Genomic DNA, 60,948 nt, shown 5'->3' on the forward strand with positions numbered 1-60,948 from the left:
CAGGCCCTTCCCCCACAGACCTGGACCCGGACTTCTCCTTCATCTGCCTCCACCCAAACCATCCCCCGTCCATGTTTCATTTCCGAATTGGTAAAAAAGAGACAAAACCATGCTAAGCTCATGAATTTTGTGAAAGTCCAATGAGAGCATGCATGCAAAGGGCTTTCCAAGCCAGCGACTTCTTCACCCAGGGGCCTGGCCCAGTCCTCTCCCTGAGCCCATTCCTGGTTCCTCCCATCTGCAGGGGAAGACCACAATCCCTTCCCAAGCACAGCCCAAGAGGGACCTCTCCCCTCCACAATCAGCTTGCCCAGAGCACCCCCTGCCTGCACAGGCATCGACTTCCTTCCGGTCACCAAGTCCTGACCTGCGCAAGGACGGTGACTTCTCCACTAGTCGTGTCCTGAGCTTTCCACATCTTATGTTGGAACGTAACTTCCTTGATTTCTGTGTCTTGCTTTCAGATGCTTTTTAATGATTTATTTATTTGTTTGAAAGGCAGAGAGATCTTCCATCTGCTGCTTCACTCTCTAAGTGGCCTCAACAGCCAGGGGCTGAGCCAGGCTGAAGCCAGGAGCCAGGAGCTTCTTCCAGGTCTCCCACATGGGTCCAGGAGCCCAAGGATTCAGGCCACCTTCTGCTGCTTTCCCAAGCCATTATCAGGGCGCTGGATTGGAAGTGGAACACCCAGGACACAAAGTGGCACCCATGTGGGAAGCCAGCATCACATCATCATTACCCACTGAGCCACAACGCCAGCCCCACGCTTTCAGATTTCAAGTGGCTTCAGAAGTTTCAGGCCCAATGGCAAAAATACACCCGGAAGGAAACTACCTTCCCTTCTGCACTTGGCCCTTGCATTACGGTTACCAGGTGCCCCCATTCGTCTGAAAGACCAGTCCCCCGGGAAGGCAGGGGTCTATGCAGGGGCCAGCATCTTCTGGAGGTGGAAGGAGCTGACAACCCAGGCTGAGGGGGGTTCTGGTGCAGATGCAGCTGATCCCTGCCTCGCAGACCTGTGTCCTAGGGCAGGCACTGGGAACGAGAAGCAGAAAGGCAGCTGGAGGGCCCACGTGTGGGCAGACAATGGCTCTGGGATCTGAGGGGAGCAGCTGTTGCAGACGCCAGCTGTATGAACTCAAGCTGCTTGCTAGCAGAGCCTCTGAGGCTGCTTCTCCATCCACAAAACCGGCAAGGGCACCTGCCCTGCCTGCTTCCCGGGGCTTTGCCAGGGATTAATCAGGACACTGGGTGTGAATAGGCCCTGAGAGCCGTCCATGCTCTAGGCAGCCAAGAGGGATTACTATTCTCAGAACCACATCTGCTAGCTATAGAGCAGTATCCGGCCATTAGCTTGAGGCTGTCACTAATTGTTTTTTAATGAAAAAAAAAAAAAGATTTGCTTAATGTTTCATGAATCATGCAAACGAGCTTCCCTGTACTGAGACCATCTCTCTGCCAAGGACTTGGCCTGTGCATCTCATCACGGCTGGGAGAAGGGGTCAGGTAGGACCCTCTGTCCTAGGGACGCACCCAACCCTGGAGCAGGCACTAGGGTGAAGATGGTCTCTGTCCTCCAGGTGCCTGTGATGGACTCAGGAGGACGATGCCTGAGCAGGCAGGGCGGGGCACCTGTAACAGGCGTGAGCCACAGGCTCTGGGGCTAACAGTGAGCACGGAATGGGGCCCTAGACCCCAGGTGCAGCTGCACTACAGCAGCAGTGAGGCCATCGAGGCGTCTGCAGCCGGCAGATGGCATGTGGGCCGGGACTTGGGACAAGATGTAGGATTCTGCCCTGCCAGAACACTCCAAACGTGGCCCCGATCAGTGGTCGGGGCAGAGAACCCCTACCAGGGACCCTTCCCTCAAGGAGTTTTCAGGCCACTTGAGAAGACAAGAAAAACAGAGAAAGTGAAAGTCACATAAACACTGGATGTCGCCGAGGACCCAAGGCGAGGGGAGTGTGCAGGGAGAAGGGGAGCAAGCCGAGCAGGCTGCAGGTCACTGCTCTCTCTCTCTGCTGGGTCTGGCTGCCACCTCTCTCCGGCTACTTTGTAGACTTCTCTTTCAGGCTCCTGCCTCTATAGTGCCATCCACTCCGTCACTTATGCTCCTAAATCTCAAACAGAGTGGCCTCCGGGTTTTGAATTCTGGCACTGTAAGCTTAGGTTAGTCACTTAATTTCTTTGTGTGTCGGTTTCTCCATCTGTGAAATGGGAATCCCAATGCCACCTTCTAGGATTCTTCTAAAGAGCACTTGAGTTACAAATAAGTGGAGTTTGGATCACACAGCAGACTCGATTGAGGAGCAGGCTGGTCTCAAATGCTTACTGATGCTTCCAGGGAGTTCAGCAACAGCCGTGAGGGGCTTGTGACTTCAGACTGGAGAAATGAGACCCTGGCAGCCATGCTCTGCCTCACTCCACATCCCACAGAGGCCACGTGCAAGCCCCAACGCTGCGAGGCTCAGCACTCAGGGGTAGAGCAGACACACGGATTGGAAAGGGGACAGAGAGTTCCAGGGTCACAGCAGGCACAGGGCTGGGCTGCACTCTAGGACATCCGTCCAGTTCCTAAGCCGTGCCTGTAAGCCAGCTGCCTCCCTGAGGTCAGAAGACGCAGTCCCTCTCACCAGAGGGGGCTGTTATCTTTCAGCTTTCCTTCTCCCTCGCAAGGCATCCCTCAGGGCTCCAACACGATGGCATCTTGACTCATTCTGGCTGGGAGAAATGTGATCTGATGTTCTCAGAGACCTGCTGATGTTTGTCCTGGTAGAACACGTGGGCAAAGCCTTCCTACAAGATAAAGAATCCCCCAGGTCAACCACCCAATCAAGCTCTATAGCTGTGTGTGACTGAGTCTCCTCCAACAGGACACATGTTTTCTTAAAGGCACATGACTCTGGAGGAATGAGCTTTATTTACTATCTGGAGTTCAATCAGCACAGCCAGGCAAACCAACCTAAGGGCATCGGACAATCACACAACCTGTCTGTCACGTGATGTTTACAAAGAGACAACGTGACTACCTCCTGAGCTGTTACCCAAGGCGGGCCTCAGGGTCGGAAGTGACTGGGCCTGAGACCCTTTGGGCGTATGGGAGCTGGTGCAGCAATGGCAGTCCTCTCCTGGAAGCCATGCGTGGCCATTCCTACCAACCACAGGAGGGTGTGAGACACTCTGGCATCCCTACAAGGATGCCCACTCCAGTGGGATGTTTCTCCTGAGTCGGAAACACACAGCGGGCCAGCAAGGCCCACACCAAGTGAAAGAAGAGCTGGGGCTTTATTCGATGGGGCTAATCCATGACAGGACTCTGCCTGGCTGCACCTCTTCCCAAGACGACTTCTGGGGGTGTGTGAGGGCAAAAACACAGATACACAGACACAGGCCTAGAAAAGGGACCTGTGGGGGCCTTGTCAGACTCTTGGGGACAGCGTGTTAGAATAGTGCTGGCCACACATCCCCCTTGCTGGTCCTGCCATCGACTTTGCTTCCTATGATTGCCTATGAGCCTGCTGTGTTGAGAGGAACTAGAGCAGACTCAGCGTAGCGGGCTTTTCCCAGTCAATGGCACAATCCAGTGAGGACGGACATTTCCAACAGGGTATGTGCCCCAGTCTCAGCTTCATGTCTCAGAAATCAATCACCCAAAAGCTGAACACGGGGGAGGTCCTCTTTGATTGCTTAGGTCACCACACTATCTGCTGTCTAAGTCCACAGTTATTCTTTCTGTCTACAGGCGAATCACAGATGAGCCTCCCAACCAGGAGTCTTAGCTGCTGTTCTCGCTTCCTTTTTCCACAGTGACATTCACAACCAGCTTCCAGTGAGTCTCTTCCGGAAGGCACTGGCTTGGGATCTGGTTGGTGACCCCTAGCTGATTAAGGATGTCCAGAGGGTAAGTTCTTGGTCAAGATGGTGCCCCATGAACACACAAGGGGTCTTCATAAAGTTCATGAACTATAAATTTGGGGGTGGGGGGGAATATGCATGGATTTCAAAAACTTTTGCACCAGAATAAAAGTATCTTTTAATTCCAGTTTTTCTTGAACTTGATAAAGAACCCTCGTGACTTCAAAGTTCCCCCCAGAGAACTGCCCCGAGGGAAAGACAGTCCAGAGTCTGTGTCAGGAATGCCAAGCAGGTGAAACTCGCAGCAGTCCTGTAGGCAAGGAGCTTGCTGCCTAGGGCTCCTTCTGCTTCATGGGTCTCCGGAGCAGGACCAGAGCTGCCCCGACAGCTGCGTCCACGTCCTGCCCGAAGGACACGGGCAACGGGAAAGCCCTCTGCACCTCCTGCTTCAGCACCTCGTTCCTGGACAGCGCACTCCCGCTGCCCATCACCCGCTGCACGCCCCACTCTGCGAGCTGCTGAAAGGGAAGCATGGAGAGCAGGTTCTGAACAATGCCTCGGCACAGGGCCCGGGTCACGTGCCCCAGGGAGAGGTCGGAGGAGGAGATTCTGGTCACAGAGGCCAGCTGGTCTGGTAGGTGCCTCTCTCCCAACACTGTTGGGGTGATGGTTAGGCAGGTGTCTCTCTGCTGTGCAGCTGCCTCGATCATGCGTGAATACACAGTGGATTCTTCGACCTCCAGGCCTGCCGGAAACAGAGAAGATCGGTGTGAGCTCCTGCGGCCGCTCCCTTCAGGCTGAGACAGCACTGAACTCCCACAGGGCAGGCATGGGTCTACGTGCTGCTCCTCCTCACCCTGCGACTGGAGGCTTCCAGGCTGAGAGACTCGCACAGTCTTGCTAGCTAGACTCTGCCCTGTGTCCCAGCCAGACTTCAGGGAGAGATCTCCCAAGTGTTGCTGGGAACCCTAACCCTAACCCAGCCTTCCTCAGGGTCACACAGCTGTGGAACCCTTGTTCCCAAGGGGGACAAATGCAAACACTGACGAATCATCAAGGCTGCTCTTAAAGCCATCAGCAGCACTGCAGGAGCCCCATGGTTCCAGGCTGAACACAGTCTAGGCCGCCTTCGTGACACACACAGGGCACCTGAGCCCAGGGGGACGTGATGGGTTTAGGATCCAGCTGTTTGTTGGTGCAGGCTAGAGTCCCCGTAGGCTTTTCCTGGTCCATGCTATGTTAGCTCCGCGTTCCAAAGAATCAAACCAAATCAAAGAAGCCTTTGTTTCCAATACACTTCAACCTGAGAATCAGGGGAGAAAAATTATCAAGCCTGGGGTCTCCCGCTGGTGCGCACACCAGGACTGCCTGAGCAGCTGGCCCCATGCCCCGACATTCTGACTGCACTGTTCTGGGCTGAGTCTGAGGGCTGGGATTTCTTTTTCCAATTCTATTTATTTATTTGTGTTTATTTGAAAGGCAGAGTGGTAGAGTTAAAGAGAGATCTTCCGTCCACTGGTTCACCCCTCAAATGCCCGCAAGAGCCAAAGCTGAGCCAGGTTGAAGCCAGGAGCTCCACCCAGGTCTTTCACATGGGTGACAGGGACCCAAGTACTTGAGCCATCACCTGCTGCCTCCCAGGTGCATTTGCAGGGGCCTGGATCAGAAGATCAGGAGCTGGGATTGGAACCCAGACACTCTGATGTGGGAGGTAAGAATCCCAAGTATCGGCCGGTGCCGCGGCTCAATAGGCTAATCCTCCGCCTTGCAGCGCCGGCACACCGGGTTCTAGTCCCGGTCGGGGCACCGGATTCTGTCCTGGTTGCCCCTCTTCCAGGCCAGCTCTCTGCTGTGGCCAGGGAGTGCTGTGGAGGATGGCCCAAGTACTTGGGCCCTGCACCCCATGGGAGACCAGGAGAAGTACCTGGCTCCTGCCATCGGATCAGCGCGGTGCGCCGGCCACAGCGCGCCGACTGCAGCGGCCATTGGAGGGTGAACCAACGGCAAAAGGAAGACCTTTCTCTCTGTCTCCCTCTCTCTCACTGTCCACTCTGCCTGTCAAAAAATAAAAATAAAAAAGAATCCCAAGTATCATGTTAAATGCTGCACCATGCCTGCCCAGAGCGCTGCAGTTTCTAAACGCCTCCTTGGTGATGTGATTGTGCAGTGAGGCCTGCCCAGACCTGGCAGGCTTCTCAAACTTGACTGTGGGGACAAATTACTTAGGGATCACAAAGCAGCTTCCACACATCTGCCTGGGGCAGGCCCTGAGACTCAGAGGTGTTAAATGTTCCCAAAGGAAGCCAGTGCTGCTGGCCGCTGGACCACTCGCTGAGAACATTCTAGGGTAATGAGAACCACATAAGGGCTTTTTATAACAGGCCCCACCCTACCACTTGGTCAAATGGATAGCATTTCTGAGCATGGGCAGAGGGCAGCAGAGGAGGCTGTTAGGATGCTCCATGGTCAAGGCCGGGGGAAAGATGTCCCCTGCTCACCCAGAAAAGGGTAGGTGATGACAGCCCAGAGGACGAGAGGAAAAGAGACTGCAAGCTCAGGCTCCTAAGAAGGGAAGGAGCATGCTAGGACCTGGAGCGGTCTGAGATCCAACTCTAGACACTAAGCTCCAAGACACTGCTAGGGACAGAACAAGCAGAGACTGCCACAGTGCGGGCCACAGCTTACCAAGATCTGCCATCCACTGAACCAGCATGTGCACGAACGTGGCCAGAACATTGCCCCCATTGAGGGACGCAGCCACCCCCAGGTAGGTGCTGTGGAAGTAGGGGAAGTAGGCAACTGGGGCCGAGGGGTCCGCAGTCTGCGCCGGCTGGAATCCTGGAGGCATGGACGCGGCCAGCTGAACCGAGGTGCTGATGTTGAGAACTGGGGTACAAAGAGAGCAGGGCTGAGGCCTGTCTGGCTAATGCAGAGATCACAGACACAGCAGGGCACTGGGAGAGTATGGTCATTATAAACACGCGGTCACAAATTAACTGACATGCCTCTTTCAAGAGGTGGAGCCTGATTCCCCTCCCAGCGAGTGTGAGCTGGACTCAGTGGCCCTTTTCCAACACATAAGAGCAGAGTGACCACGGATGTGTGGCCTCAGGGACCAAGGGAGGCATTACACCTTCTGTGTTGGTGGCTCTCTTGCTCAGCTTGCTGGCTCTCAGGGAAGGCAGGTGCCATGTCACACGCCCTGTGGAGAGGCCCACGTACAAGGAACTGAGGCCTCTCCCAACAGCTACATGTGTGAGCTCAGGAGCAGGTCCTGCAGGCCCTGTCAGGCCTCTGGAAAGACTGCAGCCCAGCGGGAGTGCCACCCCACGAGAGACCTGGAGCCAGGCCTTGCAACCACCCCCAGATTCCTGACCCACGAAAGCCGAAAGCTGGGTAAGATACTCAATGTTTGGGAGCTACTGAGCATTGGCGTAATTTCTTACATAGTGTTTGATGACTTCTTATGGGGAGCAATACCCAGGTTTGACTCTCATCTGTGGCAAGTTCCATGTCCGTCAGACGCCCAAGGCACCCCACTTAACCCCCACCCCATCCCCATCCCAGGGGGAGTCTCTCAGACCCAGCACGGACGAGGTGATTCTCTCCTCCAGTTCTACAGCAGTGCGTGGACCGTCCCAACAGCCCCTTCTCCTCCATTTCTCATGAGACCTATTCAAAAAGCCTGCTTCTCTGTTTAGGGACCAAAGTTGCTGAGGGCAGCACTCAATTTTCCTACCTTCTGGGGGGTCAGAGGCAAGGAGAGCAGAAACAGAAACAAATCTCAGAAACCAGTAACCTTCGCTTTCTGCCATATAGACTCCTATCGTGACTATAAACCGGAAGTAACAGGCCCTCCACCTGTCCCCTCAGGTGGAGAGGTCCGCGATGGGGGCCGACCAGCACTGCCCATGGTCCACACGTGACAGCACAGGCCAGCAGCCCCTGTCTGGAAACACCCTGGTGAAGGGAGGGCCTCAGCCTGATCTTCCCTTTGGACTAGCCCCCAAAGCACACTGATGCCCAAGCCTACGGGAGCCCCTGTAGAGGGAACAGCCCAAGATCTGGAAATCACCCGATAGGGAGACAGAAACCGGCTCTTGACAGGCACTGCCCAGCCAGCACAGCCGCCTTCACCATCACCTGCACTTTGTAAGACAACAAGGGCTTTCTTAGGCTGGGGACTTGGCCTGCCCAAGGTCACAGGAGGAAGCAGAGGAACTGAAGTCCCAGATTTCAAAGCCTGCATGAGTGTTTGACAGGAAAGGGCCTAAGACCAGAGATGGTGTACTGGGAAAATGGGAAGTCACAGGGTAAACTTAGCGTGCTTTCCAGGGCATTGACTTAAGTTGAAAATTTGGAAGATAAAGTAGGTTGTGACCTTTTTTCATCTTAAAAGAGTTTATCAGACGTGTGCAAACAAAATTGGCAGAACTTCACCTTTCACTGCCAGTGTACACTAACCACATGGGTGATAAGTCACTAAGAAAAGCCTGCCTCCGAGCATCTGCGTGGGGGCCGGCGCTGTGGTGTAGCGGGCAGGGACACCGGCATCCCTTATGGGCGCCGGTTCACGTCCCCGCTGCTCCACTTCTGATCCAGCTCTCTGGCCAGATTTCCTCCCCAAGGGGCTGCAGCATTTTACAACCCCACAAGCATGCTGTCACATTTTCAAATGGTTGACAGGAGCCAGAGGGGGACATACTTCATGACACGTGGAAATCAGATGACACGGACACCTCGGCGTCCACGAATCCTGCCTTACTCAAACACAGGTGTGCCCATTCGTGTATGGATCGCCTGCACCGCTGCTGAAGTCCAACAGCACAGGTGAACAGTCGCGACAGAATGGTGCTGCCACACGGCTGGAAACACTCCCTGACCCTTTGCCGAGAAGTTTGCCGAGCTGCTCCCCACACCGCTGCCTCCGTTGCACTTTTGCTTCTCTTACCTCAAATACAGGAAAGATTCCGCTCCGATTGGGAATGACAAACACAATCACAAAGCTCTCATCTCCTCTCTCGGTCACGGAGTGATGCAGAGAGCAGCCGGCCTCGAGAGCCACTTCCTCTGCCTGCCCACAGAGCAGGCTGGGAACCTTTTCTCTGTCGAGGGCCATCGGGACATTTACGATATCATTCACAGGCCATTCAAAATGAATAACTTAAAATCTGCCTGCTATAGATATATGGAATTTTGAGTCCTGCCTGTAGTTGCTTTGGTAAGGCCAGACCAAATGACTGCACAGGCTGCATGCGGCCCTGGGCTGGATGCTCCCTACCCCTGCCATACAGGGAGCAGGAACGGGCCACAGCAGGGACAGAGCGCCCTGCTGGCCTGGGGGCTCCCACGTGCAGGGGCGAAGGAGTTTTTCCTCCTGCAGAATGGTGATCTCCAGAGCCTGCCCCCACACCCTGGCTCAGAGCTGGGGCTTAGGAGGCACAAGTATAAGCCAAGAATCAAAGAAAAACTTACCTGCATCTGTCCTTTGGGCCATGCAGGAATAGACAGAGGCCTGCAAATCACCCAAGGCCACTCCCACCTGCGTCCCCTTTGGGATTTCAAACCACACGCGGGAAGTTCTTCCTGCCACGGTGCCAGGCTCGGCAATGTCTGGGAGCAGGTGGACGGGAAAACCCGAGGCCTTCAATCTGGAAAACAAAAGTGGACGCCCACACTGACCTCGTGCTTGGCTTTGTGCTGTGTGCTACTTGCAGGAAACAGCAGCGGAAAGCGCTAGGGGTCACGTACAGGAGAAGGGAGGCCGGAACCCAAGGCTGTCATGGAAAGCCTCAGACTGTGCCAAAGCCACGAGCTTGGGATTCGCTGACCAGCCTACAAGACAGCAGTCAGAAAGATGAGATAAGAGGAGCCAGAAGTCACCGCGGTCCCACCTCCTGTGTCGGCAAGGAACCCAAACACTGCAAAGGGAGGCAGTGGGGCGGGGGGTAGGGTGGGATGGCAGTGGTTTCTGTACAAAGTCATAGTCGGTTAGCACAGTCCCAACCAAAGTCACGCCTGCCAGTCTCCTCAACACCAAATGCACACATCACTCAGGGTTAGTGACTATGGGGCTGTTTTGTAAAACATGCTGGAAAGTCTTTTACCTGAACTACCAGGTGCTTTTTGCTTTATTTCAGAGCTCACAATTTGGGCCCTGAAGGAAGTGAACATATAGGGCACTGGAACTCTGTACCTGGAAAGGCAAACAATTGTTTAAAAAGATCTTTTTCTTAAGATTTATATATTTATTTATTTATTTGAAAGGCAATGTTACACAGAGAGAGAGATCTTCCATCTTTTGGTTCACCTCCCAGTGAAGCCACAAGCCTGGAACTCCAGCCACATCTCCCACTTGGGTGGCAGGAGCCCAAGCTTTCCCAGGTGCATTAGCAGGGAGCTGGATTGTAAGTGGAGCAGTGAACCAGTGAACCAGTGTTCATATAGGATGTCAGCATACCAGGCAGCAGCTGAGCCCACTATGCCACACACTTGCCCCTTAAAAAGATCTTAAAAGGTGTTTCTCAACATTCTACCTCCAGTTCTTAATCTTACTTTAAAATATATTAAGGGCAGGCATTTGGCACAGTAGTTAAGATGCCTAGTTTAAGTCTTAGCTACTCTGTTTCTGATCTAGCTTCCTGCTAATGCACACCCTGGCAGGCAGCAGGTGATAAAGGCTCAAGAGTTGGGACGCTGCCATCCACACAGAGACTTAGATTGGCTGCCCAGCTCCCGGCTTTGACCTGGCCCAGTCCTGGCTATTGCAGGCATTTGGGGAGTGAGTGAACCAGAGGATAGAAGGTCTCTCTTTGTGTCTCTGCCTTTCAAATAAGCAAAATACATTTTTTAAAATGAAAATAGATTTTAAAAATTGAGAGTTGTTCTTTGAAATCTACAGGCTGGGCCTGGGGTCACAGGGAACGAAGGAGCCCACCCCAGGAAGCCCACCGTAGGTCTCGGCAGCTGTGAAAGAGGAGCAGGGCAGCATGGCACTGGGAGAGGAGCCCCCATCCCAGAGCCTCACTGATGCTGGGCCCACACAGGCCCAGGCTGCAGCATGGAGCCCTGATCCTGGCCTCCGGGACCTTCCACCACTTCCTCTGACGCCTCGCTCTGGAGCTGCCCTTCAGCCTGGAGCCGGCCTGCAGGTTATACTCACATCTCCATGTTCCAGCTCTGGCTGCGGGTGTTGAAATAGCCCCAGCTAGCAGCATTCTGGTCGGACATCAGCGGTCTTGGCAAGCCACACAGCATGGCAACCACGTAGTCTTGGATGGTACCAGCTGCATCGTAGGACTTCAGGAGCTCTGGGCTGGTTTTCATACCAAAAACAATTCACTGTGGTCTGATATGGACTCAGAAGCATGTGCTGCACCCAGCTGTAAGCAGGAGGACTAGGCATAGCACAGTTGAGTGGCAGCCATGACCACTACCACCACCACCCCCTTGCTCCAAGCAGCTGGACCCCCTGGGGTGAGGACCTCCCATTCACTCCAAACAAAGCCAACTAGGGAGGGGACTCACAGGAGGAAGCACCACGCCTGGAATGCAGGACCTGGACTTTCTCAGAAGCCCTGTAGCCCTGACTCCACTGTGTCCTCAGCACCTGACCCTTGGCAAGTCACTTCTTTCTCTGCTCCCTTTCTTTCCCTCCCTGGGTTAGAATGAAGATCCAATAGGTGAAACGATGCAGTCCAGGACCACATCTAGGTCGTAAAACTACACCCTGGGCCAGGCCACGCTCACCAAGGCACAATTCAGCAGGTGGAGGGACGCTGGCCAGCCAGATCGCAGCCCTCTACCCACTCTCCTTACCCCAGAAATCCAGCAGTCCATCCGAGGAGCAATTGTCCCGTACCTATTTTTCAAAAGCCAAAAGATGGTTGCACAGCCGAAGCCGGTGGCTACACTGAGATGGGACTCTGGTTGGGGCAGAGAAGCCAGGAAGCTGCTGCTACACCGGCCATCCTGCCAGGTGACCAGGTGACTCACAGCTCGGGGCTCAAACACAGAAGCGGTGTCTCCCTCCGTCCATTCACAGCCTGGATGGAAAGAAGAGGATGACATGATACCCATGGAGAGAAGAGGCCCTGCCAAGCCACGAGCATGTCCTTGAGATCCCCCTGCTGGTGAGCTTATGGCACAGACACTACCAGGCTGATGCTCCTCTCACACTGGGCTCCGGTACCAGAGTCCCTGGGCTAGGACTGGGCCCCACCACATGAAGGTGCCCTAGGCGAGTCACTTCCTATCTCCACCTGTTCTGATCACATCCCATCATCCACCTCTTCTTCCCTTTTCAGTCCTGTTCTAACATGATAGTATATTTCCTCCCACCCCATAAGAGAAGACATTAGGCACAATCCCAGTCCCGTGGTCTCTACCCTTCCAGCTCTCATCATAACATTCTCTAGGCTTGATTCTGGATTATTATACACATTTTCTCTTTTCCTTTGGTCTCAGTTCACTGATTTTTAGACACCAAATTTTACTAAGGAACATGGGGTAGTTTTCATACCTAATATTTCTGCTGGGTTTTTTTTTTTTTTTTTTTTTGACAGGCAGAGTGGACAGTGAGAGAGAGAGAGACAGAGAGAAAGGTCTTCCTTTTGCCGTTGGTTCACCCTCCAATGGCCGCCGCGGCCAGCGCGCTGTGGCCAGCGCACTGCGCTGATCCGAAGCCAGGAGCCAGGTGCTTCTCCTGGTTTCCCATGGGGTGCAGGGCCCAAGGACCTGGGCCATCCTCCACTGCACTCCCTGGCCACAGCAGAGAGCTGGCCTGGAAGAGGGGCAACCGGGACAGAATCCGGCGCCCCAACCGGTACTAGAACCCGGTGTGCCAGCGCCGCAAGGAGGAGGATTAGCCTATTGAGCCACAGTGCCGGCCTCTTTTCATGTTTTCTTTGGTTGTGTCCTCACTGATTATCAGCTTTTCACATCACTTAGTATATCAAGCTAACTTTAAAGATTTATTTATTTGAAAGGCAGAGAGAGAGAAAGACAGAGGAGAGAGATAGAGAGAAAGAGATATATTTCATCTGGTGGTTCACTCTCCAAATGGCCATAACAGCCAGGGTTGGGCCAGGATGAAGCCAAAAGCCAGGAACTCATCCTGGTCTCCCATGGGGTGGCAAGGGCTCAAATACTTGAGCCATCCTCTGCTGCCTCCCCCTGCAGGCTCATGAGAAGGAAGCTGGATCAGAAACAGAGGAGTGGCCAGCGCCACGGCTCACTAGGCTAATCCTCCGTCTTGTGGTGCCGGCACACCAGGTTCTAGTCCCGGTCGGGGCGCCGGATTCTGTCCCGGTTGCCCCTCTTCCAGGCCAGCTCTCTGCTGTGGCCAGGGAGTGCAGTGGAGGATGGCCCAAGTGCTTGGGCCCTGCACCCCATGGGAGACCAGGATAACTACCTGGCTCCTGCCATCGGATCAGTGCAGTGCGCCGGCCGCAGCGCACCAGCCACGGCGGCCATTGGAGGGTGAATCAACGGCAAAGGAAGACCTTTCTCTCTGTCTCTCTCTCTCACTGTCCACTCTGCCTGTCAAAAAAAAAAAAAAAAGAAAAAAGAAAAAGAAAAAGAGGAGCCAGGATCTGAACTGGGGCTCCCGTGTGGGATATGGGGTCCCCGGCAGCAGCTTCACGTGCTGTACCACCATGCCCACCTTCAGGCTAATTTTAAATTCTTTCGGGAGTTTTGCTCCTGAGAGCAACTCCATCCAATACCCAGGATGATGCGCTTCTTTTGAAACAGCTGTGCTCTTCAACCAGCCTGTGTTTGGGGCTGTGTGCTCCTTTCTCCCTGGGGATCACTGGCTATTCTGTCAGGCAGCGTAAAGGGCCAGGCCTTGGCTCCTGTAGCACCAGTGAGTGAGAAAGATGAAGAAGTCCTACAGCGGGTCCACAGGTGAACCCACAGTCAAGCCACCCTTTGGGGCAGGGCTCTCCTCTGGCTCCAAGAACGTCACAACGGCCCTGAAACTACAGGCTGCTAGCCCTAGAGATAGAGGAGGACGCCTACATTGTCCACTGCTTTGATCTTATTCCTAAAGACACCCAAGCACCTAAGGGTGTGAGGAGAGGCGCTGGCGAGTCAGAGAGCCAGCAGCTCCCCCTCTAGTTCACCCTCCACGGGCAAGGCTGGCTGCCTCTTGCCCCAGTCCCAAACCATCAACCCACACAATCAGCTCAAAAGAGGCCCTGTCGACCTGGGATTTCTCAGTGTTCTCCCCTCTCCTTGGTGTTCTGAAACCAGTCCTGGAGGAGAGAACCAGCAGGTCCCGCGGTCCAACGATGCAGTGAATGGCCACAGTGGTGCCTCCTCGCGCACAGACACATTCGAGTGATCTTCCTAAACAGATCCCAAGGACCAGAACTGCTGAGTCACAGCAGCTATATGATTTTAATAAAGTCCAATTGTTCCCCCAAATGGCTACACTAACTTATATAACCAGCAGTGACCTTTAATGGAGCCAAGTTTCTTGGGGCCAGTGCTGTGGCATAGTGGGCTAAGCCTCCGCCTGTGGCGCTGGCATCCCATGTTGGTGTCAGGTTGAGTCCTGGCTGCTCTGTTTCCAATCCAGCTCCCTGCTTATGGCCTGGGAAAGCAGTGGAAGATGGCCTAAGTACAGGGCTTCCAGGCCCTGCACCCAGAAGCTACTGGTGGTTCCTGGCTCCAGATAGGTGCACTTCCAGCCATTGCAGCCCTTTGGGGAGTGAACCAGTGGATGGAATATCTCTCTCTCTCTCCCTCCCCCTCCCCCGATTTCTCTGGTTTCTCACTGTTTTCATCTGCACTCCCCTGATTACTAATGACATGGTCGCCATTTGTATTTCCTGTCACAGGAATGGCCAGTCAGTGTCCTCTTCCAAGGGGCCATTTGTCCTCAGTTATGGTTCGTGGTATGTACCGACAACCGCCTTCTGTTTACCACACATGTTCATGGGCAAATTCTCTGTCTGCTGCCCACCGGTTAGCTTTGTTTTATGATCACCATCTCTCCCCTGCTTTTATTGAGCCTGAATATGGAGTTTGAAAATGGACATAACCACAGGCCTCTCAGAAGACACCAGCGACTCCCTGGCCTCTCCTCCATCCCGCTCGCCCACGCCCTCGGTGAAGCACTTAGCTGTCTGCTCTGTTCACGGGGGCCCGTCCGCACTGGCTGGGTTTGGAAGGTAAAAGATTCATCCGCTCATTTCTCTGTCCCCCGGGGGGGCCCAGCACAGGGCCTTATGCATTGTGGGTACCAAAACCAAACTGAACCAAGGCTGCCATTAAAAGCGGCACAGCTTGATCCCAAACATGACTTCACTCGACCCCACTAAACAGCTGCTATCATCATCCCCCAAACAGCAGCTTTCCTCCTTCCCAGAAACAGAGAACAAAACAAGCAGGCCTGTGGGCTGGCTCCATGAAATATTCAGCAGCCCCTTCCACCAACGTGGCCCAGGGTCTGTGTGGTTGGTGCAGAGCCCAGGAGACAGGGAAAGGCAGACTGTGACCAGACCACAACCGCTGGCTCTCTGCTGTCTGCTTTGGGAAGGGTTTTAGTATTAAAAGGACATTTATTCTCATTAATGCAAAATTAAGGAGTTTAAAAAGCTTTTACAACTCCCTCTGAGAAGTCAGCTTTAATGCCATTACCTTCTGCTCCTGCCACTGCTTGGAGCCAAGTAACTCCTAGAGTCCCGACTGCCTCACAGAGGGAGGCGAGGAGGGAGAAGGCCGGTGTGGGCTTCCACAGTTACCCGGCCCGACCTGAGGAGTGCACAAAGGATGCGCCAGTAGACGCTCTATTCACCTCGCCCAGGGGACTCTGAATCGCTGACTGTCCAGGCAGACAGGGACGGACTCAATGCCCAACTCCTCCAAAGAAACCATCCTCAGCTTAAAACACGGATGTTGCTGAAGCCAGGCCGCGGGTATGTGTCAGTTCATAACACTATGCTCCCTAGATTCATGTCTACATAATCTTTTTTGTAATTTAAAAAAAAAAAATGGAATGGGCATTTGGCCTAGTGGTTAAAACACTAGTTAGGATCCCTGTGTCCCATGTCAGAGGGCCTAGATTCAAGTCCCAGCTCAGCTCCTGACTCCAGCTTCCTGCTAATGCACATCCAGGGAGGCAGCAGTGATGGGTCAAGTACGTGGGTCTCTGCCATCCACGTTGGAGACCAGAATTGGGTTCCTGGCTCCCAAATTCAGTCCCAGCCAGGAGCCATTGCAGCTATGTGGGGAGTGAACAAGCAAATGAGAGCTCCCTCTTTTACTATCTATCTTTTAAAAGTTACAGATTACGGGGCTGGCATTGTGGCGCAGCGGGTTAGGGCCCGGCATCCCATATGGGTGCCAGTTCAAGTTCTGGCTGCTCCACTTCCAACCCAGCTCCCTGCTAATGTGCCTGGAAAAGCAGTGGAGGATAGCCCAAGTCCCTGGGCCCCTGCACTCACATGGGAGATCTCGAAGAAGCTCCTGGCTCCTGGCTTTGGATCAGCTCAGCTCCAGCTGTCGCAGCCAGCCATTTGGGGAGTGAACCATCAGATGAAAGACCTCTCTCTCTCTCTCTCTCTTTCTCTCTTTCTCTGTGTGTGTGTGTCTGTGTGTGTGTAACATTTTCAAATAAATAAAATTTTTAAAAAGTAGGAAATATTCTATAACAAATTTTACTTTAAAATTATAGATTACAATAATATACTTTTTTAAGCTAGAAGAGAGGATTCTGAATGCTTTTCATAAACATATGATAGATGTCTGAAGAGACAGAGATGGTTACTCTGATTTTAATACTACACAAGTGTACAAAGATCCAGACATCACAGTTTTCATGTATCAGTTAAAAATAAAAATGTCTAATGCCTGCCATAACGGGAGCTCTCAGCTCCCCGCAGCTGTCTCATCCTTCCTGGACATTCTGCTGTTGGGCACTCGCTCCTCCCCAGGCCATGGTGCCTCCTGCAGCTCTGGAACTGCCATGGTCCTAAGCCTATTCTTCTTTTTTTTTTTTTTATTTGACAGGCAGAGTTATAGACAGTGAGAGAGAGAGACAGAGAGAAAGGTCTTCCTTTTTCCATTGGTTCACTCCCCAAATGGCTGCTATGGCCGATGTACTGCGCCGATCCGAAGCCAGGAGCCAGGTGTTTCTCCTGGTCTCCCATGCGGGTGCAGGGCCCACGCACCTGGGCCATCCTCCACTGCCTTCCTGGGCCACAGCAGAGAGCTGGACTGGAAGAGGAGCAACTGGGACAGAATCTGGCGCCCCAACCGGGACTAGAACACGGGGTGCTGGCGCCGCAGGCAGAGGATTAGCCTAGTGAGCCACAGTGCCAGCTGAGCCTATTCTTCTAATGCCCCTGAACCTCAACTTCTCTGTGCAGCAGTGACAGCAGCGTGACCTTCGAGTTCAATGAGATCAGCTGGCACCTGGCATGGGAAGTGCTCATTGCTGTTCCACTGGCTTAGTTCTCCTCCTGGAGGCCAGACAGGTCACTCACACACACACACACACACACCCCGCACAGTGGCAGCTCTTTGTAGGAGTCAACTAAAGGATGCCTTGCAACTGAGCCCATAAGTGGGAACACCCTGGAATCACATCTATGATTATATGAACAACAAAAGCTGTATCCAAATCCAGCATTTCCTCTGAGCCCTGCCATCTCCGACAGCCTGCAGTCAATCGCTTGGTTGTTGGCACTCACATCCGGAAACACTGATGGAAACGCAGACAGCTGGGGAAGAGCCACTCGGCTGAATCTAACAGAAGAGATCAGACATCTCCCTCTTTCTGACTGTTCGTGGATGGGTTCCCTTACTGGCTGCACATCTGTACAGCACGGACTGTACACAGGACACAGGAAGCAGCATGTGAGACCTCACTCCCAGTGCAGAATGACCCGCACCCCCACAGGACCCCTTCACAGCACCTCCCTAGTGAGTGTCGGCAGCATGAGACCAGCCCGAGTGCAGCATACCTTGGCCCGCTTTCCAAAACAGGACTCCATGCATCTGTCCTGACACTCCGACGCCCCCGACTCTCCGGAGCTGCTCCCGGGGAAGGGCGGCCAGGCACTCATTGAGGGCTTGGACAATTCTCCTCACATCCTGCTCCCGCCCCTGGAAACAGAACAGGACACATGGGACAGGGACAGACGAAAACGGGTCAGGCAGGAGGGCAGGTCTCAAAGGGATTTCCTGGGTAGTGGCTGCCCAACTAATTCCACCAGGGTCTTCCACGCCCTGCTGAGCGGCCTTGGGGAAGAGACAGGGGACTTGGAGGAGGAATGAGGCGGGGGCAGAGGCCTTCATAGACAGGGCACTGCTGTAGATGGGGGTTCAGCAAACAGCCTTGGTGCTATCCTGGGTCAGTCTGAGCTGGGAGAGCTGTTCCACACCGTAAGTGAGGAAGGGTCTCTCCTAGAGTGATAGGCCCAGAACACACAGCAGCCTGGCAGGCACAAGGACAAAGGGACATTTTCTGTTTCTTCCCCATGTTCCAAGTTTACTAGAATGAGCCTGACAGTGTGGACCAGATTGAACAGGACGGAAGAATCAGATTTAGTAACATGCAAAATGTAATCACCCACTATCTCAACATGACTTAGAAACCTAAATATGGGGCTGGCATTGTGGTGCAGTGAGTTAAGCCTTGGCTTGCAATGCCAGCACCCCCTATCGGAGTGCTGGCTCCAGTCGCAGCTGCTCTTTTTCTGATCCAGCTCCCTGAGAATGCCCCTGGGAAAGCAGCAGAAGATGGCCCAAGTGCTTGGGCCCCTGCCACCCACGTGGCAGAGCTGGATGGAGTTCCCAGGATCCCAGCTCCAGCCTGGACAGCCCTGGCTTCTGCAGCCATTTGAGGAGCTAATCAGCAGATGGAAGATCTATGACTTTTTTTTTTTTTTTTTTTTTTTTTTTTTTTGACAGGCAGAGTGGTCAGCGAGAGAGAGAGACAGAGAGAAAGGTCTTCCTTTTGTCGTTGGTTCACCCTCCAGTGGCCGCCACGGCTGGTGCGCTGCGGCCGGCGCACCGCGCTGATCCGATGGCAGGAGCCAGGAGCCAGGTGCTTTTCCTGGTCTCCCATGGGGTGCAGGGCCCAAGCACCTGGGCCATCCTCCACTGCACTCCCGGGCCACAGCAGAGAGCTGGCCTGGAAGAGGAGCAACCGGGACAGAATCCGGTGCCCCGACCGGGACTAGAACCCGGTGTGCCAGCGCCGCTAGGTGGAGGATTAGCCTAGTGAGCCGCGGCGCCGGCTTCTATGACTCTTTATCTCTTTCTCTGACCCTCTGCTTTTCAATAAATAAATCTTTTTAAAAATTAGAAGAAACGTACATGTTCCTTTTTCTGTGGGGGATGGCAGAATGAAGAATGCTAACAATTTTGAGAGCTGCTAAATAGCAGGGGAGTGACTGGTCCTAGAGGCAGCTTCGCTTGTAAAATGATTCTTTGGAATTTGAATGAGCCCAAGGGACAAATAAGATCTTGTGCAACCACCACAGGTGGGACAAGCTCCCAGCTGTCCAGGTGTGGCTGCATCCCTGGTGTTTCTTTTCTGAGACGAACCATAAAATTTCAGGCAGGGATGGAAGGCAGCTGTGTCTTTTTTTTTTTTTTTTTTTTTTTTTTTTTTTTTTTTTGACAGGCAGAGTGGACAGTGAGAGAGAGAGAGAGAGAGAGAGAAAGGTCTTCCTTTGCCGTTGGTTCACCCTCCAATGGCTGCCGCGGCTAGTGTGTCTCCTTTTGTAGTGCACTCTTAAGGCTGAGAAGGGAATCCCAGAAGACCCCTCCCCTGCTGTTGGGGTAGACAGGAGCAAGGTTGGAAGGACCTTGATGCTGGGCCTGCTTCCAAAGCCTTTCCATTTTCTTTAGACAACATCGCTCAGCATGCCCCCAAATGCCATATTCGTGGGGTAGCCATTCTCCAAGTCCCAGCGCAGGATAGATGTGGTCAGGAAAGTCTGAAAGGACTAAAGCAGTTCAGGACGGGCTCTGCTGGTCTCTGCCCAGCTTTAGTCTGCCCATCTGACAAGCATTTTTTTGAGTGCCTTGAGAGCAGGCCCTCAGACTTTGAAACCAAAACCCAGCCAGGGAAAGCAGGCGAGGAAGAAGCCCAGGAAATATCTGGGGGCCCTGAGTGAACAAGGCTGGGCGGTGTCAAGGGAGTGGTAGTCTTGGGGAGGCCCTGGGGCTTTCTGAAAAGGAGTATATTGGGTCGCCAGCAGCCCATATGGGCACTGGTTCCAGTCCTGGCTGCTTTACTTACGATCTAGCTCTTGTTAATGGGAAAACAGCAGAATATGGTCCAAGTCCTTGGGCCCCAGCCCCCACGTGGGAGACCTGGAAGAAGCTCCTGACTCCTGGCCTCAGCCTGGCCAAGCCCTTGCCATTTGGGGGGGTGAATCAGCAGATGAAAGATACCTCTCTCTCTCTCCCTCCCTCCTTCTCTTCGTCTGTAACTCTGCCTTTCAAATAAAGAAAATAAAAATAAACAAAAAAAGGAAATGAGAGTATCATCTTCACAGCGGTTTTTAGAGGATTAATCGGCAATGGCATCGGCACCCAGCGAGGGATGTGTGTGCAGCAAAATCCTTCAGGGGCGGAGAACAGACTGCACAAAGGCTGCATCGTCTCTTCCTAGCTAGCCTTCTCGCCTGACTTCCTCCCTTCCTGAACACTTCTCTGGGTCTAACAACCTTGAAAGACAGGCATGAAGGAGAAACACTGCTTAACCAAGCATCATACTAATAAGTCCTCCTGAGATAAGAAGAAGAACAAAACGCAGGATTTGGACAAACTCAAAGGTCCTTAGAATCAGGGTGAAAATGCTTTCCAGTGTCTTAGGCCACAGGGGTGGGGAACCTTTTTCTGCTAACGGTCATTCGGATGTTTATAACATCATTCGCAGGCCATACTAAATGATGAACTTAAAAATCAGCCTGCTCTGGCCAGCGCCGCGGCTCAATAGGCTAATCCTCTGCCTGCGGCACCAGCACACTGGGTTCTAGTCCCGGTCGGGGCGCCGGATTCTGTCCCGGTTGCCCCTCTTCCAGGCCAGCTCTCTGCTGTGGCCAGGGAGTGCAGTGGAGGATGGCCCAAGTGCTTGGGCCCTGCACCCCATGGGAGACCAGGAGAAGCACCTGGCTCCTGGCTTCGGATCAGCGCGGTGCACCGGCCGCAGCGCGCCGCCCACGGTGGCCATTGGAGGGTGAACCAACGGCAAAAGGAAGACCTTTCTCTCTGTCTCTCTCTCTCACTGTCCACTCTGCCTGTCAAAAAAAAAAAAAATCAGCCTGCTCTACATTTATGGACTCTCTTGTCCTACCTGCGTGGTTGCTTTGGCAGGACCAGACCAGATGATTTTGCCAGGCCTTACAGGGCCTGTGGGCTGCACTTTCCCCACCCCTGTCTGGCCTAAAAATATGCCAGCTTCAATCAGGCGCCACAGGTCAGCATCCCTAAATTGAGATCCAAAATCCTCAAAAATGTGAAACTTTTGGCACCCCAACATGATGCCACAAGTGGATAATTACACGCCATGAAACTTTGTTTCGTGCACACAGTTGCTAAAAACATTCTATGAAATTAGCTTCGGGCTATGTGTAAAAGATACATATGAATCATTAATGCATTCTGTGTTCAGACGTGGGTTCCAACCCCTGGATACCTCGTTACATATATGAAAATATTCCAGAATCCAAGACACTTCTAGGCCCAAGCATTTGGATGAGGGATATTCAACCTGTATATCCAAATGGGTAGGAGTTACAGACACAACTTGAACAGCAAGCAAGGATCTGACACAAACCTGGGCTTTGTGACTACATCTTCCTTTAAATTAGTAAGCCCCTGTTAGAGACTATAAATAGGAACCAGGATTCCATCTCAAACTGAACTTACTATTCAAAGGCCCTCAGTCATGGTGGTGGTGAAAATGTCAGCTTTATTAATGGAATAAGCTAAATTTAAAAGTCTAAGTAAAAACTAGAGTTCTGAGTTTCTTAAGTTGAATACTTGTTTTGATCTCATGCAAAGCAAACTGCTTTTGGCACACAAAAACACCTGAAGACACAGAATAAAATCGTAAGTGACAACCAGAAGGGTCCATGGAAGTTCAGACGAGAAGAAGAGAAATGTGGCTCTGGTTCTTAATAAATATTGGCTTTCTGGGGAACTACAAAAGCTCAGGGTCTTGCAAAAGATTGAGTCCTCGGCCCCTCAGTTCCCACCAGGGAGTGCAGCCTTCCGCTCCGGGGAACCAACCCCTCACTGGCCCCTGGCAGCCTGCTGGCCTTGATCAGGGGCAGTGCTTGGCTCCTCACAAGCAGGAAAGCAACATGGAGAGAGCTTTTCAGAATGGAGTCTGGAGGCAATCAAGAGGCAGGACGTGGGCATGACCTCAGCTGCTGCTGGGAGCATGAACCTTGGTCGCCTCCACCCTGTGAGCATGTGCTCCCAGAACGACCAGGGCCACCTACGGTCACCCTGTGGCCAGAGGCTCACGATGCAAATCAACAGGTTATGGGACTTGTCCTGTGGCGTTCCCATTCTTTATCCTCTATGGGTCACACAGCTCCCAGTCCTCCCCACTACTCAGTCTCCCATATAAACACCCACCTGACGGGCTTTCTTCAGGACACTGATCTGAACCCACATCTCCTGAACTGCACCCCTAAGACCCCAAGTAAAGTCCTTTTTCATTTTTGCAGCTCCTGATTTTGGATTGATCGACACAGCATGAATAAAGAAACAGAAGGAAGGAAGACGAGGAGCAGCAGCATGGGGGAAGGAGTGGAGATGGAGCACAGAGCATTCCCAAGAGAAGGCTGCCCCAGCCCTCACAAGGATCCCCGAAACTTGGAGAGACAGTGGACAACGGAAGGAGCAAAGAGGAGGAAGTACCTGGCTGTGTACGATCCCCAGAGGGGAAGAAAGAAAACAAGGGAAAAAGGAGGCAGGGAAAGACACACTTGCTTAGGCCTGCACAGTACAACATGGCAGTCATTAGCCACATGTAGCTGGTCTGAACTGAGATGTTTTAATTAAAAGAACACAGGATTCAGATTTTTAATTAAAAAAAGTATGATATCTCATTAATAAATTTATATTATTACATGTCAAAACGATAATGTCTGGACATGGGGTTAACCAAAATATGCAACTGAAATTAATTTCGCCTGTTTACCTTTACGTCCTCTAACATAACTCCTAGGACATTGAACATCACCCCACGCCTCACACTTCCAGTTTGCATCTCTACTGGATGGTGTTGGCTTCAACAGCCCCCACACGGCCTTTGGGCGGGGCATCGTCCCAAGACAGAGGAGCCACTGTTTAAAATGGGCCTGGAGTGGGTGAATTGTGTGGTTGGAGACGGCGGAGCAGGGAAGCAGGCCAGAGGGGAGTCGGGACAAGGGGGCAGTGTTCAGCAGCGTTGGGGGTGGGTGTGCTCGGGGAGCTGCTCTAGGAGAGGCACAAGGAACCCCATTGCTTGGTTCAGGCGGTCACTCAGTCTCCGTCCAGACCAAATCCTAGAACTTCAGACATGAAAAGGGTGCTCCACCCTACTTCCCTGTGTTCCTTTTTACAGCTGAGAAAACTGAAGCCCAGAGGGGTTAGAAAATCTCTGAGGGTCACAGAGCTTCCTTCAAATACCTGAGATTTTTAAATTTGCAAATACCTAAAATCCCGATCTTCCACGTAGGCACGAAGCCTGACCTTGGCATACTTCTGATGAGTGAAAAGCATGGACATGAGAAAGAATACGGCCATCGCGTGCTGCTGTAACCTGCACCTCTTGGGAGTGGAGCGTGGCCTAAGAAATCAAGGACAGTGCTGGAAGCGGCCTTCGAGCTCCTGGAACAAGCTGAGGCTCCAAACAGTCAGGAGGCTGCCTAGGGAGCTCCCTGGTACTAGTTTCTACTGCCCGTGAAGTGAACCTAGAGACACCCTTTCCAGGAATGAACGAGATCCAGCTCTGAGGACTGATAACACTTCTGAATCGGCCACCAGAGCCTGCTGTCCCCAGATTCTCCATTTCTATCTCGGTGCTCCCACAAGCCACCAAATGCACCAGATGACTCCCTATCTGATCCTTTAAGGAAAATGTTAACCGACTTATGTCTCAAGGTCGCCCCTCTGGGTGTGTCTCATTCGGCCTTTGGGGCTGGCGGGCTGTGGCCGGCCAAGTTTCTCAGTCCACTTCTGCAGAGCGAGAGCAGGGCCCATCAGGCCTGGTTGTGCACCTGACTTCCGGAGGAAAACCCAGACTTTGTCCTGGGGAGCGAATTGAATCCTGGACTTGAGGGCACAGGGCGAGTGTGAGGAGCAGAGTGACAGGGAGGCCCGGGGTCTTTCCCCAGGCACAGGACAGCAATTCCTCGCAGGTCGGGATACAGAAGACAGAGAGCACAGGGACCCTGAGCGGAGCCATGGGCAAGAACCCCAGAGGAGCCCAGAGAGGGAGACCAGTGTCAGCAGGAGGGGAAATCCTGGAACCAGGCCTAAAGGATCAGCCAGAGCCGCTGCAGGCAGAGGGCACACGGGCCGGGGTCGGCGGCACTTCTTCGCGGGAGGGGGCTACCAAGAAGGCCTCCTCGGCGGAGGAGGAGAAAGAGGAGGAGGGGTGCAGAAGGCTCCTGGAGGCGGCGCGGCTCCAGGACGCTGCCTCACCTGCGGCCCGGCCGCCGCGCTCTCGACCTCCACCTCCGCCCGCGCAGCTCGGGCACAGCTCGCCAGGACCACGAACCCGGATGGGTCGTCGGGCGCGGCCTCCAGCAAGGCGGCCTTCACAGACGTGGTGCCCAGGTCGATGCCGAGAGTGACGGACCCCGCAGCCATCGCCACTGCTTTCGGCAATGCAGGGCTCCGGGCGTGAGGCGGAGACTCCCCATTCCATCCACCCGGGAAGGCGGAGCCGGGGCGGGGCCTCGCCTGTCAGCCATTGAGCCACGTGCAACAGGGGGACTCCTCGCTTTCCCATTGGTCGAGGAAGAGGGACTCTCACGCACCCCTCTTGGCGGGCCCCGACGATAGGCGGAGAGGCGGCGGAAGGCGGGACCTAAGAGCTCGGCCCGGTGGAGTAGAGGTTCCGAGCCCGCGGAACGCAGACCTAGGCTTTACTCTCTCACCACAGCAGCGCGAGACTCGCCAAGAGGGGCTGGAGACTCCCAGAGCCTTTGTGTCCCTACAAATGGCATGGTCTTCCCTCACGTCCGAGCCCCCAACCCTGCTAACCTATCTCCCGGCTAGGTCTCGTGAAAACTACAACTCCCAGAGAGCACCGCGCCGCGGCTTGTGGCCCACGAATCAGGTGGCTCGGGTCAGGTGACCGCTGTCCCGCCCTCACACAAAGTCTGCCCAGCCCGGGAGCCCGGCACACTCCGGAGCGACACCTGGCGCGAGGTTCACGCGTCCCGTGAGGTCCGTCCCCCGAGCCCCGGGGCGCTCTCAGGTGAGAGCCGGCGCGGTCCCGACAGCCTTCCCCGCGGCACCGCGGACATAACCCCTCGGGCTTCGGTCCTGTGCCACCAGCCCCGGCTGTCGACGCCGAACGCCTCCCAGCTTGGAGGGCCCGGGTGGTGGTGGGCGAGGCAGGGACCCCAGGCGGCTGGGGCAGGGTGGGTGGTCTACCCCAGCGCGCGGGAGCCCCTGCCCCGGCACCAGCTGGTGTGAGGCGAGGAGTTTCCCGATTGCTCTGGAGAGGCGAGCCGCCGTGGACTTGGTGCTGCGCGCCGGGCTCCCGGGACTCAGCAGGAGACCCACCCTGCCCTCCAGGGCGTTCGGACCGTGGGAAGGGAGGACACCTGGCCCTTGCCGTGCTCAATAACATTGAAGAAAATAACAACCAATGCTTTGTGCTTGCTGGATGCCCCGGGCGACAGCTGTTATCGCTTCCCGGTTGTTTCTCAACCTTTTCATCCCTGTCAACCGCTGTCCCTCTCTGAAATTCTAATACCGCTGATAAAACTCTGTTCCCGTGTGTGCTGTGGCCCTTTGGAAGGCCACAAACCACTGTGGTAGCCACGATTTCTTCCCCCTCCCCTCAAGAGCCAGTTTTAGCCCCAGCCGAGAAGGCTTTCTAACTCCTCTCTTTTAGGTGTTAGCAGGAACTGGTGTCGTGGCGCATGTGGAAGACCTCGGCTTGCAAGGCCGGCATCCCATAGCAGAGTGCTGCTGCCAGTTCTGGCTACTGGGCTGCTGATCCAGCTTCCCGGTAATGTGCTTGGGAAGGCAGTGGAAGATGGCCGAAAGTGCTCCAGCCCCTGCTGCCCTCATGGGAGGCCAGGATAGAATTCCTAGCTTCTGGCTTCAGCCTGGCCCAGATCAGGCAGTTGCAGCAGTTTGGGGAGTGAACCAGCCTATGGAAGATTTCTCTCCCTGTCTCCCCGTCTCTGTCACTCCGGCTATCAAATCAATCAATCAATCTGAAATGCTATGAGGTCGATGCTACCGTCCCTATTTTCTCATTAGGAGATTGAAGTGTGAGGTTAAGTCACACAACTAAAGTCGCACAACTAATACATGTGGGAGCCCAGGTGGAAGCCTGCGCACGCGTCTCTAGGCACACGTGCCTTGTCCCATCTGTGTTACCCCTCTGGAGGTGGGAGACCCGGGGCATTGCACTTGGGGAACAGAGGCCAGGACTCACTGAGATTCCTGGCGGAGAGGAGCTGCTGCCACACCTGACTCCAGGCTGCTCCTGGGCGGGGGCTGGAGGAGTGGGAGAGACCGCTTAAAGCAAGTGACAGCTGGACATCTGGAGGAGGCCTGGGAGGTCGTTAGAACTTACAGGAGGAAGGGCATGTGAGACAAAGCCATTGTTGTGAAATGTCGTTGCTATCTTGTTGCTTTCACAAGCTGCCAGTTGTGTATAATTATCAATGTGTTTTTTAATGTTTGTTTTTTATTTGAAAAGCGGACAGATCTTCCATCTGCTAATTTATTCCCCAAATTTATATCCCCAAATTTGGCCAGGACTGGGTCAGGCCAAAGCCAGGAGCTCAATCCGTGTCTCCCACGTGGATGGCAGGAACCTAAGTACATGAGCCATCGTCTGCTGCCTCCCAGAGTCTGCATTAGCAGGGCACTGGATTGCAAGCGGAGCCAGAACTCAGCTCAAGCGCTTGGATATGGGATGCAGGGGTGCCGAGAGGCACTTGAACGCTGCACCAAATGCCTGTCCCTTTAACGTTTTAGTTGACTTGGCTCTCAGTGTCTGTCTGGCCTCCTGGGGGTCTCAGCCTTTGGGGCTGGGGGACTTGCTGGGCACATGTTTGAGTTTCTCAGTTCTGATTCCACATCTGCGGAGTGAGAAAAGGAACTGGTTTGGGGAGGGCGGAGACCCCCAAGCCAATAAAACAACATTCTTTCTGTTAATTAAGTTTGCAGAAAGCAATTGAAGAAGGGAAAATGCAGGCCTGTGTTCACTTCCTCAGAGTGGGACTTTACACAACCCACTTGTTTCCCCTTCTGTCACACAAAGATAAGTCCTCTCGGGGTCCCGGTCTCTGAGGCTGTGCTGCAAAGCCCCTGAGGTCAGAGTGTGAAGGCAGGTCCTTTATGAGCTGTCCCTTGCCTGCTTCCAGGTGGCTTGTCCCTCTGGAGCTGATTCAACCTGAACAGGAATGTCTCATGCCGTTTGTTTTCCTTCTAGTTCTGGGAAGCTGTGGACCATGAGAAGGAATTGGCTGATTATTTTTATCCTTTTCTCCCTGAAGCTTGTGGAGAAATGTGGTAAGTTCAGAACTGAGTCGTCATGGCCCACATGAGTAGCCTGTCCTGTTGGTTGTCGAGGAATTGGTGCCATCCAGATCACGTGTGTCTGCCTGCTCTCACCAGGCCGAGTGGCCATTACTGTAGTGAGATAGACCCTGGTCTGGGGTCCGGGAGTTTCTCAAAAAGCCAGATGGTTCCACCAGTAATTGGCCTGCTGCCCTGGGGTCCCTGTTTCCTTTTCTGTGTCACTAAAGTCAATGTTTATTTTTTTTAATTTATTTAAGATTTATTTATTTATTTGAGAGGTGGAGCTACAGAGAGAGAGAGAGATGCTGGTTCACTCTCCAGATGGCCGCCACAGCCAGAGCTGGGCTGATCCAGAGCCAGGAGCTCCTTCCAGGCCTCCCACATGAGCGCAGGGGCCGAAGCACTTGGGCCATCTTCTACTGCTTTCCCAGGCCACAGCAGAGAACTGGGTCAGAAGAGGAGCAGCCGGGACACGAGCCGGCACCCATATGGGATGTCAGCGCTGCAGGCAGAGGCTTGTCTACTACACCACGGCGCTGGCCCCAGTAGTTGGTTCTTCAAGTCAGACTTTGCGATTGACTGTCAAAGACGAATTGTGAGTCTGCAGCATTATGGGATAAATATCTGTGAAAAATGGTTCCTGTGGTTCCTGCCCTGCCCTGTGGCCTTACAGAAAAAGTTGTAAGCCCTGAGAATACAGACAGGTGACCACCCTTCCCCCCACCCATTGTTCCTGATTCTGCCAGGCACAGGAGTCTGTGTTGCATCTCCTTAGGGACTGAGGAGCAGGGACAGGCTGGTGACAGGGTTTGCACCTCCCGAGAGGAGGGCTGACTGCTTTTGAGGCTTGTGTCATTCTAGCAATTATTCCAGTGCCCTAGACATTTCTGAAATTCCTTCCCCAGAGAGCTTTATTTAGCACTGTAGGGTGCGGGGCCCATTTTGATCATTAGCTTGGTTGCTGTCAAAACCCAAATGAAATCCCTTAATGAAGAGTTCAGGTGGGAAAAGAGCAGCACTCCTGCTGAAGTTACCCAAGAGCCCTGAGTAAAGACTGTACACTTAGGGTCACTGGGCCCTGGAATCTGAGGCGAGGTCATCTGGTCAGCCCTTGCCGGTCTGCTAACCAGTCCGGTCCTGTCACTTGGCAGTCTCACCTTGGGAATAAGCAGTTTCCACAAAAGCGAAGGGCTTAGGGCTGTGGGGCCCAGAGTTTCTGGTGATGCCAGGGTCTCATTCTAGCCCTGCAGGGTCACATTCCCTGGGACCATGGCTGCAATGTGTGTGCACATTGCTAATGGGTTCCCCTAGGAAAGAGCACAAAATTCAGCTAAAACCACTCCAGTTACTCAGAGGGGAAGCTAAGGCCCAGAGAGGGTAGGAGGCTTCCCCAGAGTCACAAAGCTAGACAGTAACCAAGCTAGAACCTGGCTAGGGTTCCTGCCCAGTCACGTGGCTTCCTTTCCTGAGTGTCATAGTGGAAGCTGCAGTAAAACCGAGTAACTGGCATCAGATTTCTTTTTTTTTTTTTTTATTTTTTAAAGATTTATTTATTTATTTATTCGTAAGGCCGAGTTACAGAGAGGCAGAGGCAGAGAGCTTCCATCCACTGATTCACTCCCCATATGGCCCCAGTGGCCAGAGCTGGGATGATCGGAAGCAGGAGCCTCTTCCAGGTCTCTCACGTGGATGCAGGGGCCCAAGGACTTGCACCATATTCTGCTGATTTCCCAGGCTATCGTGGAGAGCTGGATTGGAAGTGGAGCAGAGACTGACTCTGTGGCGTAGTGGGTAAAGCCACCACCTGCAGTGCCAGCATCCCATATGGGCGCCAGTTCGAGTCCTGGCTGTTCCACTTCCGATTCAGCTCTCTGCTATAGCCTGGGAAGCAGTAGAAGATGGCCCAAGTCTTTGGGCCCCTGCACCTGCGTGGGAGACCCAAAAGAAGCTCCTGGCTCCCCTGGCTACTTGCTTTGGATCGGCACAGCTCTGGCACTTGTGGCCACTTGAGTGAACCAGCAGATGGAAGACCTCTTTCTCTCTCTCTAACTCTGAATTTCAAATAAATAAATAAATCTTTAAGAAAAAAAAGTGGAGTAGCCGGGATTTGAACTGGCACCCATATAAGATGCCAGTGCTCCAGGCAGTGGCTTTACCCACTGTGTCACAGGCCCCTATTTATTTATTTTGAGAGGCAGAATTACAGACAGGCAGAGGGAGAGACAGAGAGGTCTTCCATCCGCTGATTCATTCCCCAAATGGCTGCATGGCCGGAGCTGGGCTGATCCAAAGCCAGGAGCCAGGAGCTTCTTCTGGGTCTTTCAGGTACATACAGGGGCCCAAGCACTTAGACCATCTTCTACCACGTTCTCAGGCCATTAGCAGGGAGCTGGATCAGAAGTGGAGCAGCCGGGACTTGAACTGGTGCCCATATGGGATGCCGGCACCATAGGCAGAGGTTTAACCTCCTAAACCACTGCACTGGCCCCATGGCACTGGATTTCTAACCTCATTCTGAGTCTTTCTACTCTTTGCTTTGGGAGGTGATCATCAAAGACCATAGGTGAGATGATTGGCCTTCAGGGGGTTTTGTCTCTGATGTCTGTGGGTGGACTCTTGACATAGTGGATCTGTAGTCAAGAACCTGGACTCTGGACAACACAGGTCTGGATTTGAATCTTGTCTCCACCGTTTTTGAGCTGTATGGACAAGATACCTGATAATCCCCTCCTGGAATTCTGGGTTTCCTTATATGCTGACCTCTCACTGTTGTAATGATTAAAAATGAGAGTGGAGAGTATAGCAGAGTGGCTGGCACGGGGTAGGGTACAGACTGGGAGAGGTGCCAATAAGTGTAAGGTAAAAACTAAAACCTGGGATGGCCCCATCGTGACTCATTATTGGTCATTCTTATAAGGTATAGAGGCTGCTACCCCAGGATGGAATTTAAAATGTGTTCTTCCGAGATATGCTTCTTACTTCCTAACCACCTCCCATCTAGGTTCAAATTTCCTGCAGTTATTATGAGATATTACAAGTTATTGCAAGATAATAATCAGAACCAACAAATACAGTTATCCCTTGGCGTCCTGGGCTTCAGGATTCCTGTGAATACCAAAATCCACACAGGCTCAGGCCCCTTCTACAAAAGGTCTAGTACAAGGGAACTCCAAGAAATCCATGGGGCTCTGCTGCGATAATAAAGGTCAGTCTTTTTGCTGTGTTAAAAAAAAAAAAGTTCATAGGGGTGAGTGTTTGGTGCAGGGGTTAAGATGCTGCTTAGGGGGCCAGTGTTGAGGCGCAGCAGGTTAAGCCACTGCCGGCAACAGCAGCATCCCATATGAGTGCGAGTTCAAGTCCCAGCTGCTCCACTTCTGATCCAGCTCCCTGCCAATGTGCCTGGGAAAGCAGCAGAAGATGGTCCAAGTACTTGGGCCCCAGCACTCACATGGGAGACCCAGAAGATGCTCCTTTCTTTGGCCTGGCCCAGTCCAAGCGCTTGTGGCCATTTAGGGAGCGAAACAGTGGATAGAAGGTCTCTCTGTCTCTGCCTCTCTGTTTGTAATTCTGCCTTTCAAATAAATCTCCAAGGGAAAAAAAAAAAGATGCTGCTTGGGACGCCCACATCAGAGTGCTTGAGTTTAAGTCCTGGCTCCACTTCTGATTCCTGCCTCCCACTAGTGTGCCCCCTGGAAAGCAGCAAGTACTGGCCGTGGGGACCCAGAGGTAAGGTGGCTGCTAGGCATCCCTTTCAGTACCCCTGCATGGTGATTTGTTCTTGCACTTGCATATCTGGCATGATCCTCAGCTCTAGGTAAAATTTAACAGGGACAATACGTCTTGCTGCCCAGTTACATAAGCCGAACAAAGCCTCAGCTGATATCAGAGCAGTGAGTGCGACAAAGAAGGGGCCTGGTTGTCAAAGGTGGCTCCAGGACCTGAGAAGCTTGGTTTCTGCAAGGGCCAGGGTGGGGACCTCCTGCCCAGGGTGGGGACCCCACAAGGCAGAGCAGTCCCTCCCTGTCTGCAATGCCACGTGCAGGACTCGTGTGGAGAAGGCAGCTCAGGTGTGGTCAGGAGAGGTTCCGGGTACCCGAGCCAGATCCAACAGCACAAGTTCAAGGCAGGCCGAGCCCTGTGGAGGAGATGAGGTTACTCTTGCAGGAAGTATGCAGGAAGACACCTACCAGGTAGGGGTACTGAGAAGAGGAATCAGGCAGGACAGGTTGAATTAGCTCATTTGGAAGTCCCAACTCGAGCATCTAAAATTTCCAATCTTGGCTCTTCATCTCTTGCCTCTGAGGGGTCTGGATGGAGGGAGAGCTGGGCCCTGCCCACCCCTCGCCCTGCAGAGACCTTCATCAGAGTTAAGCACTTGCTTCCCCTTGTGAGTGCCCTCCGCTGTCCCATTCAAGATTCAGCATCCTGACCTGTAGGCCATGCATAGTCCTGCAGCCTGTGAGGCAGGGCTATCTCAGGGCTATTTCAGCTCCGTGAACAGAGGAGATCTTGTGCTGTCCATCTGAGGAACTGGTTTAAGTCCACCTCTTGCAGAGCACGGCTTGGATTCCTTTGTGATCACTTTTGGGCTCCATGGTTCCCAGACTATCTCTAGAGACCCCCAGAGCTGCCGACCAAGGAGTGGGAGGAAGGGCCAGTGTTTCTTGCTCTGGCCTGTGTCTTCCTGTCTCTGAATTTGGCAGCACATGGGGGAAACAGCATAACAAGGACATTGGGTTTCCAGGCCCACAACGTGGCCTCCAGACCTTCTGTGTCTTGGCCTAGAAAATAGAGGTCAGAGGGGCCTCTGCTGTGGCACAGCAGGTAAATGCCCTGGCCCGAAGCCCCAGCATCCCATGTGGGCGCCAGTTCGAGACCCGGCTGCTGCACTTCTGATCCAGCTCCCTGCTATGGCCTGGGAAAGCAGTAGAAGATGGCCCAAGTCCTTGTTCCCCTGCACCTGCGTGGGAGACCTGGAAGAAGCTCCTGGCTTTGGATTGCCACAGCTCCAGCCATTGTGGCCAGATGGGGAGTGAACCATTGGATGGAAGGCCTCTCTCTCTGCCTCTCCTCTCTCTGTGTAACTCTGACTTTCACATAAATAATTAAATCTTTAAAAAAGGAAAAAAGAAAAGACAGTAGAGGTCAGAACTCCTGGTTCAGATCTCAGGCCCATCATCTCAGATTCTTCTCGTGGGCCTGAGCTTTCTGACCTAGTGACTGACATCACTGATTGGGGTCTTTCCAGAGTCAACCGTCAGCCTCACCGTTCCTCCTGTTGTGAAGCTGGAAAATGGCAGCTCGACCAACGTCAGCGTCACCCTTGGGTGAGTTCTCAGGTCCAGCTTGTCCTCAGCCCACTGGACTCTCCCCACAGCTTGATCCCTGGCTTGGTCTGTTCATATTTCAGATGTGATGTTCTTACTTCCACACTCTTAAGACAGGCCAGGGGAAGAGCAGTGGTGCCAGCAGGGGGCTGCAGAGCCAGGTCCCTCATCTGACCCACACTGAATCCTTTGGATAGGAGGATGAGGAAGGGCAGAGCCTCCTCCCCAAGAGAGGAGAGCCCCTGAGTGACCAGAAGTGGATGCCACCCTTCACAGTGCTCCTTTCAGACGCCAGATATTTTAGGGGAGTCCTGAAGGACAAGGAACACAGAGCTGAGTGCTGCTCTGCCACTTCCAAAAGCGGATGTGGCCACATTACATGGCTCCCTCTTGTGCGATGCTCAGTCTTAGCCTGGTCTGGTCCTGGCTGGCATCTGCTCATTCTAAGTATGAGGGTTCCAGGCCAGACTGCAGGGCCCACCTCTTCCTTCTATGCCCTTGGCTGCTCTGTCCTGCCCCAGCCTCCCAGCTGTGAGGGTGCCCTGAGATGAAGATCCAGAGCCTGTCCTTTTCTATTTACGCCTCTCCCCTCTCCTGCCCTCCCCTGGGAGGCTGATCTCAAACCAAAGCTCTGGCTCCTAGGCCTCCTCGCAGGCCTACCAGGCCATTCCAAGTTCCCGCCATCTCTGCACACCAGCAACACCTTATAAGTCTCCCAAGTCATCCTGCCACTTTATAAACGAACTCCCGGACTCTAAGCCCAGATGTGATGCTCCTGTGGGCTGCTATCAGTCAGCATGTCCAACTTACCTGGCCACACACCTCCAGCTTGCCTTGCACACTCTGCTCCCCCTGGCGCCTTGCTGGGAAGGCCCTGGCTCAGACTTGAGCTCCGCTCTGGGAAACCTTTCCCGTTGGAGCAGGGGACCGTGACCCAGTCTACCTCTAGGTGCCTCAATGTGTCATTCCAGCCAGTTTGCTGCCTCCTCAGGTCTCACCCACCTTGAAGGGATTTCTGGTCTCCTAATTCAGACAAAATGCCTCAGAGACGGGGGTTCCCATCCCTGCCTGCTCGGGGATGCGCACATAGTATTTCCTAGCTCTAGCTGCTTGAGAAATGTGGGCCCCGTGTAGAATCCAGAGGGCTGGTTGAGATCTCAGCATCCAACTTCACGGCAGTGATCAGACTCTTGTCTTCCACAGGCATCCGTTAAATACTAGCTTGGTGATCACTTTGGAAGTCACCTTCCGTTCCAAAAACGTCACCATCCTGGAGCTGCCTGATGAAGTAAGTAACAGCTCCTCACCTGTGCGTGGGGAAAATGCTAGGTGAAGAAGCGCGTTTCAGGAGGGAGCGTGGGGGAGTGGTCACCGAGCCAGGCCCGCTCCTCAGCCTGGCAGTCTGTGACGTTGGCCATGTTCCTCTGGGAGGTGAGCATTATGTGCCATGAAGATGCGATAGCGAGAAACCTGAGGTGGATGCGGTTCTGAGAGGACCAGAGAAGACCTGCTAAACAACTTCCTCAGCCTTCTTAGGACCAGGAGTAGGATATTGGTATCCTTCAAGATTTAAAACTCACTTTGTTTGTTAATAGTAATTCAGCTTCAGCCAGCGCCGCGGCTCACTAGGCTAATCCTCCGCCTGCGGCACCAGCACACCGGGTTCTAGTCCCTGTCGGGGCACCGGATTCTGTCCCGGTTGCCCCTCTTCCAGGCCAGCTCTCTGCTGTGGCCCGGGAGTGCAGTGGAGGATGGCCCAAGTGCTTGGGTCCTGCACCCCATGGGAGACCAGGAGGAAGCACCTGGCTCTTGGCTTCGGATCAGCGCAGTGCGCCGGCCGCAGCATGCTGGCCGCGGCGGCCGTTGTGGGGTGAACCAACAGAATAAAAAAGAAGACCTTTCTCTCTGTATCTCTCACTGTCCACTCTGCCTGTCCAAAAAAAAAAAAAAAAAAAAAAAATAGTAATTCAGCTTCTAGAAACCTGCCCCAAAGAAACATGTGCACATAAGTATGGAGATGCCCACTGCACTAGTGTTATAGCAGTACTCTGGAGCCAGCCTATATTCATGAACTTTAATGGGTGAATACTTTGTGAATCATTTCTACTACGGCATACTACACAACTATTAAAAAGAATGAAGTACATCTTTAAAAAAAAAAAGTGGGGTAGACATTTACCCTAGTAGTTAAGCTGCCCACAACCCCTATTGGAGTACCTGGGTTTGACTCCCAGCCCCTGTCTCCTGCTAATGCAGACCCTGGGAGGCAGCAGTGATGGCTTCAGTAATCAGTTCCCACTGCCAGCTCCCAGCTGCAGCCTGACCCAGCCCTTTCCTGTTACAGGTATTTGGGAAATGAACCAGCAGATGGGAGGTGTCTCTCAAGTTATTTAAAAAAAGAAAGAAGTGGTTCTGAGAATGTGGAAGTTCCTAAGATGATTTTCTAAGACCTTGCAACTCAGAAAAGCCATCAGGGATCAGCATCATTGGCCTTGCTTAAAAACCTAGAAACACAAAATCTCAGGTTGCTTCCTAGACCTACTGATTTAGTCTACAGGTTAGCAAGACCCCTGGAAGATTTGGGTCCACAGTAAAGATTGTGAAGTTGTGGTTTCTTTGTTTTTGGAAAGATTTATTTATTTATTTATTTATTTATTTATTTGAAAGTTATATATAGAGGAGAGACAGAGAGGTTTTCTTTTTTTTTTTTTTTTCAAGTCACCTTTAAAAAAAAAAAAAGATTTATTTATTTATTTGAAAAAGCTACACAGAGAGGAGAGGCAGAGAGAGAGGCCTTCCATCCAATGGTTCACTCCCCAATTGGCCGCAACAGCCTGAGCTGCGCTGATCCGGAGCCAGGAGTTTCTTCCAGGTCTCCCACACAGGTGCAGGGGCCCAAGCACTTGGGCCATCTTCTACTGCTTTCCCAGGCCATAGCAGAGAGCTGGATCAGAAGTGGAGCAGCTGGGTCTCAAACCAGCACCCATATAGGTTGCTGGCGCTTCAGGCCAGGGCATTAACCCGCTGTGACACAGCACCAGCCCAAAGAGGTTTTCCATCTGCTAGTTCACTCCCCAGATGGCTGCAAAGGCCAGGCTGAAGCCAGGAGCTTCTTCCGGGTCTCCCACATGGGTGCAGGGGCCCAAGGACTTGAGCCGTCTTCCACTGCCTTCCCATTAGCAGGGAGCTGGATTGGAAGTGAAGTAGCCGAGGTTCAAGCCAGTACCTGTGCCACAATGCTGGCCCCTGTGAAGCAGTGTTCTTAGACACCACTGGTGTCATTTGTAGAAGCCAGTACCAGAGGCTGTCTGGTGTGATAGTGAAAATTATTTGTAGCTTTATGTATTTTTTTAATTTTTTAATTTGTTTGAGAGGTGCAGAGGCAGACAATGAGAACTGTCATCAGCGGGTTCAGTCCCCAAGCTGGGGCCACAGCTGTTGTGAATGCTCTCCTGGTCTCCCACATGGGTGGCAGGAATCACTTACTTGAGCCATCATCACTGTCTCTAAGGCTCTACATTGACAGGAAGCTGGAGTCAGAAGCCAGAAGCAGGAATTGAACCCAAGTACTCCACTCTGGGCTGCAGTATCTTAACCACTAGGCTAAATGCCCATTCCTGCTTTATGCAGTCATCTCTCTGTGTGTTCCGTATTTCCACCTTAGCAAGGATTTGAGCCAGTTGCCATTCAACTGTTAAAAGATATCCATAGGGAAAGCAACTCAGAGGGTTAAAAAATAAGAAAAAAACAAGTGGAATGCAATGCAGGGTGAATAAGTTCCAGAGATCTATTGTACAGCTTGGTGGCTATAATTAATAATACATATCGTGTACATTTGTGTACCACATAATCACATTTCAGTCAACAAGGACCACATATAGAGTGTTGTTCCCATAAGATTCTATCTCCTGAGGCCAGCACTGTGGCTCACTTGGTTAATCCTCCATCTGCGGTGCTGGCATCCCATATGGGCACCGGGTTCTAGTCCTGGTTGCTCCTCTTCCAGTCCAGCTCTCTGGTGTGGCCCAGGAGGGCAGTGGAGGATGGCCCAAGTGCTTGGGCCCCTGCACCCACATGGGAGACCAGGAGGAAGCGCCTGGCTCCTGGCTTAGGATCTGCTCAGCACACCGGCTGTAGCGGCCATATGGGGGGTGAACCAACGGAAGGAAGACCTTTCTCTCTGTCTCTCTCTCTCTCTCACTGTCTATAACTCTACCTGTCAAATTAAAAAAAAAAAAAAAATACTCTATCTCCCAGTGACGCCGTGACTGTCTTAGCTTGTGTCAGTACATACTGTACTGTTTGCAGTAGTGAGATTGTTTAATAACATGTTTCTTAGATTGTATCCTGTCGCTAAGCAACATGTGACTGTACTTGAGGATCACTAAGAGAGTTGATCTTCAATTTTCCGACCGTGAAACACTGATCAATATGTGGGATGGTGGGTATATTGATTAGCTTACTGTAATCACTTCAGTGTATTTGTATATCAGTAAATACATACCACTTTTATTTACCAGTGATACCCTAATAAAACTGAGGCAGAGGAGGAAGAGAGGCTGCAGGGCTGAGGCCGTGGTGGGAGGCCCTGGCTGGCTGTAGAGATGGACTGCGAGTTATCTCTGCGCCCCTAGAAGGCGAGGAGCGGTGAGACCTGATCAGGCTCAGAGTTAGGAACCTCTGATCTGAAAAACTTGTGGAAGGAGGCAGCAGTGTGGAGCTAAGGAGCCCCCAAGTGAGAGGTGAATCTCGCCCCTGGTGAGCACCACACTGCACTGGACAGCATCATTCTTCACGACCTTGCTTCTGCCCCAGGGTCAGAGGCCAGCATGCAGGAAAGCCATTGGTTCTAACAGCAGGTTCTGGCAATCTGCTTCCAGCCTGTGGTACCAACCCAACTTTTTAATTCTATATACTTATTTTCATTTCATTTGAAAGAGAGATTTTCAATTTGCTGGTTCACTCTCCCAAGTGCCTCCAATAGCCAGAGCTAGGCCAGGCTGTAGCCAGGAGCCTGGAACTCCACCCAGGTCTTCCATGTGGGTACAAGGGACTCAAATACTCAAGCCGTCACCTGCTGCCTCCCAGGGTGCACATCAGCAGGAAGGGGGAATCAGGAGCACAGCCAGGACTAGAACCCAGGCACTCCAATATAGGATGTAGGTGTCCCAAGTGGCATCTTAGCGACTATGCCAAATGCCTAGCTCCCTATAATCCAGTTTTTTAAATAGATTTAACAGTGAAAGTCAAACCATTTTTTTGGATGAGCTTTATGAATACCAGCCTGCCTCACTGGCCCCTCCCCGGCCAGCTCCATCCCCTGCTGCCTACTGCCTGTGGTGGTGGAAACTACTGGTTAGAACTTGAGGGTAGGCCGGCGCCGTGGCTCACTAGGCTAATCCTCTGCCTTGCGGCGCTGGCACACCAGGTTCTAGTCCCAGTCGGGGCACTGGATTCTGTCCTGGTTGCCCCTCTTCTGGGCCAGCTCTCTGCTGTGGCCAGGGAGTGCAGTGGAGGATGGCCCAAGTGCTTGGGCCCTGCACCCCATGAGAGACCAGGATAGGTACCTGGCGCCTGCCATCGGATCAGCGTGGTGCACCAGCCGCAGCGCGCCGGCGGCGGCAGCCGTTGGAGGGTGAACCAACGGCAAAGGAAGAGACCTTTCTCTCTGTCTCTCTCTCTCACTGTCCACTCTGCCTGTCAAAAAAAAAAAAAAAAAAAAAAAAAACAACTTGAGGGTAGGGAGCCGGCGCCGTGGCTCACTTGGTTAATCCTCCACCTGCGGCACTGGCATCCCATATGGGCACCAGGTTCTAGCCCTGGTTACCCCTCCTCCAGTGCAGCTTTTCTGCTGTGGCCCAGGAGGGCAGAGGAGGATGGCCCAAGTGCTTGGTCCCTGCGCCCAAATGGGAGACCAGGAAGAAGCACCTGGCTCCTAGCTTCGGATTGGCGCAGCGCTGGTGGTAGCAGCCATTTGGGGAGTGAACCAACGAAGGAAGATCTTTCTCTCTGTCTCTCTCACTGTAACTCTACCTGTCAAAAAAAAAAAAAAAAAAAAAAGACTTTTGTCCATTTTGTAACTGGGTTTTTTGTTGTTGAGTTTCGTGATCTTTTTATACATTCTAGTTATTAATCCTTTATCAGATGCATAGTTTGCAAATAATTTCTCCCATTCTGTTGCTTGACTCTTCACTTTGCTGAGTGTTTCTTTTGCAGTACAAAAGCATTTCAATTTGATGTAATCCCATTTGTCAATTTTGGCTTTGATTGCCTGTGCCTCTGGGCTGTTTTCCAAAAACTCTTTGCCCATTCCAATGTCTTGTAGGGTTTGCCCAATTTTCCCCAATAATTTGATGGTGTTGGATCATAGATTTAGGTATTTAATCCATGTTGAGTGGATTTTTGTGTAAGGTATAAGGTACGGATCTTGCTTCATACTTCTGCACATGGAGATCCAGTTTTCCCAGCACCAATTGTTGAAGAGACTCATTGCTCCAGGGATTGATTTTAGCTCCTTTGTCAAAGATAAGTTGGTTGTAGATGTATGGATTGCTTTCTGGCATTTCTATTCCGTTCCATTGGTCTATCCATCTGTTTTTATACTAGTACCAGGCTGTTTTGATTATAACTGTCCTGTAGTATGTCTTGGAATCTGGTATTGTGTTGTCTCCAGCTTTGTTTTTGTTGTATAAGATTGCTTTAGCTATTCAGGATCTCCTGTGTTTCCATATGAATTTCAACATCATTTTTTCTATATCTGAGAAGAATGTTTTTGTTATTTTGATTGGTATTGCATTGAATCTATAAATTGCTTTTGGACATTTTGATGATATTGATTCTTCCAAACCATGAACATGGAACGTTTTCCCATTTTTTTATTCTCTTCTGTTTCTTTCTTTAATGTTTTTAATTTCTCATTGTAGAGATCTTTGACATCCTTGATTAAATTTATTCCAATTTATTCCAGGGTACTTTTTTTTTTTTTTTTTTTTTGTAGCTATTGTGAATGGGATTGATTTTAGAAGCTCTTTCTCAGCCATGGCATTGTCTATGTATACAAAGACTGTTGACTTTTGTGTGTTGATTTTATATCCTGCTACTTTACCAAACTCTTCTATGAGTTCCAATAGTCTCTTAGTCGAGTCCTTTGGATCCACTATATATAGAGTCATGCCATCTGCAAATAGGGATAGTTTGACTTCATCCTTTCCAACTTGTATCCCTTTGATTTCTTTTTCGTGCCTAAAGGCTCTAGCTAAAACCTCCAGGACTACATTGAATAGCAGTGGTGAGAGCGGGCATCCTTGTCTGGTTCCAGATCTCAGTGGGAATGCTTCCAGCTTTTCCCAATTCAGTAGGATGCTGGCCGTGGGTTTGTCATAAATTGCCTTGATTGTGTTGAGGAATGTTCCCTCTACACCCAATTTGCTTAGAGTTTTCGTCATGAAAGGGTATTGTATTTTATTAAATGCTTTGTCTGCATCTATTAATCTAATCATTTGGTGTTTGGTCAGCAGTTTGTTAATGTGTTGTATCGCATTGATTGATTTACAAATGTTGAACAATCCCTGCATACCAGGGATAAATCCCACTTGGTCTGGATGGATGATCTTTCTGAAGTGTTGTTTGAATTCTATTGGCTAGAACTTTGTTGAGGACTTTTGTGTCTGTGTTCATCAGGGAAATTGGTCTGTAATTCTCTTTCTCTGTTGCATCTTTTTTATGTTTAGGAATTAAGATGATGCTGGCTTCATAGAAAATTTGGGAGGATTCCCTCCCTTTCAATTGTTTTGAATAGCTTGAGGAGTTAGTTTGGAGTTAGTTCTTCTGGTAGAATTTAATGGTAAAGCCATCTGGTCCTAGGCTTTTCTTTGTTAGGAGGGTATTTATGATTGATTCAATTTCTGTCTTGGTTATTGGTCTTTTTAGGTTTTCTATGTCTTCATGGCTCAATTTAGGTAGATTCTATGTGTCCAAGAATCTATCCATCTCTTTTAGGTTTCTGGTTTGTTGGTATACAGATCTTTGTAGTAATTTCTGATGATTCTTTTTATTTCTGTAGTGCCTGTTGTTACATTCCCTTTTTCATCTCTAATTTTATTGATATGTGTCTTCTCCATTTTTTTTTTTTTTTTTTGGTTAGTTGGGCCAATGGTATGTCAATTTTTTTTTCCAAAAAACCAGCTCTTTGCTTTGCTGATCTTTTGTATTTTTTTTGTTTTAATTTTGTTTAGTCTCTAATTTTAATTATTTCTTTCCTCCTGTTAGTTTTGGGTTTGGTTTCTTGCTGTTTTTCTAGGTCCTTGAGATGCATTGATAGCTCATTTATTTGGTGCCTTTCCAGTTTCTTGATTTAGGCACCAATTGCTATAAAGTTTCCTCTTACCACTGCTTTTGCTGTATCCTGTAAGTTTTGATATGTTGTATCATCATCTTCATTTGTTTCCAGAAATTTTTTTAGTTCTTTAGTTCTTTGCTGCCTACAAGAGACACATCTCACCAACAAAGATACATGCATACTGAAAGAGAAAGGATGGAAAGATATTCTATGCTAACAAAAACCAAAAAGAGCTATCCTAATATCAGACAAAGTAGACTTTAACACATAAACTTTTTTTTTTTTTTTTTTTGACAGGCAGAGTGGACAGTGAGAGAGAGAGACAGAGAGAAAGGTCTTCCTTTGCCGTTGGTTCATCCTCCAATGGCCGCCGCAGCCGGCGCATCGCGCTGATCTGAAGCCAGGAACCAGGTGCTTCTCCTGGTCTCCCATGCAGGTGCAGGACCCAAGCACTTTTGCCATCCTCCACTGCATTACCGGGCCATAGCAGAGAGCTGGCCTGGAAGAGGGGCAACCGGGACAGAATCTGGCACCCCGACCGGGACTAGAATCCGGTGTGCTGGTGCCGCAGGCAGAGGATTAGCCTGTTGAGCCGCGGCACCAGCCTAGTTTTCTTTTTTTTAAAATGTATTTTGTTTATTTGAAAATCAGAGTTACACAGAGAGGAGAGGCAGAGAGAGAGAGAGGTCTTCCATCGATGGTTCACTCCCCAGTTGGCCACAACAGCCGGAGCTGTGCCAATCCAAAGCCAGGAGCTTCTTCCAGGTCTCCCCCTCTGGTGCAGGGGCCCAAGGACTTGAGCCATCTTCTACTGCTTTCCCAGGCCATAGGAAGGAGCTGGATCGGAAGTGGAACAGCCAGGTCTCAAACCTGCGCCCATATGGGATGCCGGTGCTTCAGGCCAGGGCATTAACCCGCTGCGCTACAGCACCGTCCCCTTATTTCTCTTTTGATTTCTTCTGTGACCCACTGTTCATTCAGGAGCATTTTGTTCAGTCTTCATGTGTTTTCATATGTTCTGGGGATTCCTGAGTTGTTGATTTCTAGCTTCGTACCATTGTAGTCAGAGAAGATACATGATATGATTTAGATTTTTTTTGAATTTTCTGAGACTTGTTGTATGGCCTAGCATGTGGTCAATCCTAGAGAAAGTTCCGTGACTGCTGAGAAGAATGTGTAATCTGCGAATGTAGCATGGAAAGTTCTGTAAATATTTGTTAGGTCCATTTGGTCTATAGTGTCTATTAACTATTTCCTTGCTGATTTTCTTTCTGGTTGATCTGTCTATTGCTGTCCATTTGGTATCTGTCCATACCAAAGATGGTTATTGAAGTCCCCTATTACTATTGTATGGGATTCTATGTCTCCCTTAGATTCATTAACATTTATTTTAAATAGCCAGGTGCCCTGTAATTAGTTGCATATATGTTTATAATAGTCACTTCTTCCTGTTGAATTGATCCCTTAATCATTACATAGCACCCTTCTTTGTCTCTTTTAACAGTTTATGTATTTGCCGGCGCCGTGGCTGAATAGGCTAATCCTCTGCCTTGCGGCGCCGGCACACCGGGTTCTAGTCCCGGTTGGGGCACCGGATTCTGTCCCGGTTGCCCCTCTTCCAGGCCAGCTCTCTGCTGTGGCCCAGGAGTGCAGTGGAGGATGGCCCAGGTGCTTGGGCCCTGCACCCCATGGGAGACCAAGAGAAGTACCTGGCTCCTGGCTTTGGATCAGCGCAATGCGCTGGCCGCGGCAGCCATTGGAGGGTGAACCAACGGCAAAGGAAGACCTTTCTCTCTGTCTCTCTCTCTCACTGTCCACTCTGCCTGTCAAAAAAAAAAAAAAAGTTTATGTGTTAAAGTCTACTTTGTCTGATATTAGGATAGCTCTTTTTGGTTTTTGTTAGCATAGAATATCTTTCCATCCTTTCTCTTTCAGTATGCATGTATCTTTGTTGGTGAGATGTGTCTCTTGTAGGCAGCAAATAGATGGGTTTTATTTTTTAATCCGTTCTGGTCTGTGTCTTTTATTTTTATTTTGGTTTATTGTACATGCTTTATTAAAATGGTACTTGTATTTACAGTATCTGCAGAGAGTCCCTTCCAACACGCTCTCCCACACATTCAGACGTGGCCACACAGACATCCACGCCACAGCCCCAGCCCGTGCACCCATACCAGTGAGCTGTGAGGATCAGACTCCTAAAACTAGGCAGCTGTTGGAGAATAAGACTTGATTAGTTTTTTCAGTTTTTTTGAAAAGAGAAAAATATGGGAACTGCATTTGGCCATTACAATGCTAATTATGTTTGTGTATATTAATATATATGACAGTTAACACTGAATATTCCTTTTACATTCTTTACACACAGAATGATATCAAGGTTTTGCAATCAACAGAATATTCTAACTTCAGTCTCAATGCTGCTTATAATGACTTCTGTATTCATATAAGGGCTTACCCTAAAAATAATTCAGGTCTATGTAAGTGAAATAAGGCACAGTTAATATTGATCTGACTTAGGAGAAGGGATGGGATAAACAGGTTTCAAATGATCTCACTGTTGGAGAATTAACTAACTTAAACCCACTCGAAATCTCATCTCCTAATTTACAAAGATTTCTTAGAAGCTTATCTTTTTCTTTCCTCCCCTGACAAAGCCCAAACGGAAATGTTTGTTAATTCTCATCTCAATTTCTCAGTAACCTAAAGTACTCAAATTGATGTGCAGGCTTCACCTTCCCTGCCACGGTCTCCTCCCTCCTCAGTGCTAAAATAAACACCATGTGAAACAGGAGTCCCTTGTGTTTTGAGGAGATTTGTACACCTGAGTAGTAAATACATATCTGGTTGTCTTTGATATATTTGAAAACTTAAAAAAAAAAAAAAAAAAAAGAGGAGAGAAGAAAAAAGGGGAAAAAAGGGGGAGAAAAAAAACTTGTGACTTTCTTGGTTTTTAAAAAAAATCCATTTCCTTTCAGGATGAGGAAGCCCCATTAGACATTACAAACAACCGCAACCAATGGCTTTGGCAGCATAAATAATGTCTAGTATTCTAATCCGCATAGTGAGACTCAAATATATCTCGTACACAGCCTATTGAATGTTTTTTGCAGGAGGTGAATCAAACCCAAAGACACTGGACATACTGGAAGAGGCAGGAAGAGCTGCCGTTCTGAAGGCCCCTGACTGTGCCTGTTTATTGTGATCCTTGGTATCTGCTTCATCTGCATATGTTGATGGTTCTTCTAGTTTTAGGAGTCTGCCCACATAATCATATTTTGCTTTAAACTGCATTTTCCATTCTCGAACACTCTCCAGTTGTACTGCATTCAAATCTGAGAGATCATCATATTCCTCTCTAAGTGCATCTTTATCTAGACAAAATGTTGCCAGTCTTCTGGAGGCATCCCTACCGCAAATATTCCATATGGTCCGCCAGGCCGTGCAGCCTGCTGCCTTTGGTCACGTTGAAGGCTTTCCTATTGACCGTGAGCAGGATGCACGGGGTATGGCACATGCTACTCCATGCTGAAGTCCCACTTCTTCATCGGTCTATTTCTTTTAACTAAAGGGTTGAGACCATTTACATTCAAGGTGACTATTGATGAGTAATGACTTTGCTCTGCCGTGTTTCGATAAATATCCCTATTTTTTACTTTGGATTTCCTTTGTGCTTTTACTGGAAGATTTTCTTCCTGTGCCTTCTTTAGTAGTGATAACCATGCTTCTGTGTGCAGCACATCCTTAAACATCTTTTGTAGGGCTGGATAGGCAGTGACAAATTCTTTCCGTTTCTGTTTGTTACGAATGATCTTTATTTCACCTTCATTCATAAATGAGAGTTTTGCAGGGTACAATATTCTGGGTTGACAGTTTTTTTCTCTTAAGACTTAGAATATATCTTGCCATTCTCTCCTAGCCTATAGGGTTTCTGATGAGAAGTCTGCTGTGAGTCTAATTGGAGATCCTCTGAAGGTAATCTGGCATTTCTCTCATGCACGTTTTAGAATCTTTATGTTTTACTGTAGAGATTTTGACTGCAATGTGTTGTGCTGAAGATCTTTTCTGGTTATGTCTACTAAGAGTTCTATGTGCTTTCTATACTTGGATGTCCCTGTCTCTCTCCAAATTGGGGAATTTTTCTGTAATTATTTCACTTAACAGGCCTTCTAATCCATTCTCTCTTTCTACATCTTCAGGAACTCCTAAGACCCCTTTATTCACTTGATATTCTATAGATTTCCAACACTATTTTTTAGCTTTCTAGTTTCTTCTTTTTTTTTGGGGGGGGGGGGGTGATCTGACTGTAAAATTTCCAGCAATTTGTCTTCTTCTTTTTTTTTTTTTTTTGACAGGCAGAGTGGACAGTGAGAGAGAGAGACAGAGAGAAAGGTCTTCCTTTGCTGTTGGTTCACCCTCCAATGGCCGCCACAGCTGGCACGCTGCGGCCGGCATGCTGCGGCCAGCGCACCACGCTGATCCGAAGGCAGGAGCCAGGTGCTTCTCCTGGTCTCCCATGGGGTGCAGGGCCCAAGTACTTGGGCCATCCTCCACTGCACTCCCTGGCCACAGCAGGGAGCTGGCCTGGAAGAGGGGCAACCAGGACAGAATCCAGCGCCCCAACCGGGACTAGAACCCGGTGTGCCGGCGCCACAAGGCGGAGGATTAGCCTAGTGAGCCGCAGCGCCGGCCGCAATTTGTCTTCTAACTTAGATATTCTTTCTTCTGCTTCACTGAGTCTGTTGTTAAGATTTTCCACTGCATTTTTTTTATTCTATTGAATTCTTCATTTCCAAAATTTCATTTTGATTTCTCTTTAAGATCTCAATTTCATGGGAAAAATTTTCTGTCATGTACAGATTTCATTAGTTCATGGATTTGCTTCTGATTACTTCTAAGTAACCCTACGATCAATTTTTTGAGTTCCGTTTCTGGCATTTCTTCAATCTCTTCATCTGCATTCTAGTATTGAAGTGTTGTCTTCTTTCGGGGGCATCATGTTGTCTTATTCTTGTTTCTTGAATTTCTGTGTTTATTTTTAGGCATTTATAGAGGTATTAGTTTTGTTTTATTTTCTTTTCCCCCGTGATAGCTTTTACCTTTGGACCATCCCTCTCTGGCTTAGTGGAGTGTCCACTTTTTCAGTGAATACTCAGAGGCGTGTGGTGGGTGTGGCCAGGGAGCTCTCTTCAGCACGCCAGTGTGAAGGGAGTATCCAAAGTGAAAGCCAGGTTGGGTTTGGTAAATCTCTCTCTCTTTTTTTTTTTAATCAGAGGGGAGTTTTGTTCTGCTCTGTTGGCATAGTCTCACGCTCACCTCCTTTCCTCCAAGGAGACCAATGCCTAGGCACTAGCCCCAGTGGGTACAATATTTGTCCCCGCTGCCGCAGAACCACACAAAGGATCTGTCTCAGTGTACGTACGGATCCCACAGCAATGACCCTCACCAGGGAATCAGGGAGCCTTGAGCATGTGGAGCTGCCCACAGTGACTGCCCAAAGACCCAGCCATACCCTGCACCCTCCCACGCAGCCACAGTATTTTCACATTCCCAGCACACAAGCCTCCCACAGTCACAAGCACGCAGCTCCCTGTCAGTGCTCCCAGCCAGACTCAGGTGTCTCCCCTTGCTGGATGCTGGGCGTGCCAACATGAGTTGGTGCAGCTCTTATGTGCATCCAAAGTGGCACCTGCCCTCTGTCGACTTCTTACAGGATGCCAGTGCAGGGTGGTTGGGGAGAGAGAAACGTGCCCCCCTTTGTTCCCCTCTAGTTTGGCAGATACACTGTCCCCCACAGGGCTACAAGCCGGGCCCACACCATGCTCTTCCTGCTGCTTTATTGCAAATGGCTTGGACTGCTGCAGTATGGTCTCACCTCACTCTCCAGAGTGGGTGCTGGGACTCACAGCTGCTGGGTCCTGAGTTGTACATGTCCACACCCTCCACGTAGTGTCCTGTGACAGTTTCCTCTGCTGTTTTCTCCCTCTCTGCTTTTTTTAAACTATCTTCCCCTAGAATAGAGCAATAAACTCTCTCCCTATTCTGCCATCTTGCATCTCTCTCCGATACTTCTCCCAGCTGTGAACGTGTTGGCATTTGTAGCAGCCCTGTAAGGTAGGCATGTTTGTTGTCCCCTTTTACAGATGAGCAGCCTGTGGCCAGAGTTTAGATAACTCACCCGACGTCGTGTGGCTAGTGAGAGGAAGAGACTAGGCAGGGCAGGGACTCAGGGCAGAAAGTCTGACACAGAGGTGTGGGGTTTCAAGTTAGCTGGCTAGCCTGGGGTTTCTCCCTGGGCTCAGGAAGCTCTTGGGAGGCAGGGTCCATATGTGATCTGTCCCTCACATCCTAGTGCACACCCTGGAGCCAGACACGCAATGGGACCCAGCGTAACTGCAAGTGACCTCGGATTGAATTTAGTTTTCCTAACAGGTCGTGGTGCCTCCCAGAGAGACAAATTCCACTTTTCAAGTGACGTCTCAAAATGTTGGACAAGTCACCGTTTATCTGCACCAAAATAATTCCAACCAGACCGGGTAGGCGAGTCTGCTTCCATGGGGAGGGGCGGCCATGCTGGGCAGCTGGGGGTTGTCTTTGGAAGGCCAGCCTCAGCTCATGCCAGCCCCTCACTCCTTCCTAGCCCCAGGATCCTCTTCTCAGTGATCCGCAGCAACACCATCAGCATCGTAAACCAGGTGATCGGCTGGATCTACTTTGTGGCCTGGTCTGTCTCCTTCTACCCGCAGGTGATCAAGAACTGGAGGCGGAAAAGGTAACCTACCCAGCTTTACGTGGAGGCTGCGTGGGGTGACGAGAGCAGGGCGTCCCAGTGGGGCTGTAGGCTGCCCCCTCTGCTCTTCTCTCAGCCTGCCCCTGTCGTGATGGGCGAGCTGTCTCTGAGAGCCTGGATTGGACTTCTGGGCCCATCCTTGCCCATTGCAGCCTCTCCGTGTGAAGCCTCCTCATTTACGTGGGGAGTGGGCGGAGAGGGAGGAAGTCCACCCAGTCTGCTCTGCTCTGGGTCTGGCCTGGCCTGGAAGACCGAGGTGTGAGGCCATGGGTCCTGCAGCCATGGACAGCAGGCAGTCCTGCCAGGATGTTAAGGACTGGGGTGGGGCACAAGCTGCCCTGCAGGCACGCTGGATACAAGGGGACACACACACACTGGACTCACAGAGAGCCAGGGAAGAGTTGCTTCCCTGCTGCAGGGGGTACCCGCTCCCCCTGGGACCAGGAGGCAGGGAGGGCACCCTTCCCGAGAGGGCAGGGGTTGCAGAGCAGGAGGGACCTGCCTCTCTCCCCATGCCGCGGGGTCCTCAGCCTAACCCCGCCCGGCTCTGTCCCCTCCACCCCCCGCAGTGTTGTTGGTCTGAGCTTCGACTTCGTGGCCCTGAACCTGACAGGCTTTGTGGCCTACAGCGTGTTCAATGTCGGCCTCCTGTGGGTGCCCTACATCAAGGTATGTCCCTGCCCACCCTCCACAGCCCTGCCTGAGCTGCCTCTCCCCGGGCTGCCCCTCACTGCCCAGCTTCTCCCCGCCCCTCCAGGAGCAGTTTCTCCACAAATACCCTAATGGCGTGAACCCCGTGGACAATAATGACGTCTTCTTCAGCCTGCACGCAGTTGTCCTCACTCTGATCGTCCTCGTGCAGTGCTGCATGTATGAGGTGAGATGTCAGGCTGAGCGGCGGGGCCCAGGCAGCACCCACCCGACCCGCTTCCTGCCGTGCTCCAGCCCGGGGCACAGAGGACACCCGTGAGCCCAAGTTTGGAGTGAGGGACCCCGTCAGAGCTGGAAGGGGTCGAAACAGTGGAGGCCCCAAGCCCAAGGACTGGGAGGCAGCCAGGGAAAGGCGCTTGCTTTCAGTCCAAGGGTGAGTGGAGTCCCCACGGGGCAGGGGAAGGGCAGGACACTCTCCCCAGCGGCACAGATTGTGGAGGCTGAGGGACATCCGAGAGGAGCTGTGAGCACATGGGTGTGCCGGGGTACAGGTGCCAGTAGGGGAGCAGGCCCCCATCAGGAGGGTCCCACGCGCCAGGCTGAGGAGCCTGGACCAAACCTTGTTGCCAGGGACCCCTCCGGTTGGCAGCAGTGCTCTCAACACCCTGCGGTTGTGCCGCCTCCCTCCTAGCATCCCTGTCACGCACCTGCAAGGCCACGCTGCTCTTCGACCCCCAGATGCCCAGTTTCCCTGCCCTTCCCTGTGAAGCCTGGCCATAGGAGGCCTCCTTTGCGGGAAAAGGCAGGGGTGGAGGGTCAGACTACAGGGACCAGGCGCCCTTGGGGCACAGAACAGTCAACAGCTGGGCAGGGACCAGGTCCAGGCCTCCAGGGTATTGATGTCTACTTCCCAGTTCGCTTTGCTCCTGAGTGAGCTCTGAGAGGTGCCTCGTTCTGCACAGTGGGTACCAAAAGCAGACAGGAGCAGGAGAGTCTAAGAGGGGCTACACGGGAGACCCTGATAGTAAAAAGGATTTGTTGGTGCTGGGGCTGTGACCCTGCCCACTACCGACCTGGCCGCTGGCCCCAGCCCAGCGCTGACTTGTTCCGTGGCCCAGATGAGGCTGTTGATCTCTGCATAGGCTCTGCCAAGGTCAGCCGCAGCCTGCAGCTCTCCCCCATGGCCCATCATCCACCCAGTTTCTAAGCCGTCCCCTCCTGAGTCATCACTCTAATCTGCAATTCTACCCTCACCCTTCCCAGAGAGGCGGCCAGCGCGTGTCCAAGCCAGCCATTGGCTTCCTGCTGCTCTCCTGGCTCTTCGCATTCATCACCATGATTGTGGCCGCGGTTGGGGCCACCACGTGGCTGCAGTTTCTCTTCTGCTTCTCCTACATCAAGCTCGCGGTCACGCTGGTCAAGTATTTCCCACAGGTACTCGCAGGGCCCTCCTGCATTTTCACATGGTGGTGCGGGGAGAGCTGAAGCCACAGGAGGCAGGGAACCCCAGTGGGGCACCCCGACAAGCACCTCCTGTACAGAGGGTTCCTCCTGGGAGGGCCCTCAGCCTCCTCCTGAGTGCTCAGTCCCACTCAGGTCCAGGGACTTAAGAGTCAAATACATCTTCCCCCAAGAGAAGCAGCAGCCAACCGCAGACTCCCACCTGTGAACCACAAGCCTCTTTTAACTTGCCCCATTCCCAGTGGGAAAGCTCCGTTCTCAGCTACCCCAGCGCTGGGAACCTTGTGCTCCGTGGGCTCAGGAAGGAAGGAGTGTTGGCCAGGCACAGGGCTAGACCCTGAGGGCCAGCAGAACGTAATCCTATGAACAGGAGGGGAGCCAGGCAGGCAGTCCAGGCTGGGGGCAGGGACGGACAGGGTTAGCCTGCACAGAGGCACAGGCAGAAGTGCGGGAGGCAGCAGGGAGCAGGGCTGGCCCAGCAGCATTGACAGTGTTGGAGCTGGGGAGGGCCAGGTCTCAGGGGTCTTGGGAGGGCTCCTGGGCAGGGGAAGGCATTGGGTGAACTAAGTCCTCAGCCCCAGGGAAGAAGGAACCCAGCTGGAGAGGTCTGGAATCATCCGGGCCTGCAGAGGCAGCAGCAGGTACGGAAGAGGCTGGGAGCAGACAAGGCCAGGAGCCTGACTGGGAGAAGACCAGCAAAGGGGCCCAGACTTCCCTCCTAGGCTGGAGGGAGGGAGAGGGCACCCGTCAGGGAGACCCAGAAGGCAGCATGGTTTGGAGAGGCAGCAGGAAGAAGGGGATGTTAAAGCTGGTCCAGCTACTAGCCCAGCCAGGCCGAAGTGGGCATCAGCTCCACTCTGCAGATGGGGAAACTAAGTCTAGGAGAACTCAGCAGCTTGTCCAGGATGGAACGGGACGCCACAGTGGGAAGTGTGCGGTGCGGGCTGAGTGCGGGGAGAGTGCAGCTGCACGTGTGTGGAGTCAGGAGACAGGAGACCAGCAGACAGCTTGGTCCACAAGGGAGCAGGACAGAAGGTGGCATCCGCCCCTGCCTCCACCAGTTGTGAGGGGCAGGGGGGCCTGGAGGAGGGCGTTTGCCTGCTGTGCACGCCAGGACCACCCAGACTGTCCCCTCGGCCGAGGCTCGTCACAGCCCAAAGGTCACTGTGTTTGTTGGAGCCAAGGCCAAGCACACGTGTGGGAGGAATTAGAGCCACTCTTGTTTGGAGCAGCAGTCACAAGGCACAGGCGGCAGCCACCCAGCCCCCTCACCGCCTCTGTCTGTCTGGCCCAGGCCTACATGAACTTTTACTACAAAAGCACCGAGGGCTGGAGCATTGGCAATGTGCTCCTGGACTTCACCGGGGGCAGCTTCAGCCTCCTCCAGATGTTCCTCCAGTCCTACAACAATGGTGAGTCACCCAGTGGGCTGCAGGCACGGGGGGGCCTGGCTTCCGGGGACCCCCTTCCCACCAGCCCTGCAGCCTGGTTCCAAGCCGATCCCAGCCCTGCCACCCCCCTCCAGGAGAGACTCCCACAGGGGCCTTTGTAGCTGAGGATTTGGTTTCCTGGGCAGGGGAGGACCCTCTCCCCGCCCCGGCCCTGCACTCCGGCTGCTTCCGGAGCTGCCAGTCTAGAACCAGGTTCTGTCCCCTCTGGCTGTTACAGACCAATGGACCTTGATCTTCGGAGACCCAACCAAGTTTGGACTTGGCGTCTTCTCCATCTTCTTCGATGTCGTCTTCTTCATCCAGCACTTCTGCTTGTACAGAAAGAAACCGGGGTACGACCAGCTGAACTAGCGCCCAGGGACCTGGTGGGGAAGGCCTGGCCCAGTGAAGGCCAGAGGAGTGGGCTGGTGCGCAGAGCTGGCCAGTATGCTGGCTGGAGGAGCACTTTCCCTGAGGGCCCAAGACCTTAAACTTGAACCAGCCCTCCTGCATCCAGGCCCTCCCTCGGGGACAGACAGACGCCAGACTCTGGTCAGAGATCAACAGCCAGCCCTCAGGCGGTCCTTGCCAGCCTCCCCGGAGGTCTCCAGCCTTCCGCAGGCCTCCCTGGCCATGCTGCTGGCCCTCCTGCATCTTGATGCCACCATCTCTGTTTTCTTTAAGGCTTCAGGCAGCACCCACAGGTCTGGCAGCCATCTCAGGCACGACTGGGCGCTGAGCTTGCAGTGGAGGCCTTGCCCCAAACAGCCATTGTTTCTGGGAGCAGCGTGAAGGGCTGGCCTTACAGCCGGCACAGCCAAGGGTGCCTTGCTGCCACCGCTGTTCTCAGAGACCCAGTGGTCAGATGCTGTGGCCGACGGACTGAGGTGCTGGTGCTGGTGGCGGAGGGGCCAGGACTTCGGGGTTAGGCCTTGGGCTGCTCGGGCTGAAGGTCACTTTTCCTGACACTGTTTCTGCCTAACTCGGCTCCCTCCACTGCAGCAGCAGTGGCTCGGGCCAGGGCCTGATAGAGTATTTCCCAGCCCCGAGCTGCCCATGGGTTGGCTCAGAACTGGACTCAGGCCAGCATCCTCTGGCCGTCTACCCCACAGTGAGCCTATCACACTAACTCCTTCCAGCCCTGGGCGAGGGAGGTTTCACAAGTGGCTGACTTGGTTCCGCCCTCTCTCCTACCTCTACTTTCCCCGAGCCCGGGGGCCCCATGGGCGCATGCCTTACTGCCCCTGTCTCCGCCAGTCTGTGCCTTAGGACCTGTCAGACCTACCTGAGTAGCACTCCTGGAGTGAGGGGAAGGCCCCCTGCCCTCATATCCCCCAGACCCTACCTGAGACCCCTTTTGTGCTGTTCAGGAGCCTTCAGTTAGAACTTGAGCCCAAGTCACTCAGTCTCCACGGGCCTACCCCTGGCACAGCCCCTCCCTTCCCAGCCAAGCTGATCTTTGTGGTGGGTGGAATGGAGGGGGGAGGGTCCCAGGAGGTGCCTTGAGCTTGTCAATCCACTCTTTTTACTACAAAATCCCTGTGAGGGGCCCATGCCCTCGATTAAACCTGACCTGTTTGTTTTCTGCGCACTCTAAGCACTCATGAGTTTCCAAGGCAGGTGTGGGACCTGCAGGGCCAAGTCCTTGGGGCTTAGGGAGACGCCCTGTTTGCCTCGTGTAAGGCAACGCATAGGGCTGTGAAGTTTGCTGACCCAACATGGCCGAGTGCTGACCCTGCACATCATTCATCATGGAGCCCTCTTGGGCAGTGCAAGACGCCTGCACACCCAGGGCCAGGTAGGTCTCACAGGTACCACGGCCTGCTGCTTGTGCTATGGGTGTAAGCAGGGGCGGGTGAGGTATGGAGGGCGTGCTGCCCCTGGGAGCCCAGCAGTGGAGGCCTTGCTCTGCAGATCCTTGTCCAGCTGTAACACATGCCGAAGATGACAGCCAGCCTGCCATGTCTGTATACGCTTTAAAAGATCTCAGAATCTTGACTCTCCTTTAAGAATCACACCTGGCAGTGCGAGACGGATCCAGGAATGGCCACAACTTCCCAGGGCTGGTAGGCAGGGGGCTGGGTACTCTGCTTGGACCCAACTGGCCAGACCTCAGCCCCTGGTGACATCTGGGGTTGTGTCCTGGCTGGGGCATGTTTCCCAAGACCCCCTGGGTGTACGAGGTGCAGCCCAGGTGGGAGCTGAAACTGAATTACACAGGCGGGTTTCAGGCATTCAGGGGCCAGTCCCGGCCCCCACCCCAGTTCCAGTGCAGGTGCATCCAGATGTGGTCCTTGCCTGCTACAGCGGTTCCCACTGAAGCTCCAAGGTCCCACCAGCTCGGCTTCCCTGGCAAGAGGACCTGGGAATGGTCGGGCCTTGTCTTCTTGCCTCAGAGCAGCCAGGGACAAGCCAGCCACCCTGTGCTCGCCCTGAGCCACCCGCACACACCACGCCCCCAGCCCTGGCAAAGAGCTCTCATGGATTCCAGCGTTGTTTATTGGGCAGATGTCAGAGGTGGAACAGTGGCCTCCAGCCCCGTTTCCATGGTAACCAGAGTGAGGCCTGTCCACTTGCTAGGAGCTGCCCTGGATGTGAATTAGTAAGCTAAATTACAGAGCAGAGTGGGCATCTCCAAACAGTACAATAAAAAGGCTTTGTATCAAAGTTGGACTAAAAAAATACAAAAGTTAAACCCACAGGCGTGGAGGACAGTGGCAATCCTGAGATGTCCGCCTCAGAGCTCTGCTAAATCCTGCAGGCAGGCAGGCCCCAGGGAGGCCACCCCTGGGAAGTGGGGTGAACAAGGGGCCTGCCTGCCTCCCCTGGGGCAGGCCTTCCCAGTGCCTCTGGCAGCATGGGTCCAGCCCCTAGTGGACAACACGGAGAAAGTGTGGGGCGCAGGCACTGCGGAGGTGACACGGGAGGCAGGGCAGGGTGGGAAAGGCGTCCCCCCACCAGCCTTCCCCAGCTTTGGCGGCTCTCAGGAAGTCTTTCCGGCTTCCCTGGGGCACTGCTGTGCAGGCAGCAGGGTCTGGGGGCTGAGCCTAGGGTCACTGCAGCCTGGAAGCCACTTGGCCCCAGACCCTTCTTCCCAGCCCTCAGTTTCCGAGGGAGCCAGCTGGTCCCAGAGGCCTCGGGCTGGGGGCGGGAGTGTGACAGGGAGGCGGGATCAGGCCTCTGGGATCAGCTGCGGCTCAGCATTCAGCCACAGGCGGGACGTGGGACAGATAGCGCGTGGGTAGTGGTGTCGCTATACAAACAGGCACGAGCCAGGGAGCCTGGCGGGCTGCTAGGAGAGCATGGACTGCTGCACGGCCTTCTGCAGCGACTGCCGCGTCACCAGCAAGCGCACCACCTCCTCCGACCGCTTGGTGAGCCGCTTCCGGGCCTGGTCGTGTGTGACCATGGTCATGTCCCAGCCGTTCACCTGGCCCACGGAGAGAACAGCCCAGCTCAGCCCACTGCCCTCTGACATCTAGAGGCCAGGGGGCTTTAAGAGGCCTGGGTCACCCCTCCACCTAGCGTCCCTGAAGTACACAGAGGAGAGCCGGCTTCCTCCGGGGCAGTACCAGCATGGGCTCCAAAGGGCTTTGGTGAGTGTCTCCCAGCCCCCACCCACAAGTGTTTCAACCCCTCTAGCCCCAGCCATGTTTTCCTCCTCTGGGACACCTGTTACCTGCATGATCTTGTCTCCAATCTGCAGGCCAGCAATTTCAGCAGGGCCTCCTTCAGACACCCGTGTGACATAAATGCCCTGGGAAGAGAAGCCTGGGTCAGGCCCTGTGGCCCCTGGACTGGCTCTCATACACAGAGGAGGCCCAGTATAGCACACCCATAGCTGTCCCTCTGTCCCTGTCCCCAGCCTCCCCTGGCACACAGCTGGTGAAGGCTATGCCAAGCAACCAGGGATGCCCCAGCCCTGGCTGAGGGCCACCTCCCGCTCCTCCTGGGCAGCTGGGCAGACCGACCTCCACCCCTACTCTTTCCCAGCCGATCATTTCCTGGACCCTCTGAGATGGGGTCTGCTCTTCCCACACAGGCCCAGGAAGCAGTGCCCACCCTCTCAGGCCTCCGGTCCCCCTCACCTTGTCTGTCTTGTCCTCCGAGAAGGGGTTCTGGGAGGGATCCTGGTCAATGCCCCCTCCAATGCTGAAGCCCAGGATTAAGTTCTCCCCTTGACGCAGCTTGTGAATTTCAACTCTTTGCTGGCAAACAAAAAAGGAAGCTGGCTTAGGTGGGCATGTAGAGAAGGCCTCTGGTAGTGCCAGGCCAGCTCCGAGCCGTGCCAAGGGGTGGGGCCCGGAGTCCCCTACAGGAATGCAGCTGGTCCCCAGCCCTGGAGGCTGACCCCCTCACCCAGTCCTGCCCTCCACTTTCCCCCTTCCCAGTCTCAGGTGCCAGTCTTAGTCACAAGTGCTCACAGCCCCTCCTGGCCTATGAGCCAGGGCTCCACCTAGGACACGGGGTGGGAAGGGCCAGGCCCTGAAAAGGTGACACTGCCGTTGGGAGCCAGCCTGTCACAAGCAAGGCAGGAGGTGCTGGGACAAAGTGGAGCAGATCAGCCGGGGACAGAAGAGGACTGCAGATGCTGGACGTTTGTGACACTGGCACCTGCAAGGTGAGATGGGGCTGGTGCCAGACAGAGAAGTCTGGGATGCAGGACCACCAGACTGGTCCCAGATGAGGTCAGGGGTCTCCTGGAGCCCCGGGCCCTGCTCATGCACAGTGCAGGTGGCAGAGAAGTGTTCTGGGGCTCTCCCAACATGCTCTGGGGCTGGGGTGCTCAGAGCCTTCAGCAGGCACCCTCAAGTCACTGCTGGGAGCCACACCAGATCAAAGCTGGGAGCTGGGGGGGAGGGAAGGTGACTTGCTCGGCCCTGAGGAGGCTTCACCAAGGAGGGATCATTTTGAACCAGGACTTGAGAGGATGATCAGGAGTTTGGCTGCCTGGCCTTGACCCTGGAACCCAGGGGAGCTGACCAGGCTTGGGGAGTAGGACAGGGCATGGTCAAGTTTGAGGCTAGAACAACTACTTGGGCAGTCAGAGCAGGTGCCTCAGAGGCTGGGGTGGAAGCCTGGGGACAGGAATGCTGAACACGGCAACATTCCAATGGGGGGACCCAGGAGAAGGAGCAGGTGGGGCTGGAGTGCTAGGAGCCATCCGGGAAGGTGTCCAGGAGGCAGATGGTCAGGGAGAGGCCAGGCCCACCCAGGCGGCTCCTGGTGCTGCAGACCTGGGCGCGGCATAGTCTTACAGCCTGAAGGAAGACCTTGGGCCCACCTGTGGCATGGGGTGGGGAGGAGGAAGCATGAACCCTGAGGCCCACTGGGTCCAGTACCCAAAAGAGGGCTCCTGCAGGTCCATCCCACCTCCTCCAGCACATGCCCTCAAGGGAGAAAAGCGCACAGCCCTTGAGGTGGGAGGGCTCTGGCACTGCCTCGCTGGGTGCTCTCTGGCCCCTCCCTTGCACCACCTTTATTCCACTTGAGAAGCAAAGCTGACCCCTAGCCTCTGGGCAGCTGTTGGGCTCTGCAGAGCTAAGCTGGTGCCCGCAGGGTGAGGCTCAGGACGGCTGTCAGTAGCTAAGCAGGGCCTTCTCCAAGTTCACCCTCGTGCCACCTTTATCAGCAGCCTCTTTGCCTGGCTGCAGGAGCCCATGGGAGATAGCACAGCCAGTCCCTGCGGCTCCAGGGCTGGGACTTTGGCTTGACCTCTCACAGGCGGAAACCTCTGGGGAGCTGGGCAGGAGACCTGGGTCCTTCCTGGCGGCTTCCTTTATGGCTGGGCGTAACCGGACTTCTTTCTGGGACTCTGCGGGAGGGGGAGGGGGTGGCCTCCAGGGCCTACTCAGCTGGGACACAGACGTGTGGGTGTCAGCTCCCTTTCTCCCTTCGCCTGTTCTGACAGCACCTGGCACACGGTGCGCCGAAAGTGCCAGGCGGGAGACCTGCCCCTGGCCCCAAGGGCTGGGGATCCAGCAGCTGAGAAAAGGATCTGGCTGGTAGGGTGCGCATTCACTCCAATGGGGCAGGGGCCTCCCTCCGGCCAGCCCCACCCCCAAATCTCGCTCCTCGGGGCGGTGGCGCCGGCTGGAGCGGAGGAAGCACTTCCTCATTCCAGAGGCTGCGACTCACGGACGTCGGGCCGGCGCCCGCCCCCCGCGGCTGCCCAGCTGGGGGCACCGAAGCCCTGCGAAGGGGCGCTTTCCCAGACGCCCGCATCCGGAGCCTTGCTCCCCCGTGCTCCCCGCGCCGGCAGGCCAAAGCAGCCTGCCTCTTGGGCGACGGTGCGCGGAGTCTGGCCTCCGTCTGGAGCCTCGGGAGGCTCCTAGCCCCCAGAATGAGCTTCGTGGCCGGAGGAGGCTGCGGCCGCGCTCCTGCAGAGACCCGAGCCCTGACAGCGGGTTTGCACGGGCCCCCGCCCCGGTTCGCTGCTTTGCAACCTGACTGGGTGTCAGTTTACCGCTCTGAAAAATGGGGGCAAGTCGAGACGAAAAAGAGCCCGCGCGAGTACACTCACCACCACCGCAGTGACCGGCTGGCCCGGGATGTAGGACATCTCGATCCCAATCTGGTAACCGGGGACCGCTCAGCGAAGCCCGCAGCTGGGATTGCCGCGGCCGCTCCCTCCCTGGTTAACAAAGGCACCCTGGCTGGGCACGCCCCCTTATGAATAGTTAACAGATCTCCAGCCAATCACCGGCCGGAGCGCTGTTCGGCTTTCGGAAGTCCCGGAGCGTGCGTAGAAAAGCGGGGAGAGGGTGGAGCGTGCCCGGCGCGCAGGCGCGAGAGGCGTAGTTGAGCCAGCGCGCATGCGTAACGGGCCCTCCCAGCATCCTCCAGCACAAGATGGCGTCCCGGGGGTCTGTCCTGCTTCCTGTGTGAGGGAACGCTGGGACTATCCGCCCGCCGTGTTCCAGGTAACGGGGCTCTCCTGGCTAGGGGACACAGGCGTGTCCCCGTTCTCCCGGCCGGCAAGAGCCGTCAGCGTCCTCGGCGTCTTTGGGGAGACGGAGATCCAGGACTAGCGCCAGGTCTCGGAAGCCCCAGGGGGAGGGGGAGGCCATGGACCCTACTCGCCGCGCTCCGGGCGCCACTTGTAACTCGGTTTTCCCCACAGCCGCGCCTCGTTCCGCGAGAGAGCCCAGGCCGAGCCCCGGCGGGTGCGATGGCCGCGGTGGTGGGCAAGAGGGAAGGGCCGCCGTTCATCAGCGAGGCAGCCGTGCGGGGCAACGCGGCCGTGCTGGACTACTGCCGGACCTCGGTGTCGGCGCTGTCGGGGGCCACGGCCGGCATCCTCGGCCTCACCGGCCTCTACGGCTTCATCTTCTACCTGCTCGCCTCCGTCCTGCTCTCCCTGCTCCTGATCCTCAAGGCGGGCAGGCGGTGGAACAAGTACTTCAAGTCGCGGCGGCCGCTCTTCACGGGCGGCCTCATCGGAGGCCTCTTCACCTACGTCCTCTTCTGGACCTTCCTCTACGGCATGGTGCACGTCTACTGAGCGAGGGCGGGACCCGGTCGGCGGCGCTCCGCGTAGACTCGCCGAGGTTTTCAAAGTGTTGAGTTCGCTGCTTGTTCTGTAACGTTATACATAACTTATCTCTGAGGACGACGAGCCCGTAATGTTTTCAGATTAAATGAAGTGTGAGACGCTTTGTTGGACCCTCTCTCCTCCTCTAGCGCACGGGCTGGGTGCGGAAGCCGAACAGGTGGGGGCTGGGGACTGGGCGCTAACCTGGCCAGCTTGGGGTAGCGTCTAGGAGCTATAGACGGCATGGTAGTGCTGGGTGGGCTTTGATCTCACTCGATTCTGTTTATTTTTTTAATTTGTTACAGGGAGGGAAGAGGGGGGAGAGGGAGGGAAGTGAGGGGAGGGGGAGGGAGAGAGAGAAAGATCTTCCATCCACTATTTATCACTCCCTTTTATGGACGCAGCAGCTGGAGCTGACCTGGAGCCTCTTCTGGGTCTCCGGGTGCATGCTGCTTTCCCAGGGACCTGGGTTGGAAGTCGGGCAGCCGGGACTGGAACCGGCGCCCACAGGGGATGCTGGCGCTGCAGGCCGGGGCTTTAACCCACAGCGCCGGCCTCTAGCCCCCTTGCTCCTGGCAGTCTACTGCCTCACTAAGGGGCTGCTGTGGCTGGGGCTCAGTGAGGACCAGAAATGCTGCTCGCTGGGAAGGCCCAGGGCCAGGTGTCAGGCCTTGGTCTCGTAACTTGCTCTCGTTGGCCGAGTGTGCCTGGAGGGAGAACTGTGTCACTTCAGATCCCTTTCACCTGGCGACACTGTGCTGCCTTTCCCATAAGAAAAAGCAAATCCAAGCTAAACTGGGTGTTTTAACATGGGGATACCTCTGCCTGTGTTAATCCATCACCTTTCTTTTCAGGAGGGTTATCTTAAGTGCGAGTGCCTAATCGAGAAGTAAATACTGCTCCAGAGTCGCAGTAATGAACAGGTTGCTGCAAGAATTGATAGTCTGCCTGGGGAGAGCAATACTCTCTGTGGTGAGTGGTATCAGGAGAGAGTGGTAGGGCCCTGGCCCAGCCCAGGGGGACGTGGAGGCCCAGGACCGCGGCAGCAGACACCGCTGCGTCTGCAGCCTGGAGGGGAGGGGCTGTCTCATCATTAGATGGGACAGGAATTCAAGAGCCTGGACCCAAGCGCCCGTTTCATTTACTGAGCCTAGGTGGCCCCGGCCGACCATGGAAGGGGATCTGGGACCCGGCCTGAATTCCGTCCGGGCCCCAGGCCAAAGGCTCGGCACAAAGCCAAGGAGCTGCTCCTCCGTCCACCCCTGAAGCGCCCGGTTCAGGTCTGCCCGCCTGCCCCTCTCTCCAGGCGTTGGAGGGGGAGGGAGAGCCAGTCCTGAGGCAGAGGCGGCAGGAAGCCTGGCCTTGAGCAGACCCTGCCCTGTTGGGCACTGAGTGCCTTCCGGTTCGCAGCATTTTGAGGGGATTTAACAGGCCGCCCGGGCACAGGCTAAAAGCTGGGTTCCGGAGTCACCAGCTTCTACTCGTTGATTGAAAAGTGTCAGTTTGACCCGTGCCTTCCCAGTCTTCACGCATAACATAGGCCCATTTCAAGGGTTTCCACGCTTGAGTTTGAATTTCTCTGCCAGATAATGAGGAACATGCTACAGTGCTTACTCACTGTTGGGTCTGCCTCTTTCAGTCTCTTCTTCTAAAATCAGGCCAGGTTTAAAATGGACATCTTTTATTTATTGTTTTAGAATTACATGAAAGTATCCGAGAATGCACATCTTGGACGCCCCCCACGGTCTCTGCCGCCTTCCCTGGCCTCGGGGGACAGCAGGCAGAAAGGGGAGAACAGGTGTTCCTGGGGCCCCAGGTGACTG

General features: G+C 53.3%; 4 protein-coding genes across 11 annotated transcripts; 2 read left to right on the forward strand and 2 right to left on the reverse strand.

Annotated features, from left to right (window-relative positions):
• Positions 1-2,901: 2,901 nt before the first annotated feature.
• On the reverse strand, positions 2,902-24,768 carry SHPK (sedoheptulokinase). 5 transcript variants are annotated; one of them, XR_016224239.1, is made up of 9 exons: positions 24,523-24,761; positions 17,829-17,970; positions 11,717-11,900; positions 11,018-11,170; positions 9,963-10,051; positions 9,607-9,690; positions 9,331-9,506; positions 6,541-6,741; positions 4,009-4,600 (listed from the first exon to the last, which is right to left on the reverse strand). XR_016224239.1 is itself a non-coding variant. In XM_002718868.6 (7 exons), exons 1-7 carry the CDS (start codon positions 24,688-24,690, stop codon positions 4,188-4,190), a joined length of 1,437 nt encoding a protein of 478 aa, XP_002718914.3. In that variant the 5' UTR covers positions 24,691-24,758; the 3' UTR covers positions 2,902-4,187. The 5 variants fall into 5 exon arrangements, 2 of the variants coding, with proteins under 2 accessions (XP_002718914.3, XP_089174355.1); XR_016224240.1 differs by lacking the exon at positions 9,607-9,690 and having other exon boundaries at positions 2,902-4,600; positions 24,523-24,768; XR_016224241.1 differs by lacking the exon at positions 9,607-9,690 and having other exon boundaries at positions 2,902-5,158; positions 24,523-24,759.
• Positions 24,769-25,164: 396 nt separating this feature from the next.
• On the forward strand, positions 25,165-53,182 carry CTNS (cystinosin, lysosomal cystine transporter). Of its 3 annotated transcripts, XM_051825363.3 has the most exons (13): positions 25,169-25,303; positions 25,949-26,065; positions 27,506-27,585; positions 32,843-32,921; positions 34,125-34,209; positions 47,692-47,795; positions 47,900-48,031; positions 48,619-48,718; positions 48,807-48,926; positions 49,964-50,134; positions 51,456-51,573; positions 51,830-51,944; positions 52,276-53,182. In XM_051825363.3, the coding sequence occupies exons 3-13, from the start codon at positions 27,525-27,527 to the stop codon at positions 52,328-52,330; spliced, it is 1,140 nt and encodes a 379-aa protein (XP_051681323.2). In that variant the 5' UTR covers positions 25,169-25,303; positions 25,949-26,065; positions 27,506-27,524; the 3' UTR covers positions 52,331-53,182. The 3 variants fall into 3 exon arrangements, with proteins under 3 accessions (XP_002718912.3, XP_051681326.2, XP_051681323.2); XM_002718866.6 differs by lacking the exon at positions 25,949-26,065 and having other exon boundaries at positions 25,165-25,303; XM_051825366.3 differs by lacking the exons at positions 25,949-26,065; positions 52,276-53,182 and having other exon boundaries at positions 25,165-25,303; positions 51,830-52,103.
• An 890-nt stretch (positions 53,183-54,072) lies between these two features.
• On the reverse strand, positions 54,073-58,245 carry TAX1BP3 (Tax1 binding protein 3). Its single transcript, XM_002718865.6, has 4 exons — positions 58,115-58,245; positions 55,680-55,799; positions 55,271-55,348; positions 54,073-55,021 (listed from the first exon to the last, which is right to left on the reverse strand). Exons 1-4 carry the CDS (start codon positions 58,151-58,153, stop codon positions 54,884-54,886), a joined length of 375 nt encoding a protein of 124 aa, XP_002718911.1. The 5' UTR covers positions 58,154-58,245; the 3' UTR covers positions 54,073-54,883.
• Positions 58,246-58,340: 95 nt separating this feature from the next.
• Positions 58,341-59,249, forward strand: EMC6 (ER membrane protein complex subunit 6). Of its 2 annotated transcripts, none has more exons than XM_002718864.6 (2): positions 58,341-58,514; positions 58,715-59,249. In XM_002718864.6, the coding sequence occupies exons 1-2, from the start codon at positions 58,407-58,409 to the stop codon at positions 59,093-59,095; spliced, it is 489 nt and encodes a 162-aa protein (XP_002718910.2). In that variant the 5' UTR covers positions 58,341-58,406; the 3' UTR covers positions 59,096-59,249. The 2 variants fall into 2 exon arrangements, with proteins under 2 accessions (XP_002718910.2, XP_008269106.1); XM_008270884.4 differs by having other exon boundaries at positions 58,347-58,628.
• Positions 59,250-60,948: the final 1,699 nt, after the last annotated feature.

The sequence above is a fragment of the Oryctolagus cuniculus genome, chromosome 17, assembly GCF_051225735.1.
Source record: "Oryctolagus cuniculus isolate XC-2025 breed Fujian yellow rabbit chromosome 17, ASM5122573v1, whole genome shotgun sequence".
Taxonomy (NCBI): Eukaryota; Metazoa; Chordata; class Mammalia; order Lagomorpha; family Leporidae; genus Oryctolagus; species Oryctolagus cuniculus.

Excerpts from the sequence above, each read along its gene's own strand:
- SHPK (XM_002718868.6), bottom strand. The coding sequence starts at position 24,690 with ATGGCTGCGGGGTCCGTCACTCTCGGCATCGACCTGGGCACCACGTCT. Across the intron at positions 9,507-11,017 it reads CAGAGCTGGAACATGGAGAT|ATTGAAGGCCTCGGGTTTTC; the intron begins GTGAGTATAACC and ends TTTGTTTTCCAG. Across the intron at positions 6,742-9,330 it reads GGCCCAAAGGACAGATGCAG|TTCTCAACATCAGCACCTCG; the intron begins GTAAGTTTTTCT and ends TTTGTACCCCAG.
- TAX1BP3 (XM_002718865.6), bottom strand. The coding sequence starts at position 58,153 with ATGTCCTACATCCCGGGCCAGCCGGTCACTGCGGTGGTG. Across the intron at positions 55,800-58,114 it reads AGCCGGTCACTGCGGTGGTG|CAAAGAGTTGAAATTCACAA; the intron begins GTGAGTGTACTC and ends TTTGTTTGCCAG. Across the intron at positions 55,022-55,270 it reads TTGGAGACAAGATCATGCAG|GTGAACGGCTGGGACATGAC; the intron begins GTAACAGGTGTC and ends TCCGTGGGCCAG.
- EMC6 (XM_002718864.6), top strand. The coding sequence starts at position 58,407 with ATGCGTAACGGGCCCTCCCAGCATCCTCCAGCACAAGATGGCGTCCCG. Across the intron at positions 58,515-58,714 it reads ATCCGCCCGCCGTGTTCCAG|CCGCGCCTCGTTCCGCGAGA; the intron begins GTAACGGGGCTC and ends TTTTCCCCACAG.
- CTNS (XM_002718866.6), top strand. The coding sequence starts at position 27,525 with ATGAGAAGGAATTGGCTGATTATTTTTATCCTTTTCTCCCTGAAGCTT. Across the intron at positions 27,586-32,842 it reads GAAGCTTGTGGAGAAATGTG|AGTCAACCGTCAGCCTCACC; the intron begins GTAAGTTCAGAA and ends GGGTCTTTCCAG. Across the intron at positions 47,796-47,899 it reads AATAATTCCAACCAGACCGG|CCCCAGGATCCTCTTCTCAG; the intron begins GTAGGCGAGTCT and ends ACTCCTTCCTAG.